At 42.7% G+C, this 72,089-nt stretch overlaps 1 protein-coding gene and 1 long non-coding RNA gene across 2 annotated transcripts; one reads left to right on the top strand and one right to left on the bottom strand.

Annotated features, from left to right (window-relative positions):
• Positions 1 to 21,556: 21,556 nt before the first annotated feature.
• Positions 21,557 to 28,021, bottom strand: LOC147312093 (melanoregulin). The gene is made up of 5 exons (XM_086267373.1): positions 27,774 to 28,021; positions 27,414 to 27,663; positions 24,917 to 25,007; positions 24,665 to 24,831; positions 21,557 to 22,067 (listed from the first exon to the last, which is right to left on the bottom strand). Exons 1-5 carry the CDS (start codon positions 27,845 to 27,847, stop codon positions 21,990 to 21,992), a joined length of 660 nt encoding a protein of 219 aa, XP_086123499.1. The 5' UTR covers positions 27,848 to 28,021; the 3' UTR covers positions 21,557 to 21,989.
• On the top strand, positions 24,772 to 29,791 carry LOC147312092 (uncharacterized). Its single transcript, XR_015125452.1, has 3 exons — positions 24,772 to 24,975; positions 26,978 to 27,057; positions 29,608 to 29,791. It is a non-coding gene; the product is annotated as an uncharacterized LOC147312092 (long non-coding RNA).
• The last annotated feature ends 42,298 nt before the right edge of the window (positions 29,792 to 72,089 follow it).

The raw sequence follows: 72,089 nt of genomic DNA, 5'->3' as shown, positions 1-72,089 counted from the left end.
ACATGCTTGTCTCACAGGTGTGTGTGATCCTTCCATTCATGCTGAATTTCTATCAAATGTCCTCTTTCAGAGCTGTCAATGGCACAATTTAAAAAGTTCATTCGCTCTGTTTCACTCACATCAAACAGAAATCTCACAGACTGATGGATTTCACTGGAAGCAGGAAGTGTTTTTAATGACTGGGTGCCAGTTTACAGACCCAGCACACACATCAAACTCTGCTTCTTCATCTTTGTAGTGTGTCTGTTCAGAGGATGGTGGGCTTTCCTCATTTCATTCATTCTTTCATTTTTTTCCCCTAGTTTATAGCCGCTCGGCTTCATTTAGCATTTAGTGATGTGGCTGTTAGATTTGTTTCGGTCCAGTGTTAGTGCTGCATGTTTGAGACACAGTGGCAGCTACCTGTAATAGTTAAAGTTAAAGGGTTAATAAAAAAGGAAAGGAAACACCCGACACCAGCTCTTGATCCCACACCCATGAGTTCCACTAGCTTCTCGGTAAGCTGCTTAAAAACATTAAGCGTGCTCTGGAGGTTTGCTGCCCACACTGAGGAAAAGTGTAGTGGATTATGAGGGACTGGACTCGTACTCAGAGCTCTTTCTACTACAAGCTTCATTCGCTTTGAATGGAAGAGAGGCTCTGTAAGATGTTATCAAGGCTTGCCACAGTCTGAGAACCCTGGATTTAAATCATCTGTGTGGAAAACCCCTCTAGAAGCGAGTATCACAGGGTATGTCGTGTAATATGAGTGAGCTGGTCTTTTAATGATCTTAGAGTTGAGTTTTGGTCCTGCAGTCAGGCATTGTGGCGCTGTTTCAGTACTCTCTGTCATACGTTTGGTTTTTGAGAGAAAGAAGTATAAAACGATACTGCAGCTCTGTTTCCTTTCCTCCTCTCTCTGAGTCGGCGTGTTATGTCATAACCTGCATGAGTCAGTTTGGCCTGACTGGAAACCAGTGAATGGAAACACACTGGGAGATGCATATTCTCTATGCAACTTCTCCAGTAGTATTGGAAAGACATCAGTTGTTTTGGGTGGAGCGAGCGAGGGATGGGATGCAAAGAGAGATAGGTAGTGTGTGTTTCTGCTGACATCAGATCGGTGTGTTTGTTCTCATTTTACTTCTTAAGGAAACATCTGGAGACATCTGGATATGCCATAAACAGAACATAAAATCCTTGTTTGGTGAGAAAAAAGGAACGAATGACAACACATCATGAAAATAAGAGAGCTGATTCATGAACGGATGAATTATGTAATAACTTGGCAAACATTTGTGCAAATAAATATGAAAGTCTCCTTCTGAATTGTGTTCGGACTCCAGATGATCATGTCTTACCCCAAGAGGGGGATTTAAATCTACTGCTCCATGACAACAGAGAGCGATATGTGTGTGTGCAGGAGGTAGACGAGCCTGAGAGGAGGACTACGTTCCTTTTATGTCTCTAGACGGGCGGCGTTATTGGGACACACTACCTGTCCACTGAACCGGGGCAGATATACCAGGTCAGGTCTTTGATGTTGTGCAGTGACCTGCCCCAAATATCTAATCTCATATCAGAACAGAAGAGTGACTGTTAGCCTATGCAGCCCACTCTCCTTTGGGTCTTTATTAATCTGCCTAATAATGTGGCGTGTAGAGAGACGTGGAAATTAGAAGGGAAAAATACCACATGACAGAAAACTCAGCTGAGAGGTATTACAGCTCGCTAAGGTGCAGCTGCAGTACTGTTTGAGCTAGAAGTTAAAAGGAAAAAACAAAGAACGCTTTTTCTCACCAGGCACCAGCTCCTGGTCCAGCTGGCAGCTCCTGGTCCAGCTGGCATCCATCCATCCATTTTCCAAACTGCTTACCCATCTCAGGGTTGTCAAGTGGGCGGCTGTGGACAGGTCGCTAGTCACAGACGTTGGTTTTACACTGTATATACGACTCCTTTCCTTTTGTGATCGTAGCATTATAGAGTTTTTTTCAACTCCCTCATAGAAGGATTAGCCATTCTGCTTTTATATTTCCGCTCACTGCTAACTCTGTTTGCCTGTGACAGTAAACCTTTGTGTACTTTAATCCAGGTACTTATTCCTTTGTATTATTGTGGGGTCTTTACCTTGCAATCCGGTCGTAAAGTCTGACGTCAATAGCCGTGTCTGGGCCTAAACTGCAGGTCCGTATATCAAACGATCACTATGGCATTACTGAGAGTTGAAAAACTGTCTAAAGTCTTTCATCTTTAATAAAATGATCAGCGTTCTGCTCTACCAGGTGTAACAATTGAGTTTAACATCCAGGCATCCATGAAAACGGAATTTAGAAGTTAGCAGGAAGTTAGCTCGCTAGCTTCTATCTAAATACAATATAGCATGTCCTGACTGCGGGGTTTTGGAAACAAATTAAAACGTACAGCTCTGTTATCACTTCCAACATAAATGAAGACAGAAAACTAAACAGCAGTGACGTTTGTAGGGTTACTGAAGTTTGGCTAGCTGGTATATAATGATGTGCTACGTGACCGCTAGCGACACAGATATGTTAGCATAATATAAACAAGCTAACTTTTTTTCCACTCGATAAAAGTTAACGTGAGTGTTCTCGGTGGTCAGGAACAAATGTAATCGCATGGCAGGATGCTGTAAAAGGACCAAACTTCAGCCAGGAGAACAACTGAGATAATCCATCCACAATACGAGGTTAGTCATTCATATACTGCTGCATGGGCTGGGCTGTAGTTACATCCTAAGGTTTTAAAAACTGAGCTTAAATAAATGATTAGCGGTAATAAAAGCCGAGGGAGGTCAACAGGGATCACTGACTGTTTTAGGAGCTTTTTGAGATCAAATAGAAGAAAATACAAAACATTAAACATGTTAACAACACAAAAGCCATATTAAACGCAGACTACTTTACGCCTCATCACGCCTCCCCTGCATTAAAGTCTGCGCTGGATCCTGACTGTCTGTTGTTGTTGATGTGCGCGGCTGGCGGCTGAAAAGCTGCAGCCGAAAGTGTAAAAGTACGACAACTGGACATAAAAGTGTGCGCTGAAAGCGTTGGAATGTGGTCTGGTCCGCCATTCGTCTTTTACAGGTACTACTTAATAAAGTTGAATTAAACTGAAGTGCGTTTTCTGCAGTCTTCAACTTTCTGCAGCATTTGAAACTCATTACAGACAAGTGAGTTTCAAGCCCCTCATTTAATTGTCATATTCGTCTAGACACACAAAGGAAACCACAAAGCAAGAATGATGAGCCCAGAAGTCGTTCTTTCACTCTGACTTTCAATAGCTGTTTAAAATTCAATTTACTTTGTGCCCCATTTGACATTTGGCTCTAAGATCTGGTCATATTTCATTGAACAGAGTTTTTAAAGTGGGGAAAAGGCTCCAAGTTGTACAGTCTACAAACTCAGAACCAGTCTTGTTTAGTCAGGGACTTTTAATTTGGATAAATGAGGTTTAAAGTAGGGTACAACAGCACAGCACTAATTAACTACTTCCCCCATTCTAGACTCTGGCTCTTTTAAAATGTTTACAGAATTAACCAGAAAAGCAACAGCGCTGTTTTTTATAATGTTTACAGCTGTGTGAATAAGTTCATGCAGCATCTCTGAGCTTTTCAAAAAGAGGTTGATCTTTTTCCAGTGAGGAGACTCGTACCTGTGAACACCAGGAAAATAAAGGAGAAGCTTCTTCTTCTGCTTGTTGTTCAGGAAGAACTGCACCCTTTAGTTACACTGTAATGGGTGTAGGCAGGGTGTTTCTTCTTCACCCACTATGTGTTTATACACCTCTCTGCATTTAATCATTAGTTATTATTAATTCCTGTCTTCTTCATCCAACCTCAGCTCAATGAGAGAAAGAGCAGAAGCACCAGAAACCTTACATGTTGTTTTGGGTCTTACTGCACATGCACATATGCTGTGTGCACTGTATAAGTGCATACAAGTTCTAAATGTATTAATGAAAATACAGATAAAACCATCTCCTGTTTCAAATTGTTTGCAGGGTCTTTAAATCACAGCTTTCAAACTTTGATGCTGTCATGAATATTTTGCACTTTCCAAAAGTCCCGTCTTGAGAAACAAGAACTGATTCATTCAAACTGTCGCGCCACCTTTCCTGAATTTTGATGATTTCACTGGGTTTTAGTTTAGGTTAGCATTTTGAAATCCATATGTGACGCAGATCTGCAACGTGTATGTGGCCCGAGTGCTAACAAACAGAGGAAACAACAAAACTGATGACTTGGGTTTGATTGTCTGGCTCGGCTAAAGGGAAAATCACAGAGGAAAGAATTCAAAGGAGAGTCTTTGCACTGATTTCAGTTCACTTCTTTGTAACTGTGTGTACTGTTGTCATCAGCTGAGCAGTTTGACAACCAACACAAGACAGGATACAACAAAAAGAAGAAAAAAGAACTTGCTGCTTGTATGTCTGTGGAAAAAAACAATGATTCACCACTTCATGTTCTCAAGACTCTGAGACCCTTTCACCACCATAGAAGGACATGGTCTGGTGTGTGTGTGTGTGTGTGTGTGTGTGTGTGTGTGTGTGTGTGCATGCCTCAGATGTTGCAACATTAACGTTCTGTTGTTTGAAACAACATATGTCCACCGTAAAATGACACCCATTGAAAACAAACCCTTTGCTTTGCCCACCAACTCGTGTTTATCCAAATGATCCCACCAATGAAAAAGAAAGCCACAAACACCAGACATCGGTGTACTCACAAAGTCTTAAATAATATGGGATTAGCAAAGCATTGTGTCCCTTAATATGTAATTGTACAGACTTGAAATAGAGTGCAGAAACACAACAGTGGCTGTGTAAACACTTCCAGAGATCCCCTCCATAGTTTCCTTTAGAGACATATTTCCATAATGGTGCATGAAGGAAAACACTGAAGGCAATAAAAAGCAACTATTAGAAATTCAAGCTACTGACTTACTGCTCAGATTTACTACAAATGACTCTAAAATCACTGTTTTAGCATATCTTATATCACAGGCTAAGGTTATACTGTGTGCAAACAAACAAAGAGCAGGCGCAGACACATGTAAAAGCTATTCATTATATAAGACTGGCTGGTATTTTCACACATGCCCTCTTCTGTCTTTTCCAGGCCAGGTTCCCACTCTGGCTCACTCGGTTTCTCACATCCATTTTCTCACACTAAACTCTTTCCTCGTTCTTCAGTATAATGTTTTTTTAACCAACAACCTCGTCTGTTTGAGTCAACCCTAATTTCTTCTTGATTTCTGCTGATCAGATTTGATAGCGACCACCACATCTGCCAAACACATTTATCCAAACAGCCACGGGGGGGATTACAGGGACTTTTGGGAGTTGCAGAGGAGGGAGTTGGTCTCACAGAAAACTTGACCCACTCTTCTTTTCAGTTTTTCCCTCTTTGCTTTTTGCTCCTTATGGTCTCTCTTATATTTTCTACAACTGCTGTCCCTTTCTTTTCCTGCCCATTGTCTCTTCTTCTTCTCCTCTGTAATCATTCTCATACTCCTCCCAGTCTGGATGACCCGAGTTGATCTGAGAGCTTTTATGTTTTTATTCATCCTTCAGCTAAAACCTTTAATCAGTCAATCTGCCTCGCAGTAACTATAAAAAGAAATGATTTGTGTAAATGTGTGCGCATTGATCTTTGTGAATCAGTGCGTGCTTTTGTGTGCGTCTACCATATTTCCATCGCCCTGTAAGTCACTACAATTAGTACAGCATGATAACATAACAGCAGGATGGGCTCTGGCCTTGGAGTTAAAGGAAGTCTGTGTGCGTGTGTGTGTGTGCGCGCACGTACATACACACAAATTTCAGCCAGTAAAACCATCTCTTCTCAAGCTAGCCATTACCAGTCGAGATAAACTCTTAATTAGCCTTCTTCTGGGGTTGCTAGGCAGAAAACAAATTTCTCCTTTGAGAATTTTTGAAGATCAAAGACAAACAGATGAGGCCCTAATTTGTCATGTTTTATCTTCTGTCCCTTTTAATCTTTTTGTATCCTCCCCTCAGCTTTCTCTCTCCTTCTCTCTGTCCCCCCTTTCTCCGGTTTCAATCAGTGGCTTCATCCTCTCCTTTATAAACAAACAAAGAGAAGCTGTTTCCGCACCCCGGACTTTATGCTATTTGAAACTGAATCTGTAAATCATATCCACTGTAATCCGTTCTGCAAATACGCCAGAGCAACTGCAATAACTTCAAGGATTTGCTTAACATTTGACAGAGTGACACAGTGACATCTCCTCAGGGCTCCAACTGAACTGAAAATGTTACCTCTAAGCAGAAAAGAGTCGTCTAATACAGTCGTCTGAAAACGTTCTTCTTTACATGACTGTATATAGATTTATTATATTTTCCAATGGCCATTTATGGCTGGATTTATGTATCCTCACAGTCCCAGGGGGCCTGTGACCATGTTTTGTTTTTGGGAGCCAGAAGTTACCTTATTTGGACAAAAGGCTGGAGCACCAAATTATCAGCTAGCTACTGAGCTTACTTAGCAAAGTGTACCCTGGGCACTACTCCAGCACAGTTTCCTGAAAATGAGTGAAAATTGACATAAATCATCAGTTTTTCATCACAAACCTGAAGTGAAAACTTCTGGACAATCTCTAAAATAAACTGCAGACCAAGCCTTATAATTTCCCGTATAACATCATCAAAAAATATCAATTACCAACCAATGAAAGCACAGATAAGAGGTCGAGTGAGGTTTCTCAGTTAGCTGGAGAAACAGGTAGAAGCATAATAACTGCAACAGTTGCCACCAACAACACTGTTAAGAACCGCAATCATTTTTTGTCCCGTGCTGTAAACACGTTTCTTTCTTCGGGAACAGTTGAATCTTTTGCCATGGGAGCCAACAAGAGCTGACTCACTTCTGAAGCCGGCCTCGGCCATTTAAGGAACTGTTGTCTTTGGCACAATCTTTGCTGTTTGGGTGCAATTTAAGAATCAACAACATAAATTACTGAACTCTCGCTAAGGCAGTTTGATTTTACTTACTGATACAGAAGTATTAAAGCTACTTTCAGCTTATTCGCCAGGGGCTGCTCCACATGTTTGATTTGGCACATTTTTAATGCCAGATGCTTTTCCTGAGAGAGCCCAAAGCGATTTGTGCTTCATCCTGGGATCAAACCAGGGCTCTTTCACATGTTATGTACATGAGAGAGCGTAATCCACAACACTTTGTGTAAGAATACAGACCTTTCACATTTCCAAAAAGGATGCATGAAATACATTTTGATTTTCTGATTTTACAGCACAGAAATCCACAAAAACCTCCCGAAAGCATTTTTTTCTCATTTTCTGTAATTCCAGAACTACTGAACCACATTGTAAAGAAAGACTGAACTAGACTTTTACCCAGGAGCATACATATGTACGCCCATGCACAAAGGGGTGTGCAAAATGAGCATGTTAATTGCACTGACCTAAAAACATCACGAAGCCCTCCTCCCCACAGGACTTGTTTTCTGATGATGCCTGTACCAAAGATAATAAGGAGGCCCAGTTTTAGAAAGTAAAGATTCAGAGGTGTAGCACTGCTCAGCTTGGCAGCTTCTCTGAGCAAACAGAGGCTTTACGAAAAGAGAAGAGAATGACCCCAAGCATGGTTTTCCCCCTTTGTCACAGGGTTGGAAGTTTTCCAGACTAAACTTGAGTCCACAATCAGTATATCAGACTCCCTCCTCCTCCTCCACTCTGTTTCTCTTTTTCAGACATCTCTCTTATCCACGCTCACTTCCTCTACTCTCACCTCCTCCCCCTCCTCCAGCCCTTCTCTAATCTCTATCTTTTGCCTGCCCCCATCTCATCGTGCTTCTCCTTCGCATCAGCGATTTAGACAAAGATGAGTCAGTTAAGTTTGGCCTGTAAGCGTTCCTTAAATCCAGGAATATTCCATTTCACATTCAAGGCTGTGTGTACAAAGGCTAACACCGACATCACCCATGAGCACTATTATGTTCTTAAGAGATACTGAAAGAATAAATCAGCATCATGCTTTTCAAATCTGTTGGTAAATGGAGGGTTCAAACTGTAGGAGAACCTCTTATCAGCCTCTCCCAGCACATCGTCAAGATAATTACTGTCAAAGTCAAACAACGTGCAGGCAACAGACAAAAACACACAAAGTAGTATCACCTGTCAAACTGGCTGTAAAGCTTAAATGACTTGTTGAGGATCAAACCGATTCAGCGCAGCGCTGTGATATCTCAGTGATGTCATGAATGTGACAGAGTTATAACTTCCAGTTACACATGTAAACCTAATCTCACCGAACTCTCAGCCCAACATGATGTCAGTGAGAATGTGAGACCCTTTCGAGGGACCTGGAGTCAGTCACGGTTCATTTATGCTAAAGGGTTTATGAATCATAGCCAGAAATAACAAACCAAAGATCCCTCGCTGTGTTGTCTTAAACACTGCGATCCCCACTGTGGGTCATTAGAGGAGGGGGTTCATATATGTAGCTCTTGTATCAACACTAAGCAGAGTTCAAACACAGAGGAGAGAAGGAGGTGAGCATAGGGAGGAGGAGGAGGAGGAGGAGGAGGGACAGAGTGTGCTCACACAGAAAAGATCATATAAAGAAGAAAGAAAAGCAGCAACTTATGAACATTTCTTCAGTGGTGTCAAAATCTTTCTACTTCCTGTCAATAGCATAGCACACACATGCAAGCACTTCCTCTGCTGGATGAGAACTTTAGCAGTAATCATGCAAATGGCCTCAAAACGTCAGTCTACACAAAATCCACAATATGAGCTTTCAGCGGTGGATTTGGAGTCTAACCCTCAGTCATGAGGTTGTGGCATGATAGAAACACGTGTGTGGATAAAATAAACTCAAATCTGAACTGCATAGCAGTGCCTTCTTTCCTCTCTGCATCTATCCATCCCTTGTTCTCCTCTTTCTCTGTGTAGATTCATCACTCCCTCTTTGCCTTCATATCCAAGCAGCTGACTGTTTTTCCTCTTTGCCCTCCAGTCCTCTGCCTAACCGCCGCTGAGCTCATGCTCTATCATTTAACCATACCACACTGGGAAAAGCCTGCCGTTTGATGGGCCCACCTCTGTGTGTGTGTGTGTGTGTGTGTGTGATGTGTTTCTCCCAGAGGGAAGGGAGGAGAAAAGTTTTTGAGTTAGATAGGATGCTGAGCCAAATGAAATGCATGCAAAGAAACATGCAGAAACACACACATTTACAGGAGCAAACATGCACATGTTTTTTTTGTGATTAAATTCATTTACATAATGCATTCCCAACCTCTTAAGGCCAATTTAATGTCCCCTCTTGATAGATTATAGGTTTTAGCATCAAGTGTGTACACGCCAACGTTACTGTAGAGCTGACAGAAAGAGTTAAATAACCGCACTGGTTTTAAACACAATGCAGCCTCTGCCTTACCAACATCCAAACTAGCTTACAAACTAGAGTCCTGGTTCAGTTTTCATCCACCATGTGTTCACAAGTTTCCAAATTCAGTGAGTAAATATTATCAACATTTCAAAACTGTGTGGTTTGATTACAGTTAACTTGCTGCTCCACTGGTTTTGTCGTTAACACCCCAGCTACTAAACGAAGATGTAGGTTCAGCTAAACCAGACTCGTTCTTTGACTAACAGAAAGAAAAAGTAAATGCAGCTGGGAGGACAAAGCAGAATACTGATGCATATTTAGGAATATATTCCGATAAGGAGACAGACAGGCAGTATGGTTTCTCCCTAATTTGACCTCAGTGAGCAAATGGCAGCTGTTTTTCAGTGAGCTCATGACGGTGGAAGCCCAGGATTTGTCATGTCTGTATATGTGTGCGAATGTGTGTGCGAAGACCTACCAGAGTGGATTTCTGGGCGGTGAGTCACAGAAAACGGAGAATGCAGAGTCAGGCAGATGCATATCTCCAATGTCCCAGAGCAAGAATACACCTCCTACCTACAGACACACTGAGGGACACGCGGGGCGCAAATCTCCTCGAAGGTATAAATCTGACATGATGTGTAAACGAGAGCGTTGGTCTGTGGGGAAATGTGCCCACTCTGTTAGAGCCAGAAATGAGTCTTTCAGCCCTCTGGAAGCACCTCTCAGCCACAGGAAGTTTGACACTTATTTCAGTCACTGATGAAACCTTTATGTTACTTCCTGCAAAAATATACACTCTTATGATGCTGAAATCCACTGTAGTTGTCGCGAGAAACTATAAACCTTTTATATAATTTCTTCTGTCCCATTCACTAAAGCAGTTTCAGCATTTAGAGAAATGATCATGAGCTTAATCATAGCGACAAAGAAGCTTGAAGGGGTTTTCTAGCTGTAGCATGCTGAGTGGAGCTGAGGGAAAGACAGTAGAAAGGTTGAAGCCTTGATCAGCTATCACAATAGATGAATCATCCTGATGCTTGGCAGCTCTGAGCAGACATTAATGAGCATCATGGTACACCAAAGACGACGTAGCGTGATTGAGCGTCGACAGTCTAACAGTCGAATCTACTGCCAACAGCCAGGTATGAACATGACGAACGTTACATGACTTTATTCTTACTACACTGCAGTTTGAGTTAAAGATGGCAATGTTTGTCATGAGAATTAGATCTTAGCAAAAAGAGAAGAACAGTGACAGAACAGTAACTGTAGAGAGACGCTAACAGCGACTCTTCATTTGAGACGACCTGGCATTGTAATTTTGACATTAATACTCTGCGTCTGAGCAGCTAGCAAGCCTTCCTCAAGCACTTGCTAGGTAAGCTAGCTGTTTCTTGCTAGTTTTTTTTTTCAGACACCACCACAATCCCACCTGTTTAAGTAAACATGCTGCAAAGCTTCCTTCATGTGAGTATATCCTTTAGCTTCTTTAGCTTGCTTGTTTTACTCAGTTTAAAAGGTGGGGGGAAAAGTTTCTTTGGTCGACTGATGGTGGCCACTTGGACATGTAAATATTAGAGACTTAAACCACCCTTCAGTTCTGTGTTGAAGCCTGGAGTTGAGCAACTTGGCTCTTGTCAGTGTTGCCAACTTAGCAACTTTGTTGCTATATTTAGCAAGTTTTCAGACCCCCTTAGCGACTTTCTAAAAAAGTGACCAGTGATAAATCTGGCGACTTTTGCTGGTGTTATTAGGGAGATTTATGACCACTTTTTGACGTGAAAGCACGTATCGCCCTTACTCTCAACAAGCTGTGGGTGATGCACCTCGCCCGTGCCAAAGCGCTGACAGGCGGCGGATCGTCCTCACGCAGCATTCGTCCCCAGCTGCTGTCAGAGCAGGAGATTCTGACCCCTACGCATCCAGACTGGAAATGAATCATGAGCGAAGCCGCTGCTCCCGCCCTGACTGTAACACAGTCAGTTCTTCTTTTACTCTTACTTTTTGTGAATCACAAGGTTTGAAACTACTCAAAAACACACACACAAAAACTCCACCAGAGTGCCTATTTTGGGTCACTTTTGCCGGTACCAAGTCGGGATAAAGGATCAGGGTTGGAATTGTGACATAAAAAAAAAATTGCTAAAAGAAATTTAATTTGTAGTTCTAAATATATTCTTTATATTCTTACATATATTCTGCATTTATGGTGTTTTTTACTCACTTTATGTCTCTTCCACGATGTTATTTCTCTCTCCTACAACTTAGGTTACAATTAAATAAACATGACCAATTATGCAAATTAGGCGATGGCGCCATTTAGCGACTTCTAGCAACTTTTAGGACAGACATTTACGATTTTCCTTACTGAGGAGTTGGCAACACTGGCGCTTGTTAAGAAACTGCTGACTATTAGGAAGGATGGAAGTATAAAGCACGTCTGCATTAGCTTCACTCTTCAGGCCCAAAAACTGCCTCCGTATCTTTCACGGTCTATGGTAGTGTAATCATTAGCTGAAGCTGATTTTGCACGTTTGTGTGTACTAATTCCATCCATCCATTTTCTGACGCATATCCAGGTTCAGGTCACAGAGGCAGCAGTTTAAGCAGATAAGCCCAGACTTCCCCTCCCTGCCCACGTCTTCCAGCGCATCCGAGGGGACACTGATTGATTCCCAAACCAGCCGAGACATTATCTCTCCTGCAAGTCCTGGGTTTAACCCTGAGCCTCCTTCCTGTAGGACATGGGGGAAACACCTTGCCTAGGAGACATCCAGGAGGCATCCTAATCAGATGCCTTAACTTCCTCATCTGCCTCCTTTTGATGTGGATGAGCAGCGGCTCTAATCCGAGTCCCTCTTGAATGACCAAGCTCCTCACCCTTGGAAGAGCCCAACCAAACTTAGAAGGAAACACATTTCTACCTCATTTTTTCTCTTACTACCAGATGGTAAATGGCCTGTATTTATATAGCGCTTTTACTAGTCCCTAAGGACCCCAAAGCGCTTTACACATCCAGTCATCCACCCATTCACACACACATTCACACACTGGTGATGGCAGCTACATTGTAGCCACAGCCACCCTGGGGCGCACTGACAGAGGCGAGGCTGCCGGACACTGGCGCCACCGGGCCCTCTGACCACCACCAGTAGGCAACGGGTGAAGTGTCTTGCCCAAGGACACAACGACCGAGACTGTCCAAGCCGGGGCTCGAACCGGCAACCTTCCGATTACAAGGCGAACTCCCAACTCTTGAGCCACGATCGCCCACTGTAGGTGAGGGTGGGAAGACAGGCACCTTCACTTTTGTGCTCAGCTTTCTCTTTACCACAAGAGATCAGTACAGCATCTGCATCACTGTGGATGCTGTACTGGTCCATCTCTTAAACTTATGCTCTGCTCTTCCCTCACTCGTTACCAAGATGTTAACTTGGGGTAGTCCAACACCCTCCAAACAACAATAACACAAACCAAGGTCTCTCTGCAGTTGTACAAGGACTAAATGCCAGTAACAACAGGCCAGAGATTCCTGAAAAAGCTTTCTGCAGCATGCCATCATGGGGAAGTTTGCTTTGAATCCATGTGCTGTCAATACACACTGGAGGAGTAAATCTGTACGTCTGCTGAGAGCTGGCCCAAAGAAAAGCACATTTTACAGACGGACGCAGGACTTTGTTTATACTCTGCTGTACTTTACTCCTTCTTTCAGCTTCACTCAACTATTCTGAGTCACTGCATCATAATTATGAAACAGTGCTTGGGTGGAAACTCAGCTAAAGGTACAGACATAGAATATGAAGTCACTGTGGTAGACAGGACCATGGAAGCTGAATTAGTACTCTATTAGTATTCCAGAAATGTTCCTGTAACCTCCCAGCTGTGGTGCATGCATGAAACACACACACATACGAACTTGCACATCTTGCTAGTGGTGACGTCTTAAACGCTTGACTGTACGGTTTATTTTAAAACATGAAAACCTTTTTATGCTTTTCAGTAAGTATACCTTTACTGTATTCTCTGTGTTCTGCCTCTTGTATTTAAGTATTTCTGAAGGCAGAGCTTCTCTTCCATCCACACCGTCATTACATGACATCACTCACAGTCAAGATGTCTTTTATGTCATACAGAGGCTCTTCTCTGTCAGCCAGTCTGGATGCTGTCGATATACCATCAGTACAACCTCTGATCCAGCCTCTGATTCATGTCAGAGAAATGGTGAACGTGAGTGGGTGCTTTTTGGTTGCGTCTGCAGGTCAGGTAGTTTGAGTGATCACCAGCCAGGTGATCATGAAGGGGATGAATCACTGTCTGACTGGAAAGATGACAAAGGGGGAGATGAAGACGACGACAAGAATCTGTGTAAGAGCTTCTTAGACACTGTTATCTCTGTGTGTGTGTGTGTGTGTCTGTGTGTGTGTGTCGTTAACAGCTTGACTCTGACATTGTACCGAGCCCATATATAAAGTTCAGTGTTTGCCATACGCAACTGGTTTTGTGTAGGATAGATCTAAGGTAGTGATATCATTTAATAAACGCACCAGCCTGAGCGAGGGAAAACATATCAAAAGGATGAACATGACTCCACATGTTGAAGACAGCGGTCGGCAGGTTGGGGGAGGGAATTGCTCGCCAGCTGTGTGAGATTATCTAAAACACCAAAGCCACTTCAGTGAATGCTCTAATACACATATACACTCCATATACACAGCTGCATTTGTATCCCCTGTTTCCTTTTTAATGGTGCCCACCAAGCACCAGTTATTCATGGATGTTAGTTTTGGTCTAAATCTGGATGTCCAGTCATGATGGTCTTTAAAAATGTACGAATATGGTTAAAGGCAAAATGTGGAAAAGTTGTCTTTTTTTAATTCAACCTAATTTTAACCGCTCTCTAACATCAAACTGAACAAATGCTGTTGATATGAACCCTCGCGGACCCTGAGGTCCTCTGGTGCTGGCCTTTTGATTGCTCCTAAAGTCAGGACACATACTCACGGAGAGGCAGCTTTTCAGTGGTATGGTCCTCGTCTGTGGAACAGCCTGCCGGAGGAGCTCAGGGCCGCAGAGAACGTACATGTTTTTAAGAACAGGCTCAAGACCCACCTTTTTAATTTAGCTTTTACTTAGCGTTTATTTATTTTATGCTTATTTATTCTATCCGGTTATTGTATTATTAATTTAGGCTTTACCTAATATTTACTGATTTTATTCTTATTCATTTTTTAATCTTCTTACTCTATTTATATTTATATTGTATCCCGTTCTTATTTATTTTATCGTTTTACCCTGTATATATCCTATTGTGTCATATCTCCAGTGTTTCCTCGGAGGGCGCTCTCTGCACCGGGGTTGTGATCGACCGTGGCTGCTGGGTCTCTGGGGGTCCTCTCAGCCTGGCTGGGGGGCTCCTTTGCCTCCCTCCTGCTGTGTGCCCAGCCTGGAGGCTGCGGTCTGTGACCGGCTCCCGGTGCAGACGGCTCCCTGTTATAGTGTTTCCTCACTTGGCTCATGTGAACCCAGCCCAATTTTTACTCTTTAAGTGTGTGTGTGTGTGTGTGGGGGGGGGGGATATGTGTGTATTCACATTGTTTATGTTAATGAGAGTGTGGGGAGTGAGTTGGAGGGTGGGGTGGGCTGCTTTTAACCATGTAAAGAACTTTGTGCTACATTTTTTTTTGTATGAAAAGTGCTTTATAAATAAAGATTGATTGATTGATTGATTAGACATCTGAAAGCTGTGAAGGTTCATGTCAGGTCGAAGTGATTCCACACATTTATTTATATTTTGCTTTCAGGGAGTTTCTTAATTTTAGTATTATTGCTCAAAAATAGCCAGTTAGTTTGTATCCGACCATTTTCAGAGGGACGTAGTATTTTCTTTTGTTTATTAAACTACTTAACACTGACCTAGTGGCCCATCCCTAATTCAAGATATGGGCCACTCTTGTGTCTAGAATAAACAACTTAGCAAAGAATAGTGTATTTAGACAGCTTTTCACAAAATCACTTTACTTGTTCCCGTTTCTTTGGAAGAATGAATAAAAATTCATTGCACCAAAAAGGTGATTTCCAGACAGCTGTTAGCTGGAAACTCAGTAAGTGGAGGACAAAAGAAGAAGTGTCAGGCTTAAAAAAATATCTGTCCTGCTCTCGAGAAATAGGAAAAAATACAGCAAGGACCTCATCAGAAGTGGACTTAGTGGAAATGTGGCTGCTAAGGATCCAGGAGAGGTCAGGAGAGAGGTACAACACAGCTGAACAGGGGCTGCACTACAGTCAGTGTGATGGTGATGTTTAAAAATGGATGGAATTATGAACACAGAGAGGTGCCTTTAGATCCACCATGCAGCAGCATCTGTAGAGCCTCTAATTGATCATGGCTTCACTTTTCAGCATGACAGTTGTCCCAGACACAGTGTGAGTGCAGTAAAAGCATAGCTGGATAGAAAAACACACAGTGGAGCACAATCGGCGTCGCCAGAGGCCGAACCTCAGCATTACAGAGACACTTTGGGCTTTAAGAAGCCGGGAGAGAGTTCCTCCTTCACTTTTTAATCAAATTTGGATTTAAAGGAACATTTTTTCTGAACATTTTTGCAATGAGATGAAGGGTTTTCACCTTTCTCCCCTTCAGTCAGGAGAGATGAAATTCTTTTCAGTCCCCTTTCAACATGTTTCTGCAAGGTTGGTTGATTATTCGTCCAAACAAGGACACGGCGAGCACTTGTGAATATGATCGGTCCTGGAAAGCAAGCGTTTAACAACGAGTTGATGTAGTCTTAGATTCAGGAGACACCATTTATCTTCTTTAATCGTGTTCAATTTAAGGAACACAAATCAGGATATTTCAAGAGCACCAGTGGACTTGTGTAATTACCGATCCACCAGCGATGACCACAGACATGCTGTACACACCCTGCCCTGCCCAAAGACTTGCTCAACTCGTGCAGCATGTCTGTGTTTTGCATTATTTTCTGCCTGAACTAAGAAACTAAGAATGAGAGTAATATCCACAACATCAGGCTGCGATTGCACAAACAATGCTAACTCTGTTTTATGATGTATTTGGCCTCCTGGTAATGCCAGAACGCAAAATAATTAATGTTGTCTTACAGACAATATTAAATTTGGAGTTGATGGATGAGACTTTAAAGCGGCGTAATAACGCTGCCTTTCCTGCAAAGACTCGACTTCTGACCTTCTGCCTGGAGTCAGCGAGGTCAGCGCGTATTGGCCTGGTTAGTTTACGCTCTTCTTCAAACATCCGTTACAAATTACTGCGCGTGTGTGCGCATGGATGTGTATGTCTGTCGATGCTTGCATGAATGGGTGTAACTCTGCTGTCAGCACTGTCTTATCATAAATTACTGTCAGAGATAAACAATGGAAGTTTGGAGAAGGTTTCAAATGGGGCATCAGGAAATGCAGGCTGCCTGGTCCCGTAAAGACGAGTCTAAACAAACTCGTATTTATATTTATTTAATAAATGTATCATATGTAGTTTGATGCGTTTAAATCAAAGTGGCATGATGGCTAACAAGAAGAAATGAAAAACATGTTTTGTTTCGACATTCAAAGCTTAGTCATACCGACAGTCATGAACAGTGTTGGTCAAGTTACTTGAAAAAAGTAATCAGTAACTAATTACTGATTACTTCCCCAAAAAAGTAATCCCATTACTTTACTGATTACTTATTTTCAAAAGTAATTAATTACTTAGTTACTTAGTTACTTCAGTTTCACGATTTACAACCTGAAGAGGTGATAAAGCGATAGATCTTTCAGCCCAATTCGACTTTTTCTGCATCATCATCATACAAAATGTAATCAAATGGAAAAGTCTCTTTTTAAAACTCGTTTTATTAGTTTTAATCTTTTAACTTTATGCATCAAGCAAAAATGTAATTATATGCAACATTCTCTGACTTGAATAAATTAGTTTAACATGTAAACCTATTTTCTGCACATTCCAGCACATAAAATAAAATATTTTTTGTGTTTACACTCAGTCTTTCAAATAGATGCAAGTAAAACACAGCAGAAAATAAATAAAGTCAAAGACTCAGCGGTCCTGTTGCTCTATTTTCACCTGTAAAGCAGGAGTGGGGCAGGCGGAGGGTTACCCTGGTGCAGGTGTGCCGCGGTCAGTGGAAGAATCCGCGAGTTTCTCTGTGAGTTTCCCATTACGTCGTAGCTACTCGGTGCTTGCTCGGAAGTTTAGGGGTTTTTTCGCTGTAAAAAGAAGTTTTCTTCCCACGCACAGCGGACACTAATGTTTTTGTCACTTTTTATGGAATCAAACTCAAAGTAAGGTCAGTACTTCCACGCTTTAAACGCTGCACGCTCATACTCTCTCCCGCGCTCGATATATGATCCATTGTTGATCTGCACACAGCTGTTGTCACGAATGTCGCACTCGCTTACGTCACTGTCATGAGACATTCTCGCAAAAAAAAATCACGGTTTTAGTAACGCAGTAACGCAGCGTTCCTACGGGAAAGTAACGGTAATCTAATTACCGTTTTTGCAATAGTAATCCCTTACTTTACTCGTTACTTGAAAAAAGTAATCAAATTACAGTAACGCGTTACTGCCCATCTCTGGTCATGAATATTCTTACCTGAAACCAAACGTTCTGTTACAGCTTTGGTCCAAACACCGTAAAACATCATATTTAGGTCTGTAAGCATGCATTTTTTCATCGACACTAAAATCTAAGTGCAGCTGAGTAAAACCTTTGACCACAACAGCAACAGAGGTCTAAGAAATGTTTGCATTACTTCAGTTAGCTGTGGTTCAGTGAATCAGATGATGATGTGAACATGAGCGCATCACCCGTGAAACAGCTGCAAACATGACTGATCTTAAACGTGTTTAGTCTCCAGTAACGCACGTGTAAATAAATACGTAATAATTATTCACTTAATGATCCGTGTATATTTGGTTTTAAGTAAACGCTTGGTGGACTCGTGCTTTTGCGTCAGCTGCATAACCTCCAAACACATATGACAGTTTATTAGTACACCCTTAGTCACCACAGCACACTGCTCTTTATCCGAACATCAACATGAAGGTCCTGACCCTGTGGGGGTCAGCAAAGCAAGCTTTGTTCAATGTCACGTCTTAATGAAGCAAAGCGTGCACTCAGAAAAGCAGGATTAGGGGTTTAGTGAGATAACGTCAGGTTTAGCCTCGGGTTATGAAGGGTTACTCCTCGCTCAGCTCACCATGATAACTTGTGCTCTAATCTTTCTGAAGACCAGGCATGCAAAACGATATACTGACCAGAAAATCTCTGGAAAATAGTTTAACTAGTCCCAGAAAATCTCGAGGACCTGGAAGGATAAACAGCGAAAGGCCTTTACGAGACCATATGAAGTTTCTCTTGTTCCCTGACAAACATCAGTAGCACTTTTAAAAAAGCTACAAGGCTTAAAATATGAATATAATCCTTAAACAGGGAACCTAAAAATTTATCCTGCATTGAGCGTTTAATGTCTTTGGACTATCTTCATACTGTAGGTTGTAAAATTAGCAGTTTCACTCACTCACTCACTCTTAGCTTGATGTGAAACATATTGAGCTGATTTGCAAGACTGTCAATATTTCCATAAGTGAAGTCATCGACGACAAAGACATCCTGTTAGCATTGAGCTTATTTCATCGTGCAGACTCCAGGTCTGTGTTTATTGGTCCTCTGCTTTGAGGCAAAGACAGGAGAGTCATCAGATAACATAGCTAACCCTAACCCTTCCAGCCTTTAAAGGGTGGCACATGTGCAGTGTGCTACATATTTCATGCAAAGTGCATGAATTTTGAACAGGTAAATGACAAAATTACATGCAAAATGCTGCATTTTGTAAATATGACTTACAGAGCCTCTCATCACAGCTTAAACCAAAGACTTTTATACTGAAGACAAGACGTATGAGCACAAAACTAAAAGCCAGCGCCTGATAAAAATCTGCTGCTGTTAGCTGGGTCTGCTTACCTCACACTCCATGCTGGCAGTGGGCTCTCTTTTTAAACTACTGTGAGCAGTTGTCGTGTCTCTTCGTGTTTATTCTTGTGCACATCTCTGCTACATGTTGGCTTATTCGTATGAACTCTCTGTTGTAACTTTGTTTTTGGCTGTTTTGCGTTCTTTTTGTTGTCTTTTGTAGCTGTCTGTTCCGCCCTCATCGGTTTCACCTGCACCCAATCAGCTCGTCCGTCGTCCTGTTTACCCTCCAGCTCTCTGTGTGTCCCTCATATTTACCTTCCTGGATTCCCGTTTCATTTGTACCAGATTTTTGTTCTTTCCAGGACTTTTTGTAAGTTTTGTTTTTTTAATCAGCCTAGTATTAAAGCTTACTGTGTCTGCATGTGGGTCCTCACTTTATTATCTCATAACAAATGCAGCTACTGAAAGACATGAAACGCACCATCTGTCGCTCTGCTTCACCTAACAGGTACCGACCTTTGTGTTGGTTTATCTTTAATAAACGGGAACAGTAAGGGGAAAATGCACAGACAGAAGACAAAAAGAGAAACACAATGGTGTTTTTCTCTTATTTGCTTTTGCGGTAATTTAACAGTTTAGTAGTTGCTGCAGGAAGGAGAAGAGAAAAAATCTGTTAATAAGATTCAAAAACTGGGACAAAGGAATCAGGGCATGCCGGTCAGACGGTTCAGGCGTGACTTTGCGATGAATACCCCGAGAAACCAAACCGTTTAACATTACGCATCTGTGTTTGTGCGTCTGGGGACAACAATCCACTTCAGCATCTCGTAAAATGACCATCAGCTGGAGTCACTGTCTGAATGACCGCTGTGTCTGTGATCGTGACTGACCACAGCGAGCTGTTCGCTGACTGGCCTTTGGTTGCTTTTGTCTCACTCACACACACACCCAGCAGATGAGAAGTGTGTTTTCCAAAGGTTATATAGTGAGCTTTTAACCCTGTAATCAGAACACGTCTTTTTGTCTAAATATTCTAGTCTGACATCATACAAAAGCACCCTCTCAATCAATGACTCTCTCTCTTCTGTCATATTTCAGTCCAATAAATACAAACTGATCACTCTGTGTGTGTGTGTGTGTGTGTGTGTGTGTGTGTGTGTGTGTGTGTGTGTGTGTGTGTGTGTGTGTGTGTGTGTGTGTGTGTGGAGAATGATGCAAGCAGTACTCGATGTAAAAATGCACACACACAGACACACAGCGGTTTAATGAGAAAAAGGTGCAAGCAGCACAATGGCGTTCAATGCTGCCAGACCACTGGTCCGTATCTCATACTCTCCCCTCCCCCAGCGTCTCCCCTCTTTTAGTTCCACATCTGTTTCCCAAACTTTGGAAGGGGCCTTGAAGAGCACAATATCTGGGTCAGAGTAAACTGCTTCTTTGTGCATATGCATGTGTGCAAGTGTGCAATAAGGAGTGCACCACACACAAAACGTTGTCACACACCCTTTGAACCTGAACATGTGGAGAGTCTCAGGTGTGTGTGTGTGTGTGTGTGTGTGTGTGTGTGTGTGTGTGTGTGTGTGTGTGTGTGTGTGTGCAGGTTAACAGTTATTCTAAAATGGCTTGGATAAAAAGCAAAGATGTCATCGGCATCCTGTACAAATCTTAGAGAAAGGGGGGTTAAAAGCGGGAAGAAAGTTTAATTTCCGGTAGACAGCCTGCATAACTCACTGTGTGCATAGTTTTCCATTTTTCTCCATTTTATTCTTATAGAAGAATAAAGAATAAGTGTTTCGAGCACTTCTCCTTTGAACTGAAAGCTAAATCCAGATTTGGGACGTCTTAAATTTAACCTGATAACTTAATCCTCATTCTCCACGATCACAGTTTGAGCAGCAAATCATGAGGATTCATCCTTTTCTCACTTCTGTGAAGCGATAACTTTAAGGAGTGAGCAGAGTCTCAGTGTGGGATGGTCAGCACTGTCACGTCACATCAACACGGTTTCCAGTTCAGACCTCCTGGTTGGTCTGACAGCAGTTTGTAGGTCTGAAGCCATGTTTATTAGGTTAACTGGTGATTGTGGCGATTATGGTTAAAGTGTGTGTGTCTCTTCCACAATGTGTATATATGCTGCCACCTTATGGACAAAACTACTATTACAGTAAAAAAAAGATTGAACCCGTAATGAGTGAATATATTTTAATGGTCACAACGTGGACGGGAAACAACCCAATATGACAGAAAATAAACAGTTTACTCCTACAAGTGTTAACAAACGAGTGTTAAAGAGGATTTTTAAATACATTTAAATGGTTTATGTGTAAAATACTGTACATATAGAGATAAATAATATAGTTTCAAAGGTTATTTTAGTTTTTACTGAATAATTTTTATTATCTTTGAAAAATATGGATTTAGTTAAAAATGATGTGACGATGTAGACATAAAAAATAAATATTAAAAATAGTATTTACTTTTGTATTTTACAAATTGTATAAGCCAAACAACACAAGCACAAGTTAACAGACTGAGCTGGGACAAAAAGGGGTTTTCGGTTAGAATTAAACTTCAGGATTTAAATTAAAACGGAAATGTGGTCAAATGTGTTAAAACAGCATGAGTCCACTTTCTTTAAAGGACTCCTTCGGTCTTTGGCACATTTTCTCAGCCTTCTTTCTTGGGATATTTTTCCTTGGCCAGTCTGACAAAGTCCTCAGCGCTGTCCAGCAACACCAGGCGGTCCTGAGAGAAACATCAAGAAACACAAAAGTAGTTAAAGACTGTTTAGTAGACAGATGTAGTTGGAGGAAGAGGCACAACAACAAAACAGTAGAGATATGAGAGAAGAGGTGAAAGAAGAGTGAAGAACGGGGAGGGTAGAAAGTGAGAGGAACTGTAGTTTATAAACAGGAGCTTCTTTGTAAGAATCTCTGAACATAACAGCAAAAATGCAGCCTAACAAGATTAACCTTATCAAGACAACATTCTACTGTGAAGCATCCTTTCTTTCTATTCTTGATCAAGGAGTTAAAAGCAGACGGTTTGAGTATCTAAGAGCGAGAGTGGAATTGTCATGGTGGGCTGTGTGGCAGGCAGGCAAGCAGGAAAAGGACCCGAAATGCAGGACTCTGGGAGACAGGACTTGAACTCAAAACACAGCTTTAATGCTAGAAAAACATCCCATAAAAATAACTCTAACAGAAACAAAACAAAGTAGGAACACGACAATCACACAGCTTGGAGAGAGCACAACACGACAAAGCGCACAGGAAAACACAGGGCTTATATACACAGGGGAGTAATCAGGGAATGGGCAACAGAAGGGAGACACAGCTGAGAGAAATTAGGCTAACGAGACAGGTTCTGTTCATAATTTTTATGGACAGGATTTCTAGGCGCAGCCAAGTGGCGGAGGGCTTTCGCTTTGGTGGCCTCAGAATCTCATCTCTGATTTTTGCAGATGATGTGGTTCTGTTGGCTTCATCGGGTGAGGGCCTCCAGCTCGCACTGGAACGGTTCGCAGCCGAGTGTGAAGCAGCGGGAATGAGGATCAGCACCTCCAAATCTGAGGCCATGGTTCTCAGCCGGAAAAGGGTGGAGTGCCCACTCCGGGTCGGGGATGAGTTCCTGCCACAAGTGGAGGAGTTCAAGTATCTCGGGGTCTTGTTCGCGAGTGATGGGAGAAGGGAGCCGGAGATCGACAGACGGATTGGGGCTGCAGCTGCAGTAATGCGGACGCTGCACCGGTCCGTCGTGGTGAAGAGGGAGCTGAGTGTAAAAGCGAAGCTCTCAATTTACCGGTCGATCTACGTCCCTACCCTCACCTATGGCCACGAGCTGTGGGTAGTGACCGAAAGAACGAGATCGCGGATACAAGCGGCAGAACTGAGCTTCCTCCGAAGGGTGGCTGGCCTCTCCCTTAGAGATAGGGTGAGAAGTTCGGCCATCCGGGAGGGGCTCAGAGTAGAGCAGCTGCTGCTCCACATCGAAAGGAGCCAGCTGAGGTGGTTCGGGCATCTGACAAGGATGCCCCCTGGGCGCCTCCTGGGTGAGGTGTTCCAGGCATGTCCCACCGGGAGGAGGCCCCGGGGCAGACCCAGGACACGCTGGAGAGATTATATCTCTCGGCTGGCCTGGGAACGCCTTGGTGTTCCCCCGGATAAGCTGGAGGAGGTGGCTGGGGAGAGGGAGGTCTGGGCCTCTTTGCTTAGGCTGCTGCCCCCGCGACCCGGCCCTGGACAAAGCGGATGAAGATGGATGGAGACAGGGGGGAAGTAAAACTGAACACACTGACATGAGACATGAACTTTCAAAGTAAAACAGGAAACCAGAAACAATTCACAAAAACACAAACTTGACACTGAGTGGTGGACAGAAAGAATATAACACATAAAACAGAGAAGAAGAATAACCCTTATTACAAAATCAAACCAGCACAACTTAAAAACCCGAACAAATCATAGTTAAGAAAAACACCAAAACAGAAACAGGAAAAGCTGGGTCGAAAATGACCCAGAACCGTGACAGGAATAAAGCAAAAGTTCATTTCCCAGCTGCCAACCCACACTTGGCTTTGAAAAAGCAATAAAAGGGCCTTAAAATCAGTTCTGCATTTGACAGGAAGCCAGTGAAATGTTTACTGCAGCAGCTGCAAACAACACAGTGTGAACTGAGCAATATTCTGGAGTTGAGAAAAGTGATGGACTTCAATTTAACAATGTTCAGAAAAAAGCTGAAAAAAGTAGCAGAATTGAATCTTGAATCAGTGTCACTCCACGATTCCCTAAATGAGCATCAAGGTTGGATGATACTGATCTTAAATGGCTACATTATGGTTCTCAGAGGACCAGACAGGATCCTCTGTCTTATAATCCTGCAACTGAAGAAAGAGGATGGACCCATTACCAGCAGTCACTGAAATTCAAAAGCAGATATATTTATATTTAGAGAAGTGTGGAGATGTGTACAGCAAATAGGGTCTCGAGGGGGTTTATACCAGTAAATGAAAACAGGCCCTAAATGGAGCCTTGAGGTACTCCACGGGTGAAGAAGACAAGCTAACTAGGTCTAAATTCCAGCCATATGAAACTTACAGAAGAGCAAACTCTGTGTTATGACAATCAATGAAGCCTGAAAATCCATACACCCATTTTCTGGGTACGCCGTGAACAGGTTTACAGTCCATTTTTACACGAATGGGAGCTTAGATCCATTCACCAGACTTTTTGTTTTTAAAACAGGTAAAAGATACTGCAGTGTCCAATATTTCCTTTGAAAAAGTAGGAATAATGTCCAGGGACCCGTGGTTGACAATGTTATGGATGCGTGTTTGCGTGTACCATGATACAGAGGTATCGGTTCTGGTGTCCTGTTCCACGAGGGAACAGAGAGGTGTGGTCCAGCAGCTGCGTCAACAGTTCAGTCGCTTTGTTAAGATGTTCTTCATCTCGACTGAATCGGCGCTGTTTGTTCACACACAGCAAGGCGTCCACCTCACACTGGTAACCTGCAGGGATCCAAAGAGATGAGCAGCGGGAAGAACGGGGAATTACACAGGCAGCAGAAAAGAGCGGAAACAACCGAGAACTCACCGAGCTGAAGCAGGATTTTCTTCCACCGAGCTCTGACCTCTCGTTTGGCATAGCGCAAGGTGTGTATGTCATAATTCAACTTCTCCCATTCCTGTAGACAAACACAAACACTTCCTAATTAAAATATACTAATGATGATGTAACTTACAACTTATATTTCTGCAGTGTATTCAATTTAAAAAAGCACAAATGTCAGCCTCATGAATCAGCAGAAAGTTATTTACCAATCCACCCACACCTTCCACTTAAGAGCCGTCAGTTGTCCTCAGGCTTTATGAATCGCACATGTACGAATAACAAAATGAATGATGGCTGAATCCTGTTTAGTATTTTCATGACCACAGAGCCATTTTTACTTTTTGTTTCGTCAGACGTTTACTTATTATTCTTTAGTGACCCAATGTCCTCGTTGAAAGGTATATTTTATTTTATGGGTTTAATATTTAGCAGTTTGCTTTTTGGACGTGTTATTAGGAGCTTCTTGTGTTAAAGGGTTGTCTGTGTAAATTCTTTAAAATCGTGTGTGATTTTTAACCTGCAGGTAAGTGTGTTTAATGTTGGAGTTGCTATCAGAGGACTGGAAACTGTAGAATCATTGTGGTATTTAGTTTGCTTCAAACACACCAGCCCACCTAGTTTGATCAAAACGGGGGTCCCAGGTTTTGGACACAGTATAGAGTGGTGGGGTGCTACACCCTCACAGTTCATTCATCTCTTGTTCCTGTTTTACTTTGGAGGTTAGTTATGTCTTATTTCAATCCCCCCTCTGTCTCTTTGTCTTGATTGTCTTCACCTGTTCCTCATTATCTAGTGTGCCGATCCCAAATTTGTAGATTGGGCGGGACTATTTATACACATGTTTATAAATAGTCCCGCCTTCTTGTTGCAACATCGTCTGTGCTCTATCAGTGTAAGTTTCTGCCTTATGGGACTTTTGCTGCTGTATGTTGGATTACGTGGTTTTTTTCTTTGTGATAAGCAGTAGGTCACTGAGTTAAAGAAATAAAAAGGGTTTAGCTATTAAAGTTGACTTTTATTAACTCTGTCTCCCATGTTTTGCACTTTGGCTCCTCACACGATCCACACAGCCACTGTGTTTGTCTGGGAGTTAAAATATTGTTAAAAGTCCACTCTTAAAAATTGAAAGTTGTCTTTAAATTATACAGAAAAAACAGATTTTAACTGTAAAGTATAAAAAACACAAAGTTGACAGAGTGGTATGTCCTACTTCATCTTCTAGATAACCCCCCACCCCTTCGGCCCCCACCACTGTGAGGGCTCTTTAATGTTTCAGGCCTGCTGAGTTTTTTGTTTTTGTCCTAATATTAAAAGCAGTCCCGCAGCATGCTGAGAATTGTGCAGTGAATATTCTCTTTGACCGGCCTGCCAAGCTAATGACCTACATCTCCATCAAGGAGTTCATTTATTTACACAATGTGCCCACTGTGTCCTGCAGCCTGACGTGTGCACTAAACTCAAATGCTCACTGAGCTGCGGTCCTGAAATTCTGAGAAAACAGCCTCTGTCCTGATGTGTTCCCTCTGCGCAGAAATGAAGCACGACTCAAAAGTTGAGAAAAAACAAACCAATAAACTTTTTGCTTGCTAATGTCACCAAAAAACCCTGAAAAAATAAGGATTCAAAATCAAAAGTCGAGACGTGCTGGGGTTTGTACATCCACCACCTCCAAACACAAGCACACTGACAATGATGGAGTCTAACTAACGAATAAACAGCAGTGATAGGCGCTGAGTGACTGAGTAAGTAAGGAGCACGTGGTCTGTGTGTCGTTTGTGTGTCGGTGCTCAATCACTAATTGACCCGTGGTCACATTTGCTGAATAGCTGTTTTTAGACAGCTGCATTCTTTCTCATTTTCTGAGTGAGAGCAACAGATTTTCCTCTGGCCTCGCACTAATCTAATCTAACCAAGGCTTTTATGCATATTCATAATTATTATGGCTTGTTTGTCACTGAAACACTATCTGTGGCACTATTTCATATTATTGATTGACATAAATCAGGCTTCTATGAAAGTCACCTGTGTGTCTGCCCTTTTTAGATTATTACATTAGAGATCCAGTGGAGAGCAGATGGGAATTTTCTGACAGCATCCAGTCACGAGGAACTCCAGTTTGGCCGGTAAATGTTGAGTTTTGTTTGTGTTTTTTGAAAGATTCCTTAAATTCTTAATTTAAGCTGCATTCACTGGAATTTAGACATACCTCGACGTCTTTTAAACTGCTGGAGAATACACACTAATATTAATAAAAAATACCCTATTATATAGTTTTAGTTTAATCAGCCAAATGCTTATAAGTTATATAAGTTTACAAGCTTAAGTGGCATGTCCTGTGAGCAGATTGACTCCTATATGTTACACACCCAGATGAGAACAGATTGTTTTATAAATATGTTTTTTCCCAGTTTTGCGATAAACGCTGCTGTTTCATTACGCTTATTTCAGCGTCTGTAGTGTACAGCATGTTTTCTGTCACCTCCGTAGCCTCGTCAGTCTGGTCTCTCATGCTGATGAAAGCCTGTAACTCTCGATCCAGTCCCTGACTGATGGGAGTGTTTTCGGCTCTGTCTGCGATGGCCCACTGATCAGCGGTGCTCCTCTGGCTTTGCTGGTTTTTCCACTGACTCGTTTTTGAAGGTGGTGGTCCAAATATGTTCTTCTCTTCTGTCTCACTGTCACTAGACCCACTGGATAGCTGCTCAAGTGGCCTGGGAGTGCTGTGCATCCTAGAGAGAAAGAAATAAAACTAGGATACTATAAATGTGTACTTTGGTATATTAAAATAAGAAGAGGAATAAAGGGTGACGAGTTGGGATTGTAACAGAGTTTTTCTAACCGCAAAATAGCATTCCTCTCTTCTTGGTTGTGTTTCAGATAGTGACAGCAGCAGATGGTAAACTTAGCTCCCATTGGCTCTTTCCAAAAGTTTTTTTAAAAAAAATAATGGATATTGATCCTTCACAATAAAATCCCAAAACAGCCTTTAGTCAAAGATTTCTTTAAAAATCCCCAAAAAACCAAAACAAAAAGGGCACAAACTCCAAGCACGAGCCGATCCTGTTACATGCTTCCTTCTGTCCGAGGCTGAATTCCCTCCCTCGGTCAATTACATTATCCACGTGAAAAAGAAACAGGGGAAAACAACAACACACACACACACACAGGATACTCCAGGGATGAATGGCACACTCAGTAAGTCCTGATGCTCCAGATTGCAGTGGCGAAGGCAGCAACACTTCAAAACTCACACTTCTTGAGTTTACTGCTCTGAAACTGGAAGTGTGGTTTTTGTTATACTTAAACATGTGTCTCATTACATGAAGCAGAAAGAGGCCTTTTATACCGATGCTTTATTAATATCTGCTCTCACATCCCTCTAATACTCGAGTCTTCTGTTTGAAAGTCCTGTGTGATCGTTCTGGAGCACAGCGCTGCAGTCTGGAAGATTAAAGCTGTCCCTGGGACATTAAAACACAGTCTGGAGTGAGCGTGATCCACAGTTAGGAGCAGTTTGTTTCTCACCACAGGAGTCATCACCTGAGACAATGTGATGACTAGTTTATGGATGATTTCAAAAGATTGCATAAGAAGTCAGATGTTACGTTTTCAGATAAATATTTAATGCACTTCTTTACAGTCTTTTTGAAGGAGACCTGTGGCTCAAGACGGATCAGCTGAAGGTCCAGAAGCTTCTCTCAGGTCTTGTGTCAGGCTTATTTTTCCTGTTTGTTGAGGACATGACTTTCAGATGTTCGTGTGTTGAAGATATTTTGGACAGATTAAGATAAAGATACTAAGATATCTGCTATGTGAAGACACAAGACTGGTCCATCCCTTCTTTTAATGCTTCAGTGAGTCATAAGTCAGAGTTAACAAACATCTGGGCAGGTACAAAAAAGAAGGAAATTATAGATTTTTCAAAATGAGAAGTTCCTGTCTTCCACAGTAGATGGCAGCATCACCCCATTTTACTCTTTCTCGCCCATGTGGGCCCCTCTCACTCAGACACGCTGGTTGTGTTTATTTTTATTATGAGCTGTCGATGAAGCTTGAGGATTCGTCATACAGCATCGTTACCTCCTCAGCCATGAAAACCTTGCTATCACATCTGTTTCTCTTCACTTCCACCATCAGGTTTGATTAGTCATCAAGAAGAAAGTGAAAAACATGTTTTGGCTGTGTTTGCTTTTGTGCATAGTTCCTGCACATTATCACAGCGACTAAATTATTTATTTTCTTCATAAATTTCTGGCACATTTACATGAAAATTTACATTTCAAACATCAAAGCAATCTAAGACTCTCTCTTGTGGGTTGCTGCAGTATTTAAAGTGGGCTATAGAAAATAGGACAATAATGGAATTATTTAGAAAACTGCAGACACGATGGAAAACATCTGCACGAGCCAGTGAGCGTGAGGATCTGAGGGGTTTATGTATTTCTTTCTTAAACAGTCCAAACGTTACTCAGTTCACGGCCTCTGGTGTTGGGAAGATCACGCTGCGCCTTGCCTGCTGTGACGTGGATACATACTCTCATTGAACTCCTTGTTTACATGGGATATGATTTCATACAGTGTGCTGTTTGCATGCTGTACTGCACCCACACTTCTAATTAGACTAGTGTGACATGTAAAAGTGATGAATGGTTCTCGCATTTGTCTTCTTCAAGTTGCTGTCTTATCCGGCGTGTTTGAGCAGCTCTCTGAAGACGGATATTTACCATCTGCCGTGGTTGCTGTTGTTATGTTGCTCGTAGTTCTGAACGAGTTTGCATTAAAAAGAAAAGTGTCCTGGGAGGAGCGTTTCAGCCTGGACGCGGATGACTTTGGAGAGGACACAAGTTTACATCTCTACGCATTTACATCTCAGAGGCCGGAGTGTGCAGGAAGAACTCAGACACGTGTGGTTACACGGTTTATGAAATTTGGGCCAGTTTTGCTCTGATCAGAGTGTCTATGTGGAGCATGTGGAGCACTCCTCGTGTAGCTGAACCTTTTCTACCATGCAAACTCATTTTGGCATCGACTCGAAGAAGACTGAAGTGAAAAAAAAAATAAACGATTTGTTTATTGTAAAATTTACTCTCTCACATGTGTGCAGGTTACCGCTGGCGAGTTCAGGTATATGGATTTTCCCTCAAACATCGCCTCCCTCTCCTCTCGCTGTCTGAGATTTATATTTCCAGTGTGCATTCTCTCCTCCTACCTCACTGACTGCTGGACCACCAGCTTTCTTTCTTCCTTTTTTATACACACAGACACACACTGGGCCAATGGCAATGTGACATTGACATAGTGCAGTTGAATACCTTATGGGAGGGTGAGTGATGGACCCTGATGGCTGTTGCCTCAAGGTATGTGTGTCTGAGTGTGCGCACTGTATGTGAGCAGCAGTGGAAATAGCATTATATTCCAACTCGACACAACAGGTCAAACACCAGGGGACGCAGAGAATAATAAGTAGGAGCAATGACATATACACACACTCGTACGCAACCCTTCAGGGAACAAACTCCTCGCTGCTCCATCACTTACATTCATGAAAGAGGCGCTCACACATGACTTGGTGAGGAGAGTAGAGCTTCCTGACACACACACACCCATGAACAGAAGAACTGGGCAGGGATTCAGAGACACAGATTGAAGGTGATTATAATTCACAGTGAAGTCTGGCTGCTTTAGTTATCTCCAGCTCATCCATCTAATGTGTGTGTGTGTATGCATGTGTGGTTGAGCACTCATCAAGGTAGCAGGGGGAAAAACACCACCAGGAAACATATAAATCACAGAGATGGGGGGAGTGAGACAGTGAGGAAGAAGAAATCAAGACTAACTGAGAAGAACGAGGTGAAAGAAGAAACGGGAACAGAGAGGAGTGCGGGGAGTAAAGGAGACGATGAGAAGGAGAGTGCAAAAATAATAAGCTCTTCACCAAAAGTGATAGTAAGCAGCAGTAACTTACACTCACGAACAAATGTTACAGCTATCACAGCTCATGGAAATAACCCATGTCTTAGATTACCTACCTGTTTGAAAGTTGCGATGAATCTGAGGTAAGTGCTCACACCAAACCTGCACCACACAGGCTCTTCTTATAAAGAGGAGGTTAATAGATGTGTAGTTACGCACAGTGACTGTCAGGTGGAGCTTTTGTGTAGTTTATTATTTAAGTTTATTAATGTGCCGCCAATGAGCCACAGCATCTAAACCACCTGCCTCTGAAACAGCTTAAACCCGCCGTGCCACAAATCTCCTCTTGGGGTAACGGCGATGCTCGGTGCTCGCTCGGTGCCCGCTCGGTGCCGATTCTCTGCAGCTTGTCCTGCTAATGAAATGGTCTCTTCTATGGGGGCGTGCCGTGGCTATAGAGGTGTTAAAGATCTGCAGCAAAGTTTAGCATCTTCTTTTCAGTCTATTTCCTGTCGCTTTTCATCTTCTTCCTAACACACGTGTACCACACACATTCACATGATGAATACAAGTGCGTGTAAAAGGGCTCCACTCAGTGGGGACCGACGGGGCATCTTTGCCGCACATTTTTACTGCTAATCGATGGAGATGACACCTTTTTTTTTTACACACCGTCACTGCTGATCAATGAGAATTATGCCATGCTTTGTAGCTGTCACCGGTAATCAATGAGGGTGGTGCCATCATCTGCATCTTCTGATCATTACAGCCGGTGATCAATAATAAAACTGGCTCAGGATGACACGCGATTATCATAGACCAGCAGTCCATGATGATAGGTTGATAATGTGTATGTGTGCGAGAGAGAGCTGTGCCACAGACGGAAAAACACAGACGAAGGAGAAGCTGACACGGAGATCAGGAAGTGGTCATATTTCAAACCATCGTTCTGGCACGGCTAATAAAACAGTGCAGCAGACACAACACCGCCACTCTTCCTTCCTTTTCTAAATGAGATGTTCATGACTGTCAGAAGGTGAAGTTATTTACTGCTGTGCTCTGGTAGGAATAATCAGAATCAGGTGTGAGGACACTTGGAGGATCTTATCTATTTAAATCTACCTGAATTTATGTTTTTGTACAGACAGTCTGTTTGCATGCACAAATACGACCTGTAGGTACTCAGCCTCTGATGTTCTCCTTCTCAGGATGTCAAATGTGGCTGTTTTGGCGTGTCAGGGGTGTTGTTCATCACATATGTGGTTCAGGAACTGTTGTTCTCACATTTGAACACGCTGGGAAGCACTAAGGACAACGTTTGAGTCCGGGACAATGCTGTGGAAGTAAAGCAGAAAAGCTTTCACTCGGAGTCGTCTTTCTCACTTCATAAATGTAGAGAGCTCTTGATGTAATTGTGGTAAACATTCAAACTCATATAAAAATCAGGTACCTTGAGCAGACTTTATTTTTTCTGTCTATGCATTCATGCCACTGCGTCTCCCATGACTTGGAAGTGATAACATTTCCTTTGCAGCTACATGGTATTATTTTAGAGGAAGACATGTAGTGGGTGTGGTGCTGGTTAAACATGAAATATGTGCAGCCTACTTGCTTCTTACAGCTGTTATTTTAACCTTTCTAACTGACAGCTATTTTTCATCCGTGAACAATTACGTCTTCTTGAGCCTCGAAACAAAGAAAGACTTATTGCCTCAACTTCCTGCTTGTTACACCCACTCTCACAGTTGACCCTGCCGTCTCCACATGCGATAACTATGAAAATAACTCACTTTAGTGTTCATGCACCAGCAGATAAAGCAACAAAGAGACTAGAAAACAAGAGTCGGGAAGCAGGCTGATAGAGAGGGAATGAGGGACGTCGCGGTGGAATAGAAAGAGGCAGACAGACAAACAGAGACCGCACAGCAATCATGCCAGTCACAGACCATCACCGAGAGGTGACTAGGCCATCTGCGTCTCTGCCTGACTGTAAAGTAACTCGCCTTCAAAACAGGAAATAGCCAATATCACACTAATATCCTGAGGGGAACACACAGAAAGCTGTGTGAGGCATTTCCATTCAGACTTGATTTTGTGCTCGCCTGAACAACCAGGATGTTTCCACACGAGGATGCTTGAAAGGTGGCGTGATGCGATGTTTGTGTGCGATCGGTTGATTGCTGTGTCTTTAAATAATTAGTGCAGGTGGTTCTTAATGTAACCCGGACACACTCTGTGCCATTTTGGCCACATTCATGAAGCAAAGCGATGCCTTTATTCCCACGATGGTGATATATGATGCCACTGCAGCTCATAACAAACGTGTGTTTGAGAATGTGCTGCTCTGCATCTTTGTCCGACTCATGCATGAATGTAAACGTCATGACTTGACAGCTGACCGACCATGAATAATTATAGCTGTAGAGATCACACCGGAGGTGACTGACAAGATGTGCACACACACACACGCAAACACACACTGAGTCAAAGTAGAAGACAGATCATGACAGTATGTTGATGAGCAGATCTGCACCCACTCATAATTCACTGCTGCTATGCTTTCCTTGAGCTCTAGGTGGCACTGTTGAATTGCACAGATACACTGATGTGGGGTAGCATGTTGTGAATATAGTTTGAGGCATATGTGGAAATCTTTAGTTCAAGTTCACTCCTTGCACCTAAAGGAAACGATTAATAGAAACAGAGAAGAAAGTGTTAAATGATCCTGTTATATTAAAGCAAGACTCGCGCATACATTAACTTTCAGAGTTTGCACAGATGAACTGACCTTCTGTTTAAGGTCTAAATTAATCCAAGAGTGACCTCAGTACAGCCAACGTAACATAAAGCGAGCTCGCAGCTTTCTGGCTGAAACTCTGCGTTTCTGCAGATTTAGATGCGTGCAGAAGATGTTGCCCAAATAATGAAAGCTGAATATCAAAGGTCTTTTCTTAGTCTGGCTCTTTCTCACCCACTCTTTGCAACTGTTTGCACACACGTGCGTAGGCGTGTGTGGGCGGCAGTGCACGCAAATGAGCATGACACTATGAACTTGAGCTAGCGAGCTTTATTTTCTGTTTTGTTTTGGTTTTTGTTTCCAGCAGTTTCATTCAAAGACAGCTTCTTCTCACTTTTTAATGTAAAACGGGGTCGAAAGTCAGTCCCTTTATGTGTCTTATGTTTTTCTGTCATTTGGTGGTCTTCAGTGTCAACATGTGTGACTCACTAGTAAACAAACACAGCTTAGAAGTGATAGCCTGCATGCTGCCGGCCTCTTCCCCAGGAGAATGTGTCCTTTAGCCTATAATACCCCACCTTCTGTCTGGGTGTCATCATTTCTTATGCTGCTAAGCTGTTATGTGCCAGACTTTTGACAAGTAATAACTTTAGTGTCTGCTCAAGAAACACGACGTGGAATCTGAGTACTTCCCATCCCTGCCTCAGATCTCACATACACAGTTATCTCTGGGAGTATTTGGACAAGGATTAAACTTTTATCATGTTGCCTCTCTACATCATGGATGTTAGCACATCCAATCGAGATGTGACTAAAGTGTCAACTTTTAACTTTAATTCATGGCATATAAATAAGAATTGCACCGTGTAGTTGTTATAGACATGGTCCCCCATGTTCACAGGCTCAAAAAGACCATTGACTGTGAAGCGTTGCAGTCCTGGGTCTGTTCTCCAGTGATAAAACAGTGTGTATGTGTTTTAGCAAACCAGGTCACTTTGTTGTAGAGCCTTACGTTTAATATCTGGAGAAAAACTGCATTTTGTCCTGTCATAATTTTTATTGACTTCAAACTCTTAACTTGAATCCTGTAAGCCTGAAATATATACAATCTCTTTATATATGTCATAACACCACCTCCACTATGTTTAGCAGTTGATGTCAATGTCAGTTTTATTTCTGTAGCACATTTTAAGCAACACATGTGTTAAAAAAAACAACATTAAACCACAGATCAATAATTTAATTCGATAAAAGGACCGGCTGTTACAATGTTACAATCCCTGATGATGCATTGCTTCAAATGGAGAAAGTCTTGATGGATGGCTACTTTGAGGAGAGGCAGCCCAGAAACTTTAACTAACTTTAAATAAAATAAATTGAGTGACCTGACCTGTTAAAAAATGTGCAGCAGTATTTTGGACAAACTGCAAGTGATGGAGATCTGAGTGTTCTCCACCCAAAAACGGAGAACTGCGGTAATCCAATCACGAGGTGATGAAGGCATGAATGCGTTTTTTGGAGAAAGAAAAGATTTCACTTTGGCAGTTTCACATAACTGATAAAAACTGGAGACGTGGGTGATGTGGTGTGCTTCAGATCATGAGCTTTTTTTGCTCCTTCCCTCATTCTGGTGCAAATAAACTTGGTTAGTTTGTGAGAAAAGTGCTCTTTGAGATGTTTTCTGGTAAAGTCCGATCTGCCCTCCCTGATGATGAGTGTAACCAGTGGTTTGCACCTTGGTGTAAACCTTCAGTCGAGTGTATACTTGGTTAAATGTTATGAAGCTGTTTTTCTCAACCACAGAAATCCTTTTTTTATTCTGTCACATCTTTAGTCTTTGACTTAAAATCCCCCGTGCTGGTGTACTGAGACAAAAATGGAAAAAATGATTCAGCTGTCCAACAAATTATGGACCTGAAGTTTGTCTCTTATCTCTTATAGCTGGCAGCTGGTCTCTGGTGGACATTCAGGTTCTGATTGAGCTGGTCGCCACGTCTGGATGTTATCAGTCTACTGAATGGCAAAAGTCTGCTGTTATCAGTCCCATACATATCATCTGTAGGCCTCCTCATCTCCTCACCAGCACATCCTTTCTAATCAAGGGTAACACTGTAACAGCTCTGGCAGAGTGTGATGCTGTGCAGTAGAAAATGCAGGTGTGTAACACGTCTCTTAGTTTGTGAAGGGGTGAATTTGAACCCAGAATGAGATCATTACTTCTGAAAGTTAAACAAACAGCATTTGAAAACCAGAGTAAAAATGTTTGCTGCGTCTCAGATTTGGAGTTGGATGGTTTATGGTTCTGCCTCCAGAAGCTGGACTCATAAACCCTCAATAAATGTAAAGCAATAATTTTTAGTAAAATGCAACAGAAATATGTGAAATCTAAGGATTGTTTTGCAGTTGGCATAAACTGAATTTCATTAAATTTAGCATTTTATGCTGTAATTATGTAACAAAATTACATGTAAAATGAACATTTAATCAAACTAATTAAAGTCAGCATTTTGGACAAAAACTTTTTTGTCCACTCATTAACAACCAAGCTGCTACTAGCAGCAAGTCGTACTCGTCCACTGCTGCACTAACGTGAATAAAAGTCGAGGCAGAAGAAGAATGAGAGCAAGTAATTTATGCAGAAGGAAATCCTTTCAGCACATTTGTGTACAGCCTCATGAAAAAGTAATGCGTGTTTTCACGATAAACGCGGGATGCAAACGTTAACTCTGCGGTGACCTCGTCCTGCAGGTTGTGACTGAACTGATAGTTATTACATAAAGTAATTATGTGAATTCTTGTCTGCACGTGCTTATCGCACCAGGGCTTGATAATGTTAGAGGGCATTAAGTCTCATGCAATATACAGGAAAGCACACACAAACACACACAAACACACACCATTAATATCGTTTAGCGAGCCTCCATGCATACAGACTACCTGTTTAAACCAATCATTACCTTGCCACCAGCTCATGTGTAACACTAAAGAGAAGAAGAGCGTGATGGATGGATGGACTGAGGCAGATAGGGAGGGGTCAGTGGAGAAAGGCAAAGAGGAGAAGATGGCTGTAGCCAGAGTCCTGTGTTATTGCTAAATCTGGCCTGAACCTGTGTTTAATAGATACCCGCTATCAAAAAGAGCCCATGCACTTTGTATGACTGGAAGGACAGTTTGAGGAGATCAAGGATGAGACAAAGGGGAAGTGAGGGGGACAGTAGAAGAAGGATGGATTTACCTTCCATAACAGGACGACAGTTTTCCCGGGAAAAGAAAGGGATGAGTAAATAAACAGTGAGAGCGGGATGTAAAGGGGGACAGGTGAAGGGATGAATGTTTTCATTTAAAGGAGGAGAAGTGACAAATGGGAAGAATATGTGTCACAGAGACAACAATGGCAGGGTGTGGTGCTGCAGGGAGAGGGAGAGAGAGAGATAAGGCGGAGATAAAGAGTGATGAAAAAGTGCAAGAATGGGAGGGCTCACACTGGCACGAAGGATTAATATGTTGTAAGGGAGGAGAAAGAGAGGGAAGGTACACAGTAAGGCTGAAGCGATGTTGGATTCAGGGTGATAAATGATGGACGCTGGAGGCGGGAGCGTGGCGGGGAAGGCTCGATGAAAGGAAGGAGGAGTGAGACAAGGAAAGTAATGAAGGAAGGAACGGCGATGCCTTCACACTTAAATTAAATCACTCTAAAATGCTGCATTTTTCACATTTTTTCCGACGCGTTTGCATCCTTCAGTCTAATATTGAACTGTATAATCAATGAGATCCAGCTTCTAGGCTGCTTTGTCCATGATCCGCTCTTCTTTTGCTCAGTCTGTCGGTGAGCATGTGACACCGTTTGATTGGCAGGTGTGTACGGCTTCATGACATGGGTTACCATGGGTGACATATTTTATTTTACTCTAATTTCAGGCTGCTCTTTCAACAGCTGGCCAGAAATGATAAATGTAAATGTAAAATACAAATAAAGGTCACAGGAAACGTTTTCACCTCCACCAAGGAGTTTATGTTTGTGGTAGCGTTTGCACATCATTTTGTCTGCAAACATGAAACGTTTTGAATGAATTCTGGTAAAATGTTGTAGAGTGTAGAGTGAGGTCATGTTAACGATCCATTAAAATCTGGCTTTCATCCACTCTTCATGGACATTGTTATGATTTATTGGTCAAAAATTGACAGAACGCCTTATAACTTTGAAACTATGACTCTTACAACTGTGGTGTTTATTGTCAACATATAGAAAGTGCTGCATGAAGATGTAAAATGTGTCACATTTGACCTCTGACCTTTTCTTCAAGGTCAAAAAAGGTCAAACTTTCACAAAATGTCTCGTCTTTAAAACTGCCTAAAATTCTGCTGCCCTAGTTTGTATCAGTAATATTTAGTAATGATGCTGGTGCATGGGGATTCTAAATATCACATTACAGTTTGTATCCAAATATCATTTCACATTTGACCTCTGACCTCACTCTTACGTTTCACATCTACCCTGTTGTTCAAAGTGACCCTAAAATGTGTGACATCTTTAAAGAGAATGAGCTGCTGAGTTAGGTAGAAATATACTGTTGGACACTATTATTATACGCTGACGTTCTTCATGTTATAATTATAAAACAAACCTACTATTCATTACATACGCCTACGTAATGTTTGTGTAATCAAAGTAAACATCTGTCATCTCTCTTTTCTATTTATGTTTTTTTACTGCACTACAAACTTCTTAAAGAACCAGAGAACGAGCTGATGGATGGATGGAGCTCATGATGGATGGATGGATGGATGGAGCTCATGATGGATGGATGGATGGATGGAGGCATGGATGGATGGATGGATGGAGGCATGGATGGATGGAGCTCATGATGGATGGATGGATGGATGGAGGCATGTATGGATGGATGGATGGATGGATGGATGGAGGCATGGATGGATGGATGGAGCTCATGATGGATGGATGGAGCTCATGATGGATGGATGGATGGATTGATGGATGGAGCTCATGATGGATGGATGGATGGATGGATGGATGGATGGATGGATGGAGCTCATGATGGATGGATGGATGGATGGATGGATGGATGGAGGCATGGATGGATGGATGGATGGAGGCATGGATGGATGGATGGATGGATGGATGGATGGATGGATGGATGGAGCTCGTGATGGATGGATGGATGGAGCTCATGGTGGAGACATGGATGGATGGATGGATGGATGGATGGATGGAGCTCGTGATGGATGGATGGATGGATGGAGCTCATGGTGGAGGCATGGATGGATGGATGGATGGATGGATGGAGCTCATGGTGGATGGATGGAGGCATGGATGGATGGATGGAGCTCGTGATGGATGGATGGATGGATGGATGGATGGAGCTCATGATGGAGGCATGGATGGATGGATGGATGGATGGATGGAGCTCATGATGGATGGATGGATGGATGGATGGATGGATGGATGGATGGATGGATGGAGCTCATGATGGATGGATGGAGCTCATGATGGATGGATGGATGGATGGATGGATGGATGGATGGATGGAGCTCATGATGGATGGATGGAGGCATGGATGGATGGATGGAGCTCGTGATGGATGGATGGATGGATGGAGCTCGTGATGGATGGATGGATGGATGGAGCTCGTGATGGATGGATGGATGGATGGATGGATGGATGGATGGATGGATGGAGCTCATGATGGAGGCATGGATGGATGGATGGATGGAGCTCATGATGGATGGATGGAGCTCATGATGGATGGATGGAGCTCATGATGGATGGATGGATGGATGGATGGATGGATGGATGGATGGAGCTCATGATGGAGGCATGGATGGATGGATGGATGGATGGAGCTCATGATGGAGGCATGGATGGATGGATGGATGGATCTTAATGACAGACACCACCAATGATCAGTATCTATTTTAATCTGCAATGAACGAAGAGCGTCAGTGTTAACCATGGGGACAGAAAAATGTTTCCTGTGACTCTTTCACAATAAAAGCAGCAGATGTGTGAAATGTTCATTAACACTAACTTAATAGAGCCTTAAAATAATCACTTTGATTTATTTGTTTCTTAAACTGCACCCCTAAGTACTCTGCGACTGCATACACACTGCCCGAGGTGCACCTCCCCACAAATAACAAATGTAGTTTGCGGCGATAAAGACCGCCGCAGCTGTGATTGGATTGCTTCATACTAATATGCCATGTAAACAGAGTGCATTGATTAATGCAAATCTGATGTTTATGGAAAGCAAAGTGTAATATGTGAAGGAGCACCACTGCATGTGGCCGGCTCACAACACTAAACCAACAGCCAGCAATCTGCTAATGTGCCACGCCCCGTCTTCAAAGTCCTGCTGAAGTATAAAGTCTGAGCTCTCCTCTCTTCCCTGCATCACAGCAAAAGCGACCTTTACTCATCAGCACAGTTTCATGAGCAGTGTTTGGGATGAGTATGTTGAAAGTTTTAAATGAAGAAGATGAAGAAGGGTGAACCTGAGCAGAAGAAAGAAGACTTTTTAAAATGTGTGCTGGGGTGTAAAGAGAGGTGAATGGAAGGAAAGAAAGGGGAAACAATGGATTGATGGATGGCCCAGCCGTGACGTGTCCCTGAGTAATGGTAAACCAAGGTGGCAGAATGGACGGAAAGAGCTGAAAGGGAGGAGGCTGAGGCACAGATGGATGGGAAGGGTGCCATGTTGCTTAACTAATGTCTCCCAGGCCTGTAGTTCAATTCCTTCTCAGAATTAAAGCTCCATCTATCACCCCAGCGTGCCTCGTTAGCAGTGAAGCCTTAACCAATCCCAACGCAACCATTTACATTTTAAGTAAGATGGAAGACGGCGCTCGTGTCTGTCTGTCTGTCTGCGTCTTTCTCAGTCCATCTTTTAGCACTGCGCAGTCTCCTGAAATATAAAACGCATATATCCAAAGAGTGTCTGCGGTGCTGCCAGCAGCGACAAACTGCAGCAGAGAAACTTTCAGAGAAACGCTCATAAAGACAGAAAATTATTTTCCCGCTGGATTCTTGCTCGGTCAAACAGAATTGCTTGAAATCAGTTTAATTAAGGTAATAACAGACATACCATTCATTACACACTTTATCCCTGCTTGGCCGTGCATATTCATTATTATTATGGCACACATGATAGCACAGTACACAGCTCTCACCTAATTAAAATTGCTCTATTCATTTTTCAGCTGCTTTCCTCCATTATTTGTAATATATATGTATATATCTGAGCGCCAGGCAGTGGCCTAGCAGCTCCAGCTAATAATGCTGGGTTGTATTTCACACGATTCAATTTCAGTGATGAACGGCGAAAGGTCTTAATTGCTTTTGCTTTTGTTTTCTATGAAGCTGAGTCATGTTCTAAAGACTATGAGGGATGTACAGCGTAATTATCAACGTGCTGGTTGGTTTTCTAATAGATCGCTTCATTTCTCTGAATATGATTACATGCTCTCGTATGCTTCGCCAATGTTTTTGACCACGCATTCAAGAAAACAGAAAAGAGAGAACTTAGCTTATTGAACTGAGCCTAAGTACTTCTGCTGTGGCTTTTTGTGCTTTCTGTGTTATTTATTGTGGTTTTAGTCGATGGTTCTGTTTTATATATTTTGGTACTGTGTGTGTTTATTGTGGAAAATGCTGTTTTTAATGCTTTACTTCCTAACTTTGCCCTCAACTAGCTTAATGAGCTACGCCGACAGAGTCCAGCCCTTTAAGAGGAGGGAAAATGGCAGAAGAGCAGGATGACACTGCAGCAAAGTGCATCCACGGCAGTGAAGAACAGTCACTGGGAAGATATGATTGGTGAATGGGAAGCCCTGGAGGAGAAGGCGATTCAGCAAGCATCCAGCTGTGGTGGGTGCCAGCGGCAGCAGGCCCAGCGTGGGTCAACGGGGACACAAAGAAATTCCTGGCAGCTGTTATGGCAAGACGAAGCGTGGATCTGCACGGCGGTCAGTGACCCCGTTTCAAGCGTGAAGACCCCACCAATGGCAGGCCAGTCGTGCTCTAATAATGCTAATAATGCTGCAGCCAAGTTTCAAGTCTTTCCTAAATTCATATTGTCCATCTTAATGGAATCCCCAGGGTTGGAGCCAGTTTCAGTGGTATCGATTGTGCATTTCCATCAATCCATTTTCTTCTGCTTTTCCAGTTCAGGGTTGCAGGGAGGGGGCTGGAGCCTGTCCCAGCTGTCAGAGGGTAAAAGGTGCACCGTTGCAGGGATAATGCAAAGATAAAAACACACCTACAGCCAGGTGTGGTGTACGCAGGAGTAGCATGGTGATGGGGTTATCTGAACCTGTTCATCTGCTGATGTGTCCAGGGTGTAAAATGTAAAATACTTCTTGCCCAACAGCAAACGGTGATACGCTTCAGTCCTCCAGGACCCTGTTAGGGCAATAACTGAGTGGACGAATCCTTTATTCCTCCATGCCTCTATCACTCCATCTCTCTTTGGCATCTACCGCTCTGTCTCTCTTTCCTTTCCCTGCTCTTCCATCCATCTCCATCATCACTCCTCTCTACTCTGCTCACTTTCTCCCCGCCCCCCCTCCATCTGTCTGTGTGTCTGTGCTGACGGTGGCCATTATTAAAAGCTGCCCCGTCAGATATGTCGCTCATAGCCCTTATTGATGTCCCTTCATTACTCATTATCCTTGAGTGCCTGTATTAATGCTGACTGCCTATAAACTGGCTGGCACATGTACAGTGTGCATGTACAGTAAACTGTTGTACACAAAAATCTGGGGCGCTGCTGCAGCCGTGGAGTTTCTGGGAGATGTGCCGCTCTCCTCGGTTTTTGGTTAACGCGATATTAACCTAAAGGAATTTCATGGATGAAAGGGAGGCTTGCAGGGGGATATTTTCTTCCTTTTTTACTGTGTTTAATCTTAATGACCCTTCACACACACTCTTCACTCAGCCGTTACTGTTAACACAGGACGGGCTCTGATTTATAGGTCGTGCTGTTTATCCTGCAGAAACGTCCATTTGCCTCATGTGAGAAAGTCATGCACAGTGTGTAAAGTTATATGACAGATGCCTTTTGTGACTCCAGCACTCGTCCTCCTGTTTGCAGATGCATTAGTTTTATGCAGACCTCACACACGTACGCACAGAGGCGACTGCTTGTCCGTGTTGTGTTATTGTTTGGTTACATGCCAAAGAAAACTAATGCTGGCATGAATCTAACAAACTAAAGCAAACTAAAAGCTCAGTAAACGAGCACTTCTCCCAAAAGTTCAGGACAGAACGATCCAAACTGAAATATTCAGTCTGCACGGAAGCTTGTTTTCTCCACTGAGGAAATAAGCAGTTTTTGCCATTTATAAGTCAGAATTTCAAGTTATTATGTCAAAATATTAACAGAGAAAATATTGAGAAAATAACTTTCAAGTTATTAAGTCAAAAATTTGTGATAATGGGCTGAAATTTTGACTTATAGATGGAAAACACTGCTTCTTCTTTCATAATTCTTTAATCTGACAAGACGACTAAAGAAACATCCTGATGTACCTTTAATGGGACGGAGGGCGTGCTCGCAAACATTACTACTATAGTTATTCTGAGGTTGTACGAGTAAAACAATAAAGAGACTGTGGGTTTGAAGTCTCGCAAACTAATTACACTGTGATGAATTTGTCTTGGAACAACAAGCAGCATCTGAATGCTGCCTTGTCTCCTTGACTGATTATCCTCAACAACCTTCCCTTTCATCCATCATACGTCTTTATGGTTTCTTTGGGGAATCGTTTCTGTGTGTGCGACGTGTTTGTGTGTATCTGTGAGTCTCTCTGTACGTACACATGTGCGGGGCAGTGGGTCGGTGAGTGCACGCGTTTGTGTGTCAGAAGGGGTGTGGTCAGGCAATTAACCAGCTGTGCTAACGATCATCTCACTGCAGAATCACACAATGTTTTACAGCGCCATACAGCGCTTTACTGCCTTTGTTGTCAGGGTGATATAGTATTCTCAACCATAAAGTGCTGATACTGGGTGATTGTTTTGGCCTCTCCAGGCTAGCTCTTTTTTATACACGCACACACACACAATGCAAATTCCCTCTCTCTATCCTTTACTCTCACACACACATATACACACATCACATTTCTTTTATGGCTTCTGTCTTTTTTATGGCCAGTGTCTACTGGTCTGCCCCGGGACCAATCTCAAGCCGTAGATCTCCCTTATCATAAAATGAGTGTGGTGTGGAGTAAGACTGCGTTGGCCTTGCTGGAAATCCTCAATCTCCTCTGCAGATACAACAAACCTCTACAACTCACTCTGTCAAAGGATGGCAGGAACAACATAACAGGGACCAAAGTTTGGCCGTGTCAAGGACGTTCTCCGAGTCATTTCCTTTGTTGTTTCCTTTAGTTTTACTGAAAATGAAAAGGGACGTGCTGCAGCTGCGGCAGCCATACTAACAAGAACCCAAAGTGCACAAATGCCATGCACATTATGTTATTTAAGCAATCTTGCACAGAAAACCAGACAGATAAGTGCTCATGGCTTGGATTTAGCGCAGGGCTTATCTGCAGAAACCCGATGCTTCTGACAGGACTCTGCATGAAGTCAGACAATGTCTCCAATTCTTCACATAAAAAACTTTAGCAAAGACCACCAAAAGCCTGATAAACACATTCTTCTGTCAGACTCAACTAAAACGAATCAGTTCGGATCAAAGGGCTTACCCCGTGTTTGTTGAGGGTTTGGCGAGGACCACCAGAGCAAGGTGCCGACCATGAGACATGGAGCACAGCGATGGGGGTTTGCATGAGTGCAGAAACATGCAGGTTAGTATTGGTCATGATGATAACTTGTGACCTGATGTATTGTTTACAATATACTGCAACTATTGAAAACTGCAGCATGATCATAGAAGTATCATAACCCTGGGGAGGAAGTTTAATAACCAAAAACATCTCTTATAATGTCACTACAATTACAGGTTACAATTTTATGTTTATAACTGAAATGACTAAATTGTGCACAAAATGTGAAATCTCTGACCCGGCCAAGTATGCGCTCTGACTTGAATCCAATTCAACACCTTTGGAGGATTGTAAAGTGGTGCGCACCGTGCAAAAAAACCTCCCTCCAGCAACGAGGAGCAGAATAATCTGCCAAGAAAGGCAAAACATCTGCATCCAGCGACGTAAAAAAACATTAAAATGAAAAGGAAGTGTGGATCTGCTGCTTAAATAGGAATATTTTGTTCTTGCGTTTTATATCAATCGTGTCATTTGGAGGTTTGTTAACACAACCGAAACACAAAGGATAGCTGTCTCCTTGGTAACAGCATACAGGGTGTCTAACTGGTGGAATAATAAACTTCCAGAACAGTTTGACAAATAGATGCATAATGAGATCAAGTAAAAATATTTCATGACAGTTTTATTTCTGTATGTGATTTTTTTATTTATTATAACACTCGGTTATAGCTGCTGCTGCAATAAGTGTGAAGAACAGGTGCTATAATGAACTTTGCCATTATAAAGAGACATTATGAGAGAAATCTTTAAATAGAGGTTTACAGCAGTTTCACCTGTGAGGTGGCAGAAACATCTACATCCTGCAGGTAAATGTTATCACGCTGACCTCTGAAATTAAAGGTTGTTCATTTTTGTGAGCATTTAAAGGCAAATGAAGGGACAACAACTGAAAAATAACATAAAATCACTGCAAGCATCATGAATGATCTTTTATTTGCATGACTCTAAACTTGAATCAGTAAGTATAAACAAAAGCTGCCATGTTGACTGTGAAATAATACGTTGTAAGAACTCCAATCTCACACAAAACCCTCTTCTTCACACGTAAGCACACACTCGCAAAGCACAGCGGGCCCCCCAACAGCAACAAATGCTCCCCCTAACAAACCATTAGAGCAGCATAAGCACCGCCATAAATGAACCCTGGTGGTAACATCAAGAAAAGTTTGCTGACAAGGAGCTCGTTAATGTTGTTTGTTGACTTCGTGTTGATGTTGTTTACTGTCCACTGTATCTGCTGCGCACATTAAAAAGAAGTTATACGTCAAATTATTCCCTTCCCCACTCGCTCTTTCCACAAGCAGCCGTGGACATTAATGTGTATTTGTGCAGGCGATCGTGTGCTTGAAATGTGCGAAACAGAGTGATGGCATTAGTGTGTGCGTTGGTGTGCGTGCGCGCTCCTGCCTGGGCATTCTGGTGCATGGATTTTTGCGTGCACGCCTTTCTGCCTGCGTGTATTTTCAGGCCGCGTTTGTGTGCGTGTGCACGTGTGCTGCGCGGGGTCTTAATTAATCTCTGTCATTAATAATTTAATCATGGCTTTTTGTTTAATAAACAGTTTGGCAGTGATGTATTGCGGCTGGGTCAGGTAATTTGATTGGCGGTGGAAATGAGCTGGGTATGCATATGTCTCTCTCTCTCGCTCTCTCTCCTCTCTCTGAGATATTACTGCTGGCATTCAGGACCGGCGAGTGTGCGCACACGCAACAGGGGGAGGGCAATTACGCTAAGATGCCATAATGATCAGTGATGGATGTAGAGAGAGCACATTTCGGCTAATGGAATAACACTGGAGGAGGAAAAAAACAGCAAAGAAAATTTTCAGAATTACTTTATATTACAAAGTACATTTCCATCAATGTCTCCTCAACTATTATTAAGGTGCCTAAAATGGGGTTATGTGCTTTTCCTCCTGTGTGCTCCCTGCTCTGCCCCAGTACATTTAATGAGGCCGAGTTCGAGGCTATTCCCAGCTGCAACACTAGATGGCACTGTTGAATAGTCTGCGTCAATCTGCAGCTCTCCCAGTGACGTTTCACTTCTTCCTCTCTGATTTAATCTACTTTCTGTTCTTCCATCATTCCCGTCTTCTCATTTAGTTTCACACACCTGCAGTTAATGTGTTTATTCACGAGTAGCATGAACAGGACAGGAATGCACTGCTGGTCAGTGTAAGTAATCTTACACTCGTGTTTTTAGTAAGCACAGTACATCTAACCAGCCTGTTTAGAAGAATCCCAGAGTCTAACAGTTACAATTTGAAGTGTTGCATCGAAGAATTATGAAGAGTGTTTTTGCAGAATCTGTGCAGTTTAGCAGGGTTTCTGACTTTTGCTGCCTAACCACTCTATTACAGCTTACAGCTCAGACGGGCGTGCTGTGGCTTTGTCCGTCTGGTCCGTGGGGATCCAGAGCTGTATTATATATAAGCCACTGTGCAGATTTTGTGTACATTCTTTTGCGAGTTGTGCACAGACCATACTGTAAGTGTGTAACGACTGTGAGTATAAGGATTAGGATTTATTGTACTGGTAGCAGCAGTCTGTGTGTATTTTGTGGGATCTGTTTTTGTGGCAGCACAACAAGCACTACCACATGTTAGCGTTTGTCTAATTTTGTTCTCTTAGGGCCAAAAGAAGCACAAAGGATTTGAGGAAACATGCAACAAGTTCCCTGCAAACCTTTTAGCTGAGCATTGCACGTCTTGTCAAGCCCCTGAAAGTGTCAAGGTGTTTTAAATTTCCAAAAATATATAAAAACCCATAATTTAATACGAACAGCATGGGGATTAAAAATCTGCTTCAATAGATCCTGATATTATATAGGAGCAGACACAGTTTTCCACCTAAACTCCATCAAAGGTACTCGATGGAGTTAAAGGCTGATCTTCCCAAATAATCTTACACACAGCCTCAAATGTTTGTATGCAGGTAGACAGACAGGTATGTGCTAATGCATGCGGTCCACACTCGTATGTTTCTCTGTTTATTTTCCTGTTCTTCTCTGTTTGTCCAGAGAGTTTAAGACCCCGGCGACGGGAGGTCCAGCACCAGAGCGCTGTTACCTCCTGCTGTGTAGAGATGAAGCCTCTGTGATTTCAAACACTGTAAGAACGTCTTGTCTGTTGTTATTGTTTTGTTAAAGATGACCTTAAGTGTTTTGAAAAGCATCTAAAATGAAATTTATTTTTATTATTATCATACGTGTGTTCTTCATTTGGGTCGTCTTTTCGGACGACTCATAGCTGTTAAACACTATTTCAGCTGGAAATGAAATATGAATGCTAAATTAAAGTGCGCAGCTTTAACTTGAATAGATTTATATCAATATTAATATAAATGTGTGGGAGACATAACCCTTTAGTTCCCAGATTTCGTGGGTTTGCTGATAGCTCAGAGCTGATGAGAGTCAAAAGTTGGCATTTTGATTTAACCCTTCATGGCTGCACAGCAGCGTTCGACGCCTCTGCAGTGTGGAGGCGTGCATGTTTACCTGTCTGTGATTAACACAGCATAAGGCTGGAGGATTTACTACAACAGGTTGGAACTAAAAAGAAGCAAACTGCAGTTCTTAAAACATAAAAGGAAACTGTTAATGTACTATGGACTGATCAGAGTGATGACGATTCATTAGACCAATTCATTCAGCTTGCATGTGTAGTTAATGTTTGACAGACGAGATAGAAGACCGGAAATCAGGTCACAAACAAATCCAACGTGTGATAAAGATGAAATGAATGATTTAAGGAGATAAAAGCCAAAAGTTTCTGTCTCAGTCAGATCTCCACAAGCCACACAAGGAAAGGCTGGGCAGTTGTCCACTTTGCCCACTGCAGCCTGTTTATTATATACAGCAGATCAGCTGCTAATTACGTCAGAATTTGGTGTAAATACCATGAAAGCATGGAGGTTAGTGGTTTGGGTGTAAAAATGTGGGGAATAAACTCCATTCTATTCAATTGAATTCAATATTATTTATACAGCGCCAAACAATAGTCACCTCAAGGTGCTTTATATTGTAAGGTAGACCCTACAATAATACATACAGAGAAAAACCCAACAATCATATGACCCCCTATGAACAAGCACTTTGGCGACAGTGGGAAGGAAAAACTCCCTTTTAACAGGAAGAAACCTCCAACAGAACCAGGCTCAGGGAGGGGCGGGGCCATCTGCTGTGATTGGTTGGAGTGAGAGAAGGAAGACAGGATAACTGGACCCTACAGAGGTTGCACAGGTAGTTCAGCTCCTCCAGGGTGGCGCATCAATGTGTACCGCAGCCAGAAGGTTTGCTGTGTGTCAGGAGCCAGGCTGTTACTCTACCGGGCCGTAGAACAGGGGAGGGCAATTCCAGGCTCCGAGGGCTGGTGTCCTGCAGGTTTTAGATCTCACCCTGGGTCAACACATGAGAATCACATGATTAGTTCGTTACCAGGCCTCTGGAGAACTGCAGGAGCTAATTTAGCCATTTAAATCAGCTGTGTTGGTTCAAGGACACATCTAAAACCTGCAGGGACACCGGCCCTCGAGGCCTGGAGTTGCCCACCCCTGCTGTAGAAGATCCTAAACCCATCAGCAGCACTGGTATCTGCTCCTTTGTTCAAGGAGGAACAGGATGAGCAGCGCCAGAGCTGCAAAATGACCACCAGCAGGAAACTACCATGACTGACCCTGGCCACACAATAAGACACAGACTTCATGATGGTGGCCTGAGAGCCCAGCATCCTATCACAGCGCTCCTGAGAACTGCTGCTGACTTCATCCCATTACAACCACGGTGTACCATCTTCTGATGGCAGGATAACTTTACTGCTACACCAGCGATTTCAATATTGACATCAGTGACCTCGCAGTTAAAGAGCAGTGTACTGTTTAGATAAATGTATTTGACCATGAAGCACAGTGGCGCTGTCATCAGCACTGTGCTGTCACTGTTCTGGGTTTGAGCCTAATGTTCGCTGATTATTCTAAATTAGCTGTAGGTTTTGTGTCAACAGGTGGGATGTGCTCCACCTGTAGCCCCATTTTCCATGTTCGAATTCTCTGGATTGTTTAAAGTTTGGCTCATTTCCTGTGTTACACCAGTGTTACTGTGACAACAGGAAACACACTCAGCTTCAGTAGAAGTTACATCATTAACTCTGCGTTTACTTCCTGTTATGAGTCTGAAGCCATTTAATTCATTTAACACACTTCCAAGTAGGAATGAGTGAGCTTTGACCGCTTCCTGTTGTCTCAAATTGGACATGCACATCAAACTATGATTGTAGCACTATCTGCTGCACTAAGCACACACTCTCCTCCTGCTGGCTGAAAACGTTTGGAGGGCTTGGAGAAGTGTATGTGTTCGCAGTGCCCTCCATATAGCTTTACTTGACAATGTGCCAGCAGGTGTACACTCAAAAAGAGGAGAGTACGTATGGAAGCACTTCTCACTTTAAGGCCGGATTGATTTGATTCCTTATCTGCAGTTGCGAAATCAGCCGTGTTAGTTTTTCTTCCGCCATTAAACAAAGAAACCAAACTTTTATTTTCCCACTTTTTTCTCTACATTTAAGGTCAGCCAGATTAATTCTGAGTGCACGGACTTGCAGCAGTATATGTCTTAGTAGAATATCTTGCTATTTCTGAGTCCCGTGATATTTAAGGAGCACCGAGCGCACTGATTTCCAGATTGCACTCTGAAACATTTGCTTCCCTTTGCACAAAGACACAGGAAAGATAAATGTTTTAAAAGCACAAAGCAAAGCATCACAGGGTCAGTGCTTTCTCTCCACAGAACTCCCCCATTCTTCAGTTTAGATAAAGATTTCATGACTGCACATAGAAGTGCATTACAATAGTCCGAGTGCCCTATATTTTCAGCCTGAGCGGTTCTGCTGTAATTGACCCATGCCCTACTACACGGGACCACTGCTCTTAGTCTTATAGGTGCAGTATACAGTACTCAGCACTCATGTACGGTTTGAGTTGTGCGACAATTCAAAGTGTTTTTTTACAGTAAACTGTTAACTATAAATCCACCAAGTGAAGAATTCGAGTGGGTTGTCCACTAATATGAAGGTCGATGATTCAATTTCCAACTCCTCACATGAAGACGAGTCCTTGGGCAAGACACTGAAAAGGTTTTAAAAAACTACCTGTGTAGACAGCGAGAGTGCTTTATGTATACAATCAAAGTGCCCTGTGGGTATGTGTGTGGATGCGGCTGGTAGTGTAAAGTGCTTTGAGTGGTCAATAAGATTTGAAAAATGCTCTACAAATGCGGTCCATTTGCCTTTTTCTGCTATTCGTGTCCAAATTCGAATGTTTTCCATCCTTGATATTGAGTCAACATTTACTTTCCGCTTGAAAAGCATCAGTAAAATGTTGCTGCGTTCATCATTTACAGATCCCACCAGCTATTGTCAGCTCGATTTTACATCTTGTACCGCATTAATTCAAAGAATGCATCAGTATTACGCACGCGTCTCAGTCCTCTTTATCTTATCAGTCCATTTTTCCTCAGGACGGGCTCTTAATTGCAGCAAGTGCAGTAGATTTGCTATCCACGGCATCTGCGTGGAGAAATTTAAAGGCCAAGTGGGACATCAAATCCCCCGAGTGTGTTCTGGGTCTGTTCTGGGAACTCTTCCCAGTTAGACATCCCGTGAAAGCTCCACGGGGAGGTGCCTGCGAGGCATTCAAACCTAGTGCCCAGACTCTTTGCCGGCTTGTTTTAACCAAGACGTGACTTTTAGTCTGCAGTTACCGCGTCTTTGATTGCTGAGTCTGTGTGATAGGCAGCAAGAAAACAGTAAACAAAGTCTTTCTCACAGTCAAATCAGCACTAATTTTGATGTTAAATAACACTGCTTAAAAGCTTCCATCGTTAGGGCCAATAGCTGCTTTTCTTTCTGTACCCGTCAGAGCTGAACAGATTAAGTGACACATTCTTCCCTCGAGAGCGTCGACTGCTTTGTTAAACACTTGATTAATAAGACACACAGTGTGCTGCAGTTTTGGTTTGACGGTGCTGATGATGCAGAACTTACACAAACTGATACACATATATTTTCTTTCCACATAAATTGTTTGTTTTTTTCCTGAATCTTCAAGAGGATTAGACACAATTATTTTAAAATGCGTGCCTCTGTGTGAAACATGCTGTTTGAGTCGATGTTTTTGTGTGTAAACGCTCATTTATGTGCACACAGCACTGCTAGACTGTACTCGAGTTTGTGTGTGTCTGTCAGAAAGGCTCATTAGCTGGTGGATTCACAGTTGTAGGTATACAGAGAGGGTCCACTGTCCCTCTGGAGAGAACGACTGAACAGATGTTTACTGTGAAGAAACTGTGCAATAAAACAGGACAGGACAAACAGCTGAAAACACACACAGCAGAAAAACATTTAAACAGAAATGTGTAATGACAAGAAAAGCAGAGAGGAAACCATCACAAACACACAAACATGATGTAGCCTGCGATCGTTACCATCCACATTTTAACATTTTGCTAAAGCATCAGGTCACGAGTGAGAAGTGAAAAGATGTAGAGTGAATGGATGAATGCCTCGTCACATATAACTGGTTACTGTCATGGTTGTGTATCTCCAACACATTTGTGAAGACAATTATAGACTGAGAGACACATTAACCCTTTAAAGCCCATCATAGAACCAAGTCCGCCAGAGTTTATCTTCATATCTTCATATTTTCATATCTTCATATTTTCACATACTGTAGTCCCATTTCTGGGAGCATTTCAAGTTGCTAAATATCAATACAGCTGTTATATCTCAAATTTTAATAGTATGTTTGCATTAAGCCCAGAGTAACTACATACACGTGCAAAAGCTTTATTGCGCCAGCTTATGTGGTTGCACTTCTACTGGGATTTAAAAATAGTTACACAAAACAGAGCATGCCCGCTCCAATAGACTGTGCTGTACAAAACTAAACTGTCGAGAAATTAAGAATATGCACAAACAAGGGAAAAGTTTGGGTAAAGATGGAAATATAATTTGGTACAGTCTAGATTAGTTACTGTCAAAACATTCCTTGGAAAGCAGAAGGAGCTGAGTATGATTCCCAAATGGTAGTAAAAGTAAAAATACAGAATATGTCAGTAAATAAGATCAGTCGTCTTTTTGGCTGCTGGCTTGTGTCAGTGTCACTACTAAGGAGGGTTTGCCAGAAGGTTTGCTGTGTCTCCCAGCACAATCTCAGGAGACAGGTGGTCACTCTGGGAGAGCTGGACAGGGCCATAGAAGACCCTAAACCCGTCAGCGGGACCGGTGTCTCCTCCTTTGTTCAAGGGGGAACAGGATGGGCACAGCCAGAGATACAAAACGACCTCCAGCAAGCCACAGGTGAGGTACTGTGCTCACTGCCCGGCACCATTCAGCTCGACCGGCATTTACCAGAATTAGCAGGTCCACCATTGGCACCCTGTGCTTTTCACAGATGAGAGCAGATTCACCTGAGCATGTGTGAAAGACGCGGAGGGGTCTGGAGAAGCTGTTAAGTGTAATGTGTTAGGGACCAAATCACGTAACTGTGGTCAGTGGAAACAAAACTCGGTTCAAAATCAGACCAAAGTGAAAAATTGTTTTCACACAGATTTTTAGGTGTTACCTTAATTTTTTGGCCGCTCTTTCTTGTTGTTTCCTTCCATATATAAAAATCAAATATTGGAGAATCCCACCTTATTTAGTTTTTGGTAAAATGGACCCAAACCTTAATTAATTCTTTTAGCTACAGGAGTTTAAAAAAGGAGGAAAACAACAGCAGAGGAAGAAAGAAGAGAACCTGAGACCGGAGCAAACGGATGGAAATATAAAAGGTGTAACAGGGCCGACATGGTTGGGAGGTCATGGGCAAGAAGGTGTTTCAGCAAGCATCCGGCTGTGGTGAGCGCCAGCATGGATCGAGTGGGACACAAAGCAATTCCCAGCAGGTGGAGCTTGTTGTGGAAAGAGGAGCCTGGGCTCTGTGCGGTGGTCGGTGATCCCTGTTTTATGGAGTTCCTCCCAGTGTGAACGCCACACAAAGGGACGGGACGGTTGTGTTCTGCATGACAAATAAAAAATAATACTGCTGTCGAGGGTTTACGTTCATCTCACTTGTTTTTATCTTTTATTATGAAAATTTTTATTGTATATGTCCAGCCATCCATTTTCTTACACTTGCAAGGTTGCAGGAGGCTGGAGCCTATCCCAGCTGGAGTGAGGACACACTGTGGACGGGTCACCGATCTGTGTCAGCGCTAACACAGGGAGACAGACAACCACTCACTCTCACACAGTCACCAGTTAACCTGACCTAATTAACCTAATGCAAGTCTCTGGACTGCGAGAGGAAGCCGATGTACCTGGAGCTGACAGCCTGAGTTCGAACCCAGGACCTGCGTCTCGTGAGGCAACAGTGCAAATCACCACAACATGAACTCAAAGAGAAAAAAGAAATGTCCAGATATTTTTTTTCCTTCTAAAGAAGGAACTTTATAGACATAAACGACAGGTTGACACCGAGTGGAGGCGAATGTTACTGTGAAATAGAAAAACCTTCTCATTTTACTTATTTTTGGTTTTTCTATTGTTCTTTTTGATTTCTTTATTTATTCTATAGCTGACTTCATCTCTTACAGTGATGCGCAATAGAAAATATCACTGAACTGTAATTAAGGTTTCAAGGCTTGCTAAAAAGCTCATTCCGGACTTCATTAAACGTGTTATCAGGTCACGTAACTCTGAAGCACACCACAAAGAGAAGACAAGAAAATTAAAACTTTGTTAGCAATTTTAAATAATTAAACATCACGCATGCTGGGTCATGACAAGAGCCGGTCCTTTGTGCTCTGATTGGCTTAATCAGCTTTTGAAGTAGGAAATTACTCCTTCAGCGAGATTGTGTAATTTCTTAGAGTGTGAGGAGAATGGCTTAATCAAATATAATCAGAATAGAATAATTAGGACTTATCTACAGCGTAACGATACAATGGAATACTCTTTACAATGAGAAACAGCAGCTTATGGTTGTGCTTGTGGATGCATAAAAGGATCCCCTCGGTTGATGTGATGTAACCCGTCTCGTACCTGTTTTGGTGCTGAGCACAGTGGCAGTTTTTTTTGTAGAGAGATTCTCTTGATATTAAAAATCCACATGCAGAAAATAAGAAAAGGCGCAACAGAGCAAACAGTCGACACACACAGGCTGCAGGAGCGACACGCAAAATACAAGCAAGTCTCTGCACGCTGGTTCGCATCCTCCCAGCTAGTAATGGAGGCGAACACACGTACACACTCAGTCCCTCAGTTGTCATGGGTACCCAGCTGACTAAAATAACCACGGTTCTTTGTTCAACCACCTGTACCACTCTTACCACACTCCTTTCATTCCTTTTGTTTTTCTTTTCATATAATTGCCATCTCCTTACGCTTATTTACCGTTCCCTCTGCCTCCCGTCTTATCCGTCCATCTATCATTAGGTAAACTCTCAAACACACACCTATTCTTACCACGCCTCTCCTCCGGCTTTGTTCTTTTCCCTTTCTAATCTTCCCAGCTTCCCCTGACTTCTGCGCACACCCACACGTATACAGGCACACAGACTCCCACATATAAACACAGGAATAGGCACCAAACCCTAAGCAGAGCACAAAGGGCGCACACACAATCACAAAGAGCACACACAGAGCACACACAGTGCCAATCCACTTAACCAAACCACTCTCTTCCTGAAAACGGCTGATTTGAGCCCCCGCAGCCCCTAATCATCCAATCAGGGGCAGAGCAATCTCCTCCCCACTGGGCCTATCAGAGCCCTTCGTACGGGTTCCACTGTTCCCGCCGCAGCGGTGAAGACGGAGTCGTGTTCAGAGTGTCCTGCCACTCATTCTGGGCATGTTCAAAGGGGCTTTCCCTGGCTGGTTCATTTATGGAGCTCTCTGCAGTGCACCACGCTGCTGTGAGAAGTGCACGATGCTGGTGTCCAGTCAAGATCGCACATCTCAATTTTGACTTACCTTTTCTTTTTTTGTTGCTACTGACAGCCGCCTTATACCTTATACGCTACGCAGTAGACCAAGCCTCATGAGATGGACGGATATTTACAGAAACACTAAAAACTGTAAAATGCAAAGCTTGCCCTGAATGTGCAGTTACTGAGAGCAAAGCACGAATCACCTTGCAGAAAAGAGAATGACAAACTTTGTTAGCAATTTTGGGTTGTTAAATGTAGTGCATGCTGGGTCACGGCCACAGCCAGTCCTTTGTGCTCTGATTGGCTTAATTAGCTTTTGAAGTAGGAAATTACCCCTTCAATGAGATCGTGTGATTTCTGAGGGTGTGAAGAGAAAGACTTAATCAAATATAATCAGAAAAGAGTAATTAGGCCTGTTATCTTTAGCATGAAGTCACATTATTAAATGCTTTTGAATAAGAAACGCCGATGTATGGTGACAAGATTGTTCTTTGCACTTTTTTCAAGATAATAAATCGAATGCGATGGATATCTCACGTTTATCCGACTTTAATCACCTTTTTACTCGGGCAGGATGTTTTCGACCGGCTAAAAGCTGCAGGCCCGGGATGATGGACTTCAAGTCGTGGATCAAGGAGGTCCATCAACAGCTTTTACTCAAGTGACACTAGAAGCAGCATAAATGCCTCTCTTACACTCTCTTAATCAACAGTGAGCAACACTAGCTAACAGTGGTTAGTTAGTGACCCAAAGCTGTTATCCAGTCTCAACCGATTCCCACACAAACTCTGTGTAAGGATAAAAAAATTAAGACAGTATTCCTGGGAATGTGGAGGTTATGTCATATTCAAGTTGATGTGAGGTGTTATGTCACTTCCTGTTAATCCCGATGTACAGAAATAAGCTGCAGTTAAGCAGAGGTTGGTGCTTGCATGACATAAGCATGAGTGAATACAGCTTTTTTATTTTACCTCTACTTTTTGTTTTGTTTCAAAAATGGCATCAGTGATACACCTGACCTGCAATAAAACAATGATTTACACTTAAGCCAAACCCCTAATAAAACGTTAGCATTCTGCTAACACATCCTGATTCCCTGCGTGTTTAAAAAGCATCTTTGGTGGTCAGCAGTGACTGTTGCTCGTTTCAAACCTCGATGCTATAAAGTTGTTTGTCTCACTGTAACATCCCTGACACTTAGAGTACGGAGCCCCGCAAGGGACATGGGAGAAAAAAAATGAAGATGAACTTTTTCGAGCGCTCGCAAAACTTGGGCGCATCCTTCGGAGGCCGCCAGCTCGAAACCGACCAGGAGGTCGAGGCACGATGTGCTGGGAGTGCGGCGTTCCCCCGGCTGTAGTGGGCCTCGGCCTCCGGTTAGCTTCGAGCCGGTGGGTAACAGACGTCTCAGAAAACGTCGGAGCACTTCTGCAAATATGTGATGTCTTGATAAACCGAGCAGATATTTGAAGTTTACACAGCTACATTCCTGAAAATATCTTAAAAGTTTATTTTGTAATAAGAGTAAAATTAAAACGAAGTAGCTGCCGCCATTGTTAGAAACGAATCGGCTGGGCCTCGCTATGAATTCTGGGATAGGTCGGGTCATGAAGGATACACCGACTCGGCCTGCAAATGCGACCTGCGAAGGATGCAGTCTATTTTGCAAGATCTCGCAAAAGTAACTCGGGATCACGGAAAGGTTTTGCGAGATTTCGCAAAAGTTCATCTGGAACCTATAAAAAATCATTTATAAAAGTCACTTGATGCAGTGGCTCCACCCGTGGCTTCTTCAAGAAGAAAAATGCTTACTCTGTGAAATGTATATTTTTTGCAGCTGTTTAGCCAAAAGTCCAGAGAGCAGAAATTGTCTGTGTTATTAGGTGAGTGGGCAGCTAGCCTTAGCCACACGCAAACTTATATCTTTAGTTATTTCTTCACGTACAACATCAGCAGAATTGTGACTGCAGCTCACCTGATGGCTACAGGCATCGTTACTGTAGCATTAAAATCTACGCAAACCCCAAAAAGTCCTATTAATATTCCTCTTAATTCAAGTACAATACACCACATCAGATACGTACTTAAGTATAGTAAGTAAATGTGGTTTGTGAGCACACAGATAAAAACACAGAGGCAGGAAATGGAGCCTCGCCTTTAACGGCACAGAAGCAAAGTTGTGCAGGTGGGTAGAGGGTTGTTGTCACGGTGATGGGAACCACAAAATGTCTCTTTTGTTTGGACCGATGTTGCCATCTGTTCATTTCAGTGTCATGAGCAGCCTCTAATACGCCTCATCTGAAAGTGGGTAAAGAAAAAAAGAGTACATGAGCTTTTAGGGAAAAAAGGGCAGAGGAAGGAGGGCAGGTGGAATTAGCTTCGTATCCACCTCTGCGACAGCGAAAAGACACATAATTAGAGGAAAGCAATCTCCCGTCCGCAGCTCTTTCTGTCTTTCCCTACCTTTGCTCACACTCAGCCCACATCTCTCAATCTCCGTCTCTCTCTGCCCATCTCTGAAATGTTTTTGTCTATTTGATTTTCTCTTTTCGTGCTCCATAATGGCACATTGAGAAACCTCTATCCACCCTCATCCCCGTCCCACTATACTCTTCCATTATCCCCCTTTTTGTCCTCTACTTTTTCCTCCTCCACCGCCTCCTTCCCGCATGCCCCGTCTCTCACTTCCCACCTCTCTCTATCTCATTACTCCAAGGGGGCCACCATGCTGCGATCCTGGCCATCAGTAATGGCTCATGGCCTCAGTGGATGGGAGATTGCAAATGTAGCACAGATGAAATATTAGGTGGTGACTGGGATTGTGTAAATCAGTGGCTTATGAAGGCTGACTGGGCTCCTTCATCCCCCTCGCACACGCACACATCTGAGGCTCGGCCTGTTCTTTCTATTATCTCTCGCTCCGTGGGTCAGCATCACTTTTCTTTTGTTGGTAAATCATTGGTTCTCTGTTTTTTTTAGTTTATCATTAACGTCCCACTATTTTCTCTCATTCGGTTTATAAATATACCCTCTTCTGCCCCCCGCTCTGTCTCTTCCCCCATTGATGGGATTTGATAATGAGGGCCGCGACTTGGTTGTCATTTTTAGCCTCTTTCCTCTCTTCCTCCTCCTCCTCCTCCTCCTCTTATCTGCCTCTCTTTGCAGCAGAAGGTAGATAATGGGGATCAGAGAGTGTGTGTCTCTTCCATTAAAGCCCCTGCAGGTTCATAAACCAAATCACAAATCAAACAAAAGTGCAGAGCTGGAGCAGGAAGGACTCCAGATTATAGTAGTCAAGTCTCCAAACAGGGTTTAGTAATGTCTCGATGAAATCGGTGAGGGAACATTTAAAAAGTAACTATACCGGCCTCAGAAATGGCTTTAATGTGGATGGAGTTCCAACGGTAATTTTCACAGGCTGTGCATTTGCAGACCTGATAATTACACATGTCAGCAAAAGTAAGCAAACAGGAATACAGACAGAGAGAGTGCACGCAAACTAACCAGGAGAAAGCCGACCTCCCACCAGAAATGCACATTTATTTCACTGTTGGAAACTAATACTAACAACACTTATACACAACAGGAAACAGCTGAGTGTGTAGGTAGACACACTGTCTACAGCTTAGTGAAAGCTGTGTTTAAGTTTACCTCCTTAATAAATGATTATTCATCCATAAGCTTTAAAAATCATCCTGAAAAATTAAATTTCTTTGAACAATAAATCTGATTTTGTTTGTTTTGTTGTTTTCATCTGTTACTGTCACGGAAGATGTTAGAAACCAGAATATTTTGGCTTTTCTCTCATCCACACAGAGTCTTGGGTATATACATACATTCCCACTAATATTTGGCTAATATTGCCCCTTAGCCAACTCCACCTCAACCAGACTATTGGCAGTCATCAGAAAGCTTCTGGAATAAATCTGGCTGAATTCATTTATATTGGTTGGTTTCCCAGCATGGGCCTGGCTTTTAGGCACAGGCTACAATCTTTTAATAGGGTTGAGCTTTGCAAAGTCCATTCCAGACCGTTTCTAAACAACCACAGATTCCACCACTTTGTCCAAAAGAAGATCCAAACTGTTACCTTCAGATGAGAGGAAATCGATTAGGATGTTCAGGAGCAACCCAGGAACCACCGAGGCTCAAGCTGCCCGTGACAAGTCTACGGTGTTGTAAAACTTGCTTTGCATCGCCATGGACTGAGAGGCTGGCGTCCAAGGAAGAAGCTCCCGCTTCAAAATCAGCATCTTCAAGCTCAACTGAAATTTGGCCACACGGACAAGCCGAACGCCTTAATGCAGGTTCAATCATCCAGGTAAGGAAATCCCAGTAATCTAATTTTGTTCGTTACTCATCCAACCGACGTTTCAGTCTCAACACAGAAACTGATGAGTGTCAACATATTTCAGCCACTGAAAATGAGACATCCAGATGAACCAAAGCAACTTTTTAAGGCTTCTGGAGAAAAGTTTGTTGGTCAGATGAGACAAAGATAAAGCTGTTTGGTCACAATGAAAACAGTGTTTGGAGGAGGAAAGGTGAAGCTTTCAGACCTCAGAACACTGTACTAGCTCTCAAGCATGGTGGTGGTTGCATCATGTTGGGGCTGTTTCTCCCTCAAATTAACAGCCAGACTGTTTAAACGTGGGTGTAATTGAGTTCTCTACGAGGAGAATGATCCAAACTCAAACCAAAACTGGTTTTGGAAGAGATGAAGCCTTGGCCTTCCAAAAGACTTGACCTCCACCTACTGAAAACATGTGGACTATGCTTTAACCTCCTAAGACCCGAACTCTTCCACAGTAGCATTTTTAATTTCTCTTTGATATTTGGTCACATTGGGGCCTGATGAATGTAAAAACAAAGAATTACCAGATTTTTTTTTTTTTTTACTTTATTTTTGTTTTTAAGAAAAATAAGAGCCACATATGAGGATATTCGTTTAAAATTTTGATAGAACAGTAGCAGCATAATGTCCTCGTAAGTGGATATCAGGCCCTTGTAGAGCAAAATTCAGTATTTTGGTCTAAATAACCCAAAATGTGATGTCCACACATGTGGACGCCAGGTCCTAGGAGGTTAAAGCTGAAACCATGCCATGAAACCAACCAGTTTAAATAAACTCCACCAATCCCACCAAGAACAAAAGTGGTTAAATATGCAGAATGCAGTTCTTGTTTTTAACATCAGTAATGACATCAACTGTATGTTCTTATTTCCAGTTTTGATGTCATTCATTGTGTCTTATTTATTTCATCACAGTGTTAGTTTGCTGTCGATGACGCTCCGTGATCCCTCTTTCTTTTTCCTCACTATCTAATCTGTTTGTATCTTGCTCTCTCCTCTGTCTCCTAAAATGTCACTTTTTGTTTTTCCTTTGTCCCCTTTATTGCTCAGCCATCAGCGCTATATCAAAGTTTTAATATTCAGTGCAAATCTGTAACCTCTTCACATTCAAAGAAGAAAAAATCACGAGCGCGATCCCTAAATTACGGAGAAAAAAAGACCAATAATTTGAAAATTACTTTGGATGCTAAAGGCCATTTAAAAGTCATGTTGGATGTAAATTGCTGGTTAATTATAATGAAAAAAGTTATTAATTGTGAATTTCTTCTGGCCCTTGTTGTGTGCTTGTCTTTGAAAACCAAGCTCAACGGTTAATTGCACAGTGGACTGGCCTTTGTACAATAAGGAACATGTACATGAAATGTTACTGACTTTCTATTCTTAATTCAAACATATTACAGCGGGCAGCGTCGTGTCCGTCCACAGCACGAACACGAAACGGCGAAACACTCGGTTCTGCTTAAGCCCGACACCGTGTGTGTCTGTGAGCAGCATCCCGGGGATGAGAGATGCTTTTTGTTGTTGTTGTTGTGTTTACAATTACACAAAAGATAAGTGCTAATGTACTGTTAAATCAACCTCAACACCTTTTACAGCTGGTTCACGTTTAAAGCTCGGCGTCGGTAAACACTTCTACTTTTTAAAGGAGCGATTGCTTTGAAATTATCGGGGGGGAAAGAGAAGACGGAGCATAAAAAGCATTCACTAGGAAATGGTTGTAATTGTGTGAATAAAATTATGTTACCTGTTGCATCAGTGTGAGTCTGTGTGTGTGTTTCACCTGTAGTCGTCACCTAATCTAAATATAGAGTGACATTTTCTATTACTGTGAATCTTTTCTTATTTCCCAGCAGTTAGAATATAACTCTGTGTGCAGATGTATGTAATTGTGTAAAAATACCTTTGACTGCACTCTTAAATGTCACCATATATTTGTAATATTAGTGTCCCGTCTTTGAATCGGGGTAAACACCCCGAGTGCTTCCTGCAGCTGATCACAAAATTCCAAGCACACATAATTATTGATTACCAGGAAATGCCAAGAAAAGGCTGTTACGATTACATCCGATCTCTCACCAACATGCAAAGTGCCCGTGGCCCAGGAGAACATTTTAAAAAGGCCTTATTGCTCTTTCTCTGCACTAAAATCTTCATTGCTGTCATAATGAGGATCAACAGTGCTGAGGTCCATAACATAATAAATGTTATCATTTCCAAAGACACTGACGCCAAACACAGCGGAGCCACACTGGACTGTCTGACTGCTTTCATCTTCCAGCTTCATGAAACATAAAACTGTTCTTTAAAAGCTCGGCTGGCTCGTGCGTCTTACATAAATGAAAAGTTAGCATATGTCTAAAACCAGTACAAAAGCACTAAAAGCCTGTCATCACATTTTAACCCTGCATCCTTAGCATGTTTTAGCACACAGGGTAGTTAGAAAGCCTTCAACATGTGAAGTGGATGCCATGAAACTGCAGTCCGGTCCTTCTCGGGCCTTGTCAGGGATGCCCCCCTTTAGATGCTGAGAACCCTGACAGCTTTTATCCATCGATAACAGTAAAGCTGAAGTTCTGAGTACTTGGTTCGTGGAGAGATTTTGTCTCTTATCCATGAGGCTCCTTCACTTCAGAGGATCCAAGGTATTTAACCTAGTAAGGGCCGTCCAACTGAAGGCAGGCCTGAAAGCCCAAAAATAATCACGTGAGTTATGAAATGAGACAGGGCGTGAAAAAAAGCAGTGGGTGTGACCATCGCCAGAGCCAAACTATGAAACCTCTGTTTGATGTTGCCCCAGCTGAGGCAACGTCACCTGACGCAAGGTGTGAGTGGTGGTTTAAACTCCTGTGAATGGATCTAAGGACTGCAGTTGTAACCTCAGGTCATAGATGGCCTCCTTTACTCTCTCAAACGTCAGTCCAAAATGTGAACGTCGGCATCCTCAGAAAACTGACCTTTGACCTTTACGTGCATGCATACACCTGACACTTGTCCCGTTGAGGTGTTTAGCTTGTGTGTTGGGTGATCTATCCTTGAATTGAACCGGTTTTTCTCTTCTTTTTAAATATTCATAATACATTCCTATTTTTCTCTCATTGTCTGCTTCCAGCCTCACAGTCTGAGACCCGCCGGGCACATGTTGTCTTCTAGTGTCCTGGGACTCGTCACTGCAGAGGAGAAGCCTGTTGCACGTGGCAAAATATGTTTTATATGCGGTTACTGTAATGAAAGGCTGTAACAACACAGTAGTTTTGTTGCAACAAAGGAAATGAAAAGGCTAAAAATACAAGTTCCACGCAGGGCATGAACTCGTGTACTCTGGGTGAAAGCCAGACTTCTGCCACTAGCATCCCTCATGGAGTGCTGTCCTTTAGCACCGCCCAGCATCTAAGAAAAGAACACCGAAGGTGGTACCTCCTGCATTAAACTGTGATGACAAGGGCTCTTAAACAGGCATTAGCATGACTGATATATCTCTGGCAACCATTAGCGCATACATATGCTAACAGTCATGGTGTGCTCTCGGAGCATCATCACAGATATCACCATTTCACGTGACGTGGTTTTGCACGGTCGTAATGAGATGAAAAGTATGAAATACAGTTTTAAAGCAATGTTCTCGTGCAGGCTAAACACCATGTTGAACGCAGCATCCCTGACTGTCTCCATCATCATCATCATCTTCTTCGTCCTCTCTCTCTTCCAGTTTGTCTGTCATTCTTTTGCTTCCTCTCTCTCCCTGCTCTCCTTCTCTTCCTGTCCCCAGTGTTCATTGCCACATTGAGTTTTCACAGGAATTTGAGCATGAATCTTTAATTAGCAACAGCTGCTGTTCTTGTGTGTTCATGAGTGTGCTTATGTGAGCAAGTCTGTGTGTGTCTGGTGGATGCTAACTAGTCTCACAGGCTCACTGTCACCTCAATCACAGTTTCACACACCGAGCAGCATGCCAAACAGCATAAACACACACACGTATACGTATATGCACGCACGTAAACACTGTGCCTGTTGGTGCACAGGCAAAGTTTAGCATCCAAATTCACATATATATGCACATCCACACATGAATGCACATGACACCCACATCCATCACATCCAACACACTTAGTTTGTCTGTGTACATTTTGCATTCTCCTTGGCCCTCTTCCGCTCTGTCTTTTTCATCTCTTCTCCTTGTTCTCTCTTTCTCTCTCTTTGTCCTCATTTGCTCAGCTGTTAGCTATGAATTATGTATTATATCCTTATGGAGTGAGAAAAGTTAGCTCGGGGCTATCATTCCCCACTTAACGATCATTAGTTGTGTCTTTGCACCAATTAGAGCTTGGTGGCAAATCAGGTTCTTTTTGAATCCATCTAACTCCTGCATAATGCAGCTAATTGCACCTGTTACTGCTGCAGAGTCTGTCATGCCTCCACTGCAAAGAGTATGTGAAAATGAACAATAGCTTCTGATTTCAAGCTAAATTGCCCCAGTTCACATAGTGGTGCCTTTTAAATGCATTCCTATCTCATGTTGGGTCCAGCATGGAAATAAAAAATACCCTCAAATAAACGTCAGAGTGCGAGCACACTGTAGAAGATTACTGTGATGAAGAAAATTGTAAAAAGAGTCATTATTAAGGTTCACACTGACTTCTGAACACAGCCACAGGCAGACAGAGCCAGATCTGTGATTCTGTCTCCTCTCATCAGCACAAAAACATTTTTTCTGCTGCACCAACAGGATGCCTCCTTTTTCGTTTTGTTTGTTTTTGTCTTTTGACATTTGCACACAAAAATCAGTAGGGATCACAACTTAATCAGAATAAATAAATGCCATCATGATAATCAGCACAACACTCGGATAAATTTGATTTTGCACAGTTTTAGCCAAATTAGCAACCACTTCAATCCAGGCTGAACTAAAGGCTGAAATGGATCGCCATGAATAAAATTTCACCTTAAAAAAGGGTGAAAATCATAATTTTTAAATTCATTTTTAGATTTATGGCATTTCCCTTAGCCTTAACTATATGAGGTTTGCATGCTAAGCTAAGATGTTAGCTCTGTCGTTGTCTGCATGTTTTCTTATTTGACTCATTTAATTCAATCCACAGCGCGTCTTCCTGTGGCTGTTCTGTCTTTCTTGAGTTGGAAACGAGCTGAGAGCACGCACCTCATGATCTTTTAGAAATGCACTAGTGGCCGTCCAGCTGCGGTCTGGAGTGTGGGGCCTCCCTGCTGCTGCGGAGTCGGGGCGGTCTGCCTCTCCCCACCGCAGGGAAAAGGGTAACACCACCTGGGTCTGGGTGCAGTTCCCCCCTCCAGGGGCAAGGGTACCTAGACCCGGTTCGTAGAGTACGCTTGGGGAGTGTGATCGTGTGTACAGCGTCTCTTTATGTCTGTCTCCATGTTGGTTGCGTGTGGAGTAAGTGCATATGAGAGCATGAGGGTGGGAATGGATGTTTGTGTCTGTGTGTGCCTGTATGTCTGTGTCTGTATGTCAGGTTGGGTATCAGACGCCACCTCTCTGGGGACATCTCAGGCCCTCCAAGGTTTGGAGGCCTATCTCCACCCACCACCACTTCCCCTGCCAGTGGCGGACTCCCTCAGGTGTCGGTGCGTTGGTGGTTCTTTGTGTCTGGGGGTGGGCGTCCAGGTACACACCGGCTCACTCCTTGGCGGCCGCTTATCGGGGCCTGGAGCCTGGGGCTCGCTCGGGCCACTTCGGAGGTGGGGTGCCCCCGGCCTCTCGGCCTGGGGCTCGGTCACTCAGGCACGGCTGGCTGCCGGCGGAGCTCACGGGCGCGTCACTGCAACTCCCCCTGACTTCTGCTCCGCGGCTGCTGAGTGAGCCCTCATCTGGGACTCTCCTCAGCTCTTACTGGGACAGTGGCGCGGCTGCCCCTCTGTTGGTCTTCCTTGGTCTCTTGTGTTCTGGGGGCCTCTGGATGTCTGGAGTTTTGATCTCCTCCATACCTGCTTCATGCCCTGGAGGACGGGGCTGTGGCCCCCCCACACTCCCTAGCAGATCATTACATGGAGAAACCTTTGGAATGCAAGCATGCTGATCCACACAGGTATGCACACAGGTGTACACACGGGTATTCACAGACGCGGACTACACCTTTCTTGGCTGCTGCCTCAAAGCACATTGTGCGCTGTCTATCTTGCGTGCTGCACAATATCGTTTATTATTTAGAATCTACTGATATCTACTGCTAGCTAGTTTATTGTGATGGTGCCGTTTTTTTTATTATGTTGCTCTTTGTTGTTTGCTTTCTCTTCTGTTTTTTTTCTCCATACAGGTGACCCAGGTGTTTTGTTTTTTTTGTTTGTTTTTCTTTCTTTCTTCCCCCCCTTCTCACCGTCTCTTCTCCCCTTTGGTTTTCTTTCTCTCCCTCTCTTTCTTTCATTCTTTCTCCCTGTCCTATCCCCCAGTCATGTCTGTCCCGTTTGTAGCAACTGAAAATAAAATAAATTCATAATTATAATAAAGGTCAATCAAATGGACCAATATGGCAAGGCCATGATGATCCACTTGGTAAAATAAATCCGCTTGGCATCTTTCTTGGCCTTAAGACAACAATTCTGATGCTAAAGATCCAAACAGGACACACAAAAAAAAAAAAAAAAAATGCACTGGTGGTTCAAACAAGGTGTAAATTTTGGGTCATACCTGGACAAATGCAGCCAGGGGTGGGTGTCACTGAGCTGGGCCTCTGCTGTCTGCATCTATAACACACAGCATATGTTAGCAGCTCTCCCTTTAAAGGAGGGTGGATACAAAACAAAGCCAACAAGACCAAAACAAAAATATTTCTTCTTTTTTTATTGTGTTATAGTCTGTGATTGCCCAGGATCAAATTATATTACATTATGTTGGTTTCAGTTGTTTTTCTAATGACTTGCTCTTCTCTTTGCAGCACTGGGCGTGCTTCCTCTCCTTCCCCGGGATCCTTTTTTTTCACCAGACAGCCATCTTGCCAAGACTGGATTTTATTTTGCTGACTTCAAGGCAATTTGTGGGATAAATGTCATCCTTTCCATTATGCTAACATTGCTGCCTACTGTGTTTTACTGCACGCACACACACAGACACTGACTTTGTGCAGGTCTGTTCCCTGTTAGCACCTCAGCCACATGTACGGTAGATGTCATTGCATCGCCATGGTAACAAACCATAAACTGAGCATGGTAGGAGTCCCTTTGTTCTCTAATGGTCACACAGCAACAGTTGCAGCCGATCCTTTTTAAATACGAATCACAGGAGAACAAAATAGGCACTTCCAATACTGCTTGACATACTTACAACATTGCACTTCTCAATTTTTGTACGCAGTAAAGCATCCACATGTACATTATAGCCTCTCTGCGCACGTATTTCTGCCCCGACAGGGACAATCGACATAAACGCACCCCCCAAGGCTAAATACTGGATCCTAAAGGAACTGTGTGTTTTTCCAAAGGCCAAAAAAGTACATATAGACTGCAAAGCAGTAAAAGCTGCATATTTGCACCATTTCTTCAGATTTTTAAGCATCTTTAATAGGAGACTTATCCCATGCAATATTTATATCTTATATTTTAATGTTTTATTGTTTCTAATATGCTTCATGTAAAGTATTAATGTGGAAAAGCTCCACAGTGTTAACATCACATAGCACCTGCCTTGTTCTCAATTTCCAACCCTGTGAATGAAAAATTGAAGTTGATAAGTACCCCGAACCTTAGGTGGTACCACCTCAGTTACAATCCATTGTACTGCTGAAGATGCAAATATATTTTTTTGTTCTTTATTTTGCAAGCAAACCATAAGGGGAATACTGTCATGGCTTCATGGGGTGAAAACAGCACTGAATCATCATACAGTGCTTTGCTGAGTGTGTGCACAGCAGTGAAGGGTGTAGCTTTCACTGGGAGAATTTATTGCAGACATTTCAAACTTGAGGGATAAGAAAGCAACAAAGGACGAGGTGCTATTATTAAAAGAGGACATGCTCAAAGTGACAGGATACGACGAGAAGGAAGAGAGGGATGGATGAGTGCGACAGATGCTGATCGGGTGAAAAAAAGAAGTAGGAGGTGGAAAAGAAGATGAAAACCGTTTAAAGGTCACAGTGAGGCCTGGTCTCGCCAAAGACAAATGGGAACAAACCTCTTCAAAGACAAAGATCTGATAGAAGAATAACAGTCGTTTTTTCTTCTTCAAAGCTCGGGTCTCCATCAGGTTTAAGGCGAGCTATCAGTTTTCTTTTCAAGGAAGCTAACGAACATGCTGTTTCTATCTTATCTCAGCTTCTCTTATTTATTTATTTCCTAATGTCCCACTTTGCACCGAGAGTAAAGATTTATTTTAGCAGGGATGAACCGATTGTTATATATAAGCATGACACAGAGAGAGGAAATCCACCTCAGAAAGGATGATATTTAAAAAGTAATGAACTCAGATTAACCGGGCAAACAGAGTTTAGCATGAAGATAAAAGGTAAAAAGCTATAAAGTGAGGGAGCGGCGGGGCGGGAGTGACGGAGATTTCAAAGCAAAAAGCTCCTTTTTTTCTCTGTAGTAACAAACATGCATCCGTCATGTGATCATGCTTATGTATACATGTAAAACACACTAAGCTAAGAGTCACACTGGGCATTAAACCTTCAAAACAAAGCATACTTACATAGGATTTGAGTTTTTCTGAACACAAGCGTAAAGTAATTCATTAAAAGTTAGTTTAGAAATTTAGGAAACTTTGATTTTCTGGGTTCTTACTGAGTCAGATGACAAGATACCGACAGCTGTCAAGTCTGCAGGGGAAAGCATGAAGCTACCAGCAGCAGCTGCTGCCTTTAGAGGGCACCACAGCTGATTACCTCCTCCTATCCCAGCATCCTCCTCTGTCACGCCAAGCCTCTGCATGTCCTCCTTCATCCATGAACTCATCTGAGATCTTGCTCCTTTCCTCCTGCAGCTCCATCTTTGTCATCCTTTGTCCCGTATATCCGCTCCCCTCTGCACACGTCCAAACCATCTCAGCCTCGCTTCTAAACTGCTCAACCTTCTTGTCAGCGCCACCGTCTCCAAACCACACGTCACAGCAGGTCTCATTATCATCTTATGAACCTTCCTTTTAACTCTTGCTGATATCTTTCAGCCACAAATCACCCCTGACACTCATCTCCACCCACTCCACCCTGCCTGCACTCTCTTCTTCACTGCTCTTTCTGTTGGTTTGGATGGTATTTAAGCTCAGCTACCTCCACTACCTCAACTCCTTGCACGTTCACCATCTGTCTCCCTCTCATTCACTCACATGCATTCTGTCTTTCTTCACCCGACTTTCATGCTCTTCTCTCCAGAGCATACCTCCACCTCTCCAGGTTCTCTTCCACATGCTCCCTACTCGCATGCTATATTTTTTTTGTACCCCTGGATAAAAATTAATCTAATTTGTCTTGACTATCAAAAAGACAATTAGACATCTTTTTTGAAACCTTTTGTAGAGCTAGTGTGGTCATTTACAGGTCGATAATTCTGTCCTTGACCTTTTCTGAAGAATTTTAGCACTTCAGAATAATCTCTAACTTGACCTCGGTGCAACTCTTCACTTCAAAGGAGCTCTCTTAGTCCCCCTCTCTTTGAGATCAGCCTTCCTTTACTTCTGATCAGCTGCAGCTTGCAAACCCATGCACCACAGGTAGGTGGTGCTGTTGTGCTCAAAGCCAGAGCTGTTCCCTCTCTATGAAAGCATACAGATCCAAAAGAGAGCTCTGATGGGACATACACACCGTATATACTGCTGAATCTACCACTATAACAACGTAAATGTGACTGAGACTAAGGGAGAGCACAACCGTTCAGCTTTGAAACACATCAAACTTGAACTAAACATGTGCAGATCTACGGGTTATGAACCAGTGTGCGGTAAAAGTTGAAGGGAAAATGCCAATTTGATTTGCTTTACAAAAAACACAGTAGCTCTAGTCCTTCTTGAAGGTTAAAGGGTCAGATTCCCAGAAATGCTATTGATCCAAAGCAGCATTAACATTCATGCTGGCATCTTTAAAATGCAGCGCCTGTCAGTGAAGTATAGCATAGGCCACAAGGCCGGAGCAGAACAGGTACGGGCGCAGAATTACCAAAGATAAAGAGAACATTTTCCTCAGTAAATATCATAACTTTCTGTACTTCTACTCGGTGCTCAATCAGTGTGGAGACCACTTCAGTCTTTCTTGCATGCTTTTTTTTTCATTACTGTACTTTCAGGTGCTGTTTGAAGAAAAAAACTCAGCTATAATGAAAGGAAAGGAGAGGAAAAGAACAAGTTTTCAAAAACATGGAAAGCTTTTAAAGGTCAGTGTGTGTGCGCGCGCTGGTCTGTGTGTTTTTGTGTGTGTTGTTCAGGCAACAATTACACATGAATGCCAAATGAAAAAGACTTTTTCATTCTCTGCGCTGGAGACTTAAATCCACACCTTTTCACACACGTGTCAACTTCTTTCTCAAAATTTCTCTTCTCGCTCCCTCCTTTGGCCCTGTGACCTGTTCAAACCATGACCTGTTAAAAATTCAGTTTATGACTGCTGTGATGTCTCCCTTATTATTTTTTCTATGTACTTTTTTCCGTTCCCACTTCAAATGCTATCTCCGTCTGCCTCTTTCCTCTTTGTGGCACCTCTCTGTACGCACACAAACTAGCCTCGTATCTTTCTTTGTCCCTGTTTGCTTTTTTGTTTTCAAAACATTTGTTTGAGATAAATAAAAAGTAAAGAGAACATTTAATAGACTGTCATTAAAGCCGAACAACATCTCCAGAATGTGAAAATCGAAAATGACTGTAATAAAAATCTCGTCACTTCACAAAAAGGAAACCACGTTTAATATCGTATCCATCCATCCCTCCATCCTTTTTCTTAACCATTTATCCTCTGAGGCCCACGTGGATGGTGGTGCTTATCCCAGCCATCACTGAGTGGGATGTGGGGTACCCCGTGAGCAGGCCATCAGTCCATCAGAGGACGTCTGCTTCATCAATTCCAAAATCAAGAAAGAAAAAACAGCTTTCAGTTTGATTCCTGTTTGTTGTCCTCGTCCTTTGCTTCCACACAGACAGAAGAACAAGCAAATTTACACACACAAAATCTTCTCTGGCCCACTGAGTGTACGTCATAGACACTTATAGAAGAAAACAGTGTCCTTCTTTGAGGAGAGTTGAAACGAGTAATCTGAATTTACTTTAAAAGCACAGAGATGTTGGTTAATTAGAGTCAGATCAGTCACTGATCTGACTCTAATTAACCAAGATGTTAAATAACCTGCTGTCTGTCACTTTGCACATGCATGCTGCCACAGACGTCTCTGTTCTTTTAGGGGCATGAAAGACATCCTTTTGTCTGACTGTTTCCTCTCTTTCTGTAAATATGCTCGTCAATTAAGATGATCCACATTAAAAAAAAAAACACAGAGGTGTTGACAACAACCAAAATCTGTTGGCTGTTGTGAAGTTTTAGTAGTTTTTACTTCTGGTTAAGAGCAAACTCAAACACGTGTGAAGCTGTTAGACAGAGTCCAGTTTAGAGTCCGAGACAGGAATATACTTTGTAGGTGTTGCTGGTTCTTGCTCACTAGCTCATCATTACCAGTAAAACCCAAGTGCACCAGCAAACTGCATTGTGTTTCTCTGTGCTTACAAAAGGGACTGAGCCAATAAATAATAAATAAAATAACTTCATGCAGCAGTGCAGATCTGCAGATCGGTTCCTGATATCAATGCCATTGTTTGGTGAACTGACACACCAGCCATGCCAATATGATACAGAGAGAGAGAGACGATGGACCAGTTTACAGATGCAGATTTGGTGGTTGAGAGGCTGGTGATAAAGTCACGAGTTTGTTTGCAAACAGGCACCTTTTCCACCCTCCACAGTGCTGCACCGTGTTTTCATTTGCACACAAAGTAAAGCGCTATATAAATACAGGCCAGGCCATTTACAAATTCAGTTTTCTCTCACTTTTATTCAAAACATACAGATTAAAAGTGACGAGAAACCATACGGGACGAGCTGGGACTGAGAACTGTCTCTGCATTGCTGTAAACCAGAGACGCCACGGCACAGACGCCAAAGGTCACCTTGTTAACATAGTGTGAGACACAAGCTGCGGTGTTTGATGCCCTGGGAATGAAAATGGGCTGATTAAATCATTAACCATGTGCTGGGAGAGAAAGAGCATTGCAGTGACGTATCATATCATCGTATTCGTAGCTTGTGAAATACTTTATAATTATCAACAAATGTTTCTTTTCTGCACACACATATTTGCTTTTGCAGTTGTACAGAAACTGAATTTCTGGGACACGAGGAAGCCTCGAACAGAATCGGTGACTTGCCTCTTTTATTGTATTGATCTTCA

This window comes from Aulonocara sp. 'chitande type north' Nkhata Bay, linkage group LG16 (assembly GCF_057382095.1).
Source record: "Aulonocara sp. 'chitande type north' Nkhata Bay isolate Kocher_YH1m ecotype deep benthic linkage group LG16, A_spYH_male_GT1.1, whole genome shotgun sequence".
NCBI lineage: Eukaryota > Metazoa > Chordata > Actinopteri > Cichliformes > Cichlidae > Aulonocara > Aulonocara sp. 'chitande type north' Nkhata Bay.
This window is presented reverse-complemented; position numbering and strand designations above follow the sequence as displayed.

Excerpts from the sequence above, each read along its gene's own strand:
- LOC147312093 (XM_086267373.1), bottom strand. The coding sequence starts at position 27,847 with ATGGGAGCTAAGTTTACCATCTGCTGCTGTCACTATCTGAAACACAAC. Across the intron at positions 27,664-27,773 it reads GAGAGGAATGCTATTTTGCG|GATGCACAGCACTCCCAGGC; the intron begins GTTAGAAAAACT and ends CTTTCTCTCTAG. Across the intron at positions 24,832-24,916 it reads GAAAATCCTGCTTCAGCTCG|GTTACCAGTGTGAGGTGGAC; the intron begins GTGAGTTCTCGG and ends GGATCCCTGCAG.